Consider the following 72,089-nt stretch of genomic DNA (forward strand, 5'->3'; position numbering starts at 1 on the left):
TTCTTCTTTGTTTCATCTTGTTGTCCTAGCACAGCTCCCATGGACTCATCAAGCACCGTTAGATAGAGGATTAATGGTCTTCCCTCGACAGGTGGCACCAACACTGGTGGATTGGCCAAACACTGTTTGATCTTATCGAAAGCTTGTTGACAATTCTCATCCCAAACTTCGGAATGATTCTTGCGCAACAGCTTGAATATTGGTTTGCACGTGTCAGTCAACTGTGCGATGAACCTTGCGACGTAGTTCACCCTGCCGAGGAATCCTCTAATTTCTTTCTCAGTTTTAGGAGGAGGCATTTCCATTATTGCCTTTACTTTATCGGGGTCCACCTCTATGCCTTTTTCACTGACGATGAACCCGAGAAGCTTACCTGACCGAACTCCGAAAGTACACTTAGCCGGGTTTAGCTTAAGCTGATACTTACGAAGCCGATTGAATAATTTTCTCAAATATTGGATGTGGTCCATCTCGTCTTTTGACTTTGCGATCATGTCATCCACGTATACTTCAATTTCTTTGTGGATCATATCGTGGAATAGCGTCACCATCGCTCGTTGGTAGGTGGCACCCGCATTTTTAAGTCCAAAAGGCATCACCCTGTAGCAGAAAGTTCCCCAGGGTGTAATGAAAGAAGTTTTCTCGCGGTCTTCTATATTCATCTTGATTTGATTATACCCCGAGTATCCATCCATAAAGGAATAGAGTGTGTTTGTGGCGGTGTGATCCACAAGTGTATCGATGTGGGGCAAGGGAAAATCGTCCTTTGGACTGGCACGATTCAAATCCCTATAATCAACACACACTCTAACCTTCCCATTCTTTTTGACGACTGGCACAATGTTAGCCAGCCATTCGGGATACTGGGATACAACCAAGAATCCCGCGTCCAATTGTTTTTCTACCTCCTCCTTAATCTTTAAGGACCATTCGGGCTTGATTCGTCGAAGCTTTTGCTTAATGGGTCGAAACCCCTCTTTTAAGGGCAACTTGTGTTCGACAATGTTGGAGTCCAACCCGGGCATATCATGGTACGACCATGCAAATACGTCCTTGTATTCCCTCAATAATTGAATCAATTGTGTTTTTATTCCATCACTGATACGGGTCCCAATGTTGACCTCTTTCAATTCTTGATCCTGCCCCAAATTCACGGTCTCCAATTCTTCTTGATTCGGTTGGAGTAGACGAGCTTCTTGATCTAGCAGTCTTTGCAGATCCGGAGAGATGGTCTCCTCATCACTGTCCAACTCAACCCATTCACCCTCGGCTTTCGGATCCCGGTCAGAGCGAGCAATCACAGACATAATTATTTATTGGTTCTGTTTAGGTTTAGAGTTTATTAATATTAATGAGAGAGAGAGAATAGAACAAAATGAGAGAATAATGTGTGAAAAAATGCCTCTTTATTGATATATGAGTGTAAAACTGTACAAAACCCTTTATTTACATGAAAAGGTCCTCATGATCTCGGGTACTGATCATGAGTCCCTAAAAGAAAAAATGTGGAGGGGCCCTATCATGGCTTGCCCTTCTCTCTACTCCTGCTGCGGTAGAGGATTCTTGCTCACGTCGGGCGCCGTCGAATCGAAAGTGACCCACCCAGCATCGATAAGGTCTTGGACCTTATACTTGAGAGCTCTGCAGTTCTCCGTTGAATGTCCCGGTGCCCCCGAATGGTATAGACATTTGTCTTGTGGATTGTACCAATCGGGGTAAGGTGGATTCACTTTCTTTGGTGGAATGTAAGCTATAAGACGCGCCTCCACTAGCTTCGGCAGGAGATCGCTATAAGTGGTCGGAAGTTTGTCAAACTTCTTCACAGAGTTGTATTGCGATTTGCCTGACTTCGAAGTGGAAGAAGATGGAGAAATGGTTACAGCGTTGACTCCTCCTTCTTTCTTCTTCCCGAAGGCCTTCTTAGCTTCATATGGTTGGGAAGGCTTAGCCAGCTTCCCACTTTTAAGTCCTTGTTCCACCCTTTCTCCAATGGTGATGATGTCCGAGAAGAGTGTCGTTGTGTTCCCTATCATTTTATCGTAATAGGGACCAGTCAACGAGTTGATGAATAAGGACACCGTCTCCTTATCCGACAGCGGGGGCTCTATCTGTGCCGCCAACTCCCTCCAACGTTGGGCGTACGCCTTGAAGGATTCATCATTCTTTTTACTCAAGGCTTGAAGATCTGACCTATCGGGTGTTAGGTCGATGTTATACTTATAGCGCTTGAGAAAGGCGTCGGCCAACTGTCTCCACGTGCACACTTGATTTCCATCCAGCTGCATATACCAATTGAGTGCAGTTTCGGCTAAGCTCTCTTGAAAGCAGTGGATCAAGAGCTTTTCATTTGTGGCATATGCAGCCATCTTGCGACAGTACATGGTGAGATGACTTTTGGGGCAAGTCGATCCCACGTACTTTGGGAAATCCGGCACTTTAAATTTAGGAGGGAATTGAATGTCCCTCACTAAACACATGTCAGCGGCATCTTTGATGTCAAAATCATGCCCCTCCATAGCCCTCAACCGATCCTCTAGGGCGTGGAATTGTTCTTTTGAAACCTCGGGCTCTTTAATCATAATTCCAGCCCCAAGGGGTACAGTGTGTGGAGGATCTTTTTCATGCTCTTCCTCCTCTCCCTCATGATGGGACCCATGTTCACTGTGATGAGATCCATGGACGTTGTGGTGACGCATGAGTTCCATCATTTGCGCCATTTGCTCTTTAAGCTGTGAAAGCTCGGTTGTGAGCTTCTTGTTTTGCTCCTCCAATGCTTCCATTTTCTTGATTCTCTGTGCGCGCGTAAGGACAGAGAGATGACCAGCCACTTTCTAAAATGAATGTTTAGTTAGTTTATTTTATGGAATGAATACACTCTTTAACATGAGCTTGATAAACCTCCATCTTTAAGGCGCTGCCTTTTTAAGACGGAAGTTTACCACCCTTCTTTATCTATGATCTCTCCCCAACGGAGAATCTCTATAGTCATGGGTCTCTTTCACTCATGTCAAGAGGTATTGGTGACCCTAAAATGTATGTTTTTATGAGGATGCATGGTCTCTTATTGGTAATGATGCACATGCCCCTTACTTTTATATTTTCACACATTGGTTTTTCCTCTCATGTCATGACATTTTCATGCATGGGGATTTATTCTTAGACCTTATTACGAGGTTATTTATTAATGCACAAACAATTGCACATAAGCATTTACACAAACAATTCACTCATCCACGAACAGTCACGAACGAATCACGAGGTAGGGGTCCCCTGCAGAAAAGTGCATATTCAAGGAGGATCTAACTGTTCTCACTTGGTCAAAGGCCCCCAAGGTGCCCCCATTATAGGGACCCAATTCCTCTCGTCGTAAGTCGATGGAAAGTTCCAACGCACTGTCGGACTCGAGTTCATGGTTATCACCTTGAGTGATGTTTTTCCGACAACGGTCTCGTAGGCTCCTATAGACCCATTCAACCGGCCGTACTAACATCCACTCCCTATGGATTACCACTCATGCCCCCGGGTATAGAGGGAACTGTTGTGTGCAAAGGTTTGTGTGCAATTTATTTCAAACAATTGCGGAAATTTAAACAAACAACAGTTATTTAAAGCCAAATATATAAAGCATGTTATCATACAAGCAAGGGGTAATGAAGTAATTTTAACTATTATTTGTTAAAAATAATCTGTCACTAAATGGGACTGACTCTCGAAGCTTCCCCAGTGGAGTCGCCATCTGTCGCCACCGGCCCAAACAGGCCTCGGCGGTCGCGAAGACGGTCGAGCTCGCTTATTATTTTAGTTTTGAAAATGTATTGGATTATTAGAACGACTTGTTCTCAAACTGAGACCTTGTCGATCCTATCCAATTTATTTATTAAAACGTCTCACCAATCCATATTAATCCCAAGCGGGACCCTCCATGGATTAGTGGTTTTCGTAAAAGGAGGGTTCGTGGAGTCGCCACCAATGTTTTACTCAAAACATTGGAAAAAGGGATAAGGCAATTGATTTTATAAATCAACTCTGGCCATTACAACCAGAGTTGGGTAAGGGAGTCGGTTACGCGTGGGGAAGGTGTTAGCACCCCACAGCGCCCCTTTCGGGTTCCCTATGACAGATTATTTTCTAAAATAACAGCGTAAAATTACTAAATTACCCCTATTTATTCTAAGCAATTATAAATTAACTATCTACATGATGACAGTTTAAATATGCACACAGAAAGCAGTAAAAGGAAGGATTTAAGAAGAAACCTCTTGAAGTGTGCTTTTATATATTGAGTAAAACTGGGAAGCTTTTTGGCGTTCCCTCGCTCTACAAGCTCGCTCGCTCCTTCTAAAAACTTTTAACTATGGAAATCCGGAGGATTTCCCTTCGACTAGGTTCGATCCTCAAGCAAAATGGCTCGGGGCTCAAGAACTTCGTCGGATCAACTCTCCGAGTGATTTCTAGGGCAGAACACTGCTCAAAAACCCCAGAATACTCAAGGAGAGGGTTAAAACTATGTGAAAAAGTGTGGAATGACGTCCAATTGACGTCATATTTATAGGGAATAGGCGCAATACGGCCTACAGAAGCAATACGGCCGTATTGAAATTTTTGAACTTCAATACGGCCGTATTGAGTTCAATACGGCCGTATTGAAATTCAGAAATTTCAATACGGCCGTATTGAGTTCAATACGGCTGTATTGAAGCTTCAATACGGCCGTATTGATTTCAGTACGGCCGTATTGAAGTTTCTGAAACTTCAATACGCCGTATTGAGTTCACTGCGGCCGTATTGAAGCTTCAATACGGCCGTATTAAGTTCAGTACGGCCGTATTGGGCTTCATTCCCTCCATTTCCTTATTTTGAGCTATTCTAAGACCTCTAGACCTACAGAGAACCCTCCTAGGGCCTTCCAGGAGTCCTTCTGGCTGATCTTCCTTCAGTCTTCGAGAGTCTTCAAGCTTTATTTCCGACCCGGACAATTTTAGGGGTCTACATGCCTTCATGCTTATTTTGAATTATTCCCCATTGCTCCTCTATTTTCTTTGGTTCTTTAGCTATTTATTCATATATTTCATACCTTGTCCCCAGCCCATTACAACCTTTAAAAGTCCTTTTGATCTTTATATGCATGTGTGTTGGGTGGAGATATTAGAGGCTTGTCAAGCCTATGGTAGTGTTTGTTTTCATGAAGTGCTTTGAGTGTAAACACTAGCCTATACACTTGAGAGTGCTTTGAGCATATTTTGTGAGATATTATCACCTTTGATTCACCTCTTGGCTGATTGACTTCCTTGCATACTTGAGATGATTTTTGGTTATTCCCATGGGTATCTTGATTTTGTCTACTACTTGACATCTCCTAGAATTCATTGAACAATTGGCCATATGTGTTTGTTCTCTTGTTTTATTTTCCCCTTTTGTTTTTCCTTTCTTTTCATTTTTGTTCTTTTCTTTTCTTTTTGAGTCTGTCTTGTTGGATGTGTTCCTTAAGATTGATTTTTCCCAGGAGTGCAAAAGGTTAAGTGTGGGGGAATTTGATAAATCATAATTTTCATGCATTTTCTTACCTTTGTAATCTCCTATTAAATATTGTTAGTGCCTAATTGTTTTCTCTTGCCATATTTTATTGTTTTGAGGTTTATTGGGCTATTAATCTGGAACTTCATTTAATTGGATTTATTAGCTTAATTTATTTCATAATCATTTTGTAGAGGACTTGGAAGCATTTATTGGACTAGGAGCACTACCACATGGACCTGCCACGTGGACCAACTTCAGTATAGTTTTTATTTTATTTTTCTTATTTCGTAATTTGGTGTGTAATGGGCCAACTGGGTTAGCCCAAGGGTTGGACTCGAATTCACATTCTCATAGGGGACAAAAGGAATTTTTAGGTCTACATGGGACATGAGAGGGCACAGCCGCCACTCCCTTTTTTGGCTCCTGGACGAGTTTTGAAGGAAGCCATTTTTGGAGACTCACTTTTCTATAGTTTGTTCCCTTTGCATTTCGTTTTCTTTTTTTCTTCTTCCATTTCTATCTTTGTTTTCTTCTTTGTCTTCTTCCATGGAAGGCTAAACTTGTAACACTTTCTAACTTAGTTTAATGCTCATTGAGGTCTGTTTATTTCACTGCATCTTCCTGTTCTAACCCTTGTATTCTCCATGCTTAATGGTATTTGTTCATCTAGATTGAATGTTTTGTTCATGGTTTGCTTAATCCCGTGAAATAGAGAAATAAATGTATGTTAATGCTTCATTTGTATGCGTTCAAAACAAAAGTAATGACGTTTAGTGATTACTAGAAATTGAACCAAGGTTTAAAACGATTGAAGATAATCTTTTGAACCAGTGATGTGTGTGTGATAACTAAGTTCGAAAGTGAATTGTTTTATTGATTACTGTTGAGGTATTTGTTCATTTGAATATGAAAACCCCCTATACTATGTGTTCCTGTTTGCATTATAAGAACCTCAAAATGGCTTGTTGCTCCTTAAGAAACGACCTAGGAGTCTTTTCCTAGTACTAAAAATTTTGTATTATTTGATCGGGTAAAACACTGGTCAGTGACAATATCTGCGCTCTAAAGAAAGGTCCAAATCGATTGATGAGCTCTTTCCTTCCATGGTGTGTTCTTTGGCTTCCAAGGACGAGCTCCATCTTTCTCCATGGTCTAGGAAGAAGGATGATGGTTGTATGTTCCTCAAGGGTGGTGGAAAAACAATATTGAAGGGTGGAGATGAAGGTGGGCGAAAATGGAGGTGGGAAGGTGGAAGGTGTTTTTGGTGCTCTTGGCTAGCTCTCTCCACCAAGGGTTGGTGGAGGCCACTCAAGGGAAACTCAAACTCTCTTTAGGGTAGAGAGGAGAGGAGGTTGGGCATGAGGACCCTAAGAGACTAAGGAAGGATTTTGTGGCACAAAGGCTCACTCAAAATGCATATATTCCAAAGTGGCTACAAGCTGGAGGTACTAGAGTACTTATAGAGAGAAGAGAGCATCCTAGGGTTTCTTGGGAGCATTTGGCCCAAAATTTCAAGCCCAAATGCACCCTAAATGAACCCTAGATACAGCCCAAATGAAATGGCTCTCATCTCTCCAAAAAGAATAAAGTACCCTTAGTCCTAGAAAATGAAAGAAATGGATTTTTGACCTTACTAGTCAAGGTTAAGTCCCTAAATAAATCCTAAGACTAATTTTGCCCCATAATACAAAGGCTAAATAAAAATATACAATAAAGTCCTAATAGCTAATGTACCCTAAAATAGAAGGGCAAAATAGGAAAGGAAAGCAACAAGCTAAGGAGAGGGCCCAAAATCCACACACATGATGATCATGGCTTTTGGTGTGGTGTGTTATTCATCTTCCTCTACTCTCCTAGCCATGGACCTTATGATAGGCCCTATATGATGTCTCAAGGATGGTCCTCCATCATCCCCTCCCTCTTGAGAAGGGTTTGACCTCAAATCTTCAACCTCATCCATGTCATTAGTCCCTACAAAAGGTGTAGATCACAAACACTAAAAGAGGAACTAACTCCATATTCTGAGGGAAGGTCTAGGATGTATGCATTGTCATTAATCTTCTTAAGGACTTGGAAAGGACCACCTCCCCTAGGGCTTAGTTTGGACTTCCTTTGAGTAGAAAATCTATCCTTTCTCGAGTGAAGCCAAACTCAATCCCCAACTTTAAAGGTCACCTTTTTCCTCCCTTAGTTGTTGTATTTGGCATATTTTTCAGTTTGTTTTTCAATTTGGCTCTTGAATTTCTCATGGTATTTTCTTATAAAGTCTGCCCTAGATACTCCTTCTTTGTGACACTAGTGGAAAAATAGTATATTACGTCACCTCTTTAACGTCGGACACACTAAAATTTGACGTAAAAAAGATGCGGTGGCATTTTTGTATTTTTTGCGAAATTGAATAAGAGAGTGTGAGGCACACCGCGCGCATTCACTCTTCATCACTTTTCATTTTTTTCTCTATAAACCCTCTCCCTCTTCTTTGTTACTGAATCGTTTTTTTGTCTTTTGTAGAGTGGGGTGAACTCTTTGTTACTCATTCGCACACTGTTGCAGCTCATCAGGTATGAATCAAGGTTTCGTTAACACCTTTTTGCTTCGCATTGCTATTGTGGCTATCTATTCTATTCGGTTTTTTGGTTGTTCTATTTGTATAGGCCATTGGCCTTTTCTTTTGGGTTGTTCTACGAAGCAGAACGACCTGTTCTGCTTACAGAACGGCCCGTTCTCCAAGCAGAACGACCCGTTATCCATTCAAAACGGCCCATTCTCCTTGCAGGACGGGCTGTTTTGAATGGAGAACGGGCCGTTCTTCTTGCACTCGTTATGTTTTTTTTTATTTTTTTACTACTTTTTTACATCGGACCTTGGTAATGTTCGACATAAATTTACGTCAGTTTTACAGGGCCGACGTAGATTTATGTCTCCCGCATTAACGTCGGTATTTTTTCCGATGTAAAAAGCTCAAAATAACCGACGTGGAATACCTTTTTTGTACTAGTGTGATACAAGGAAGTAGTATTAGCGAGTGGGAGCAAGTCAAGAGGGGTAAGAGGATTAAAGCCATATACAACATCAAAGGGAGATAAGTTAGTAGTCTTGCGGAAAACTTTATTATAGGCAAACTCTATGTGAGGGAGGCATTTATCCCAAGTTTTCTTGTTCCCTTTGAGAATGACCCTTAACAATGTGGACAGGGATCCATTCACTACTTCAGTTACCCATTGATTTCTGGGTGGAAAGTAGTGGAATAGATAAGTTTTGTTCCTAGTTTTTCCCAAAGAATTTTCCAAAAATGACTAAGGAACTTAACATCCCTATCGAACACAACAATCTTGGGTAACCTATGAAAACGGACCACCTCTTTAAAGAAAAGTTTAGCAATATAGCTAGCATCATCTACTTTGTGGCATGGTATAAAATGGGCCATTTTGCTAAAACGATAGACTACCACAAATATAGAATCAAATCCCCTTTGGGTCCTTGGGAGACCAAGTACGAAATCCATAGTAATGTCAACCCAAGGGGAGCTAGCTATAGGAAGAGGGGTGTAAAGTCCATGAGGCATCATTTATGATTTTTCTTGAAGACAAGTGATACACTTGGATGAGTCCTCCCTCATGACTTTCCTTAAGAAAAAATTTTCTAATCGATCCTTGGGGTAATACAAAGTCTTCCCATTTTAAAAAGGTACCCCTCAAGAAGATAGAACCTATCAAAAGGCTTTTGGAGGCATTTGGTGAAGGTTGATTGGAAATCTTGATTATTCTCATACAATTCCTTTATATTATCGAACCCAAGAATTTGAGACCCTAAGGAAAAGTGTAGTGAGTGTCTCCTAGATAAAGCATCTGCCACCACATTATTCTTTCCCTTCTTATATTTGATAATGTAAGGGAATTGCTCTAGATATTCGACCCACTTAGCATGTCTCTTGTTCAACTTTCCTTGCCCTCTAATGTACTTAAGTGACTCATGATCGGTGTGTATGATAAACTCTCTAGTCACTAAGTAATGCTCCCAAACTTGGAGGGCTCTAATAAGGGCATAAAGCTCTTTGTCATAAGTGGGATAATTCAAGGTGGCCCCATGAAGTTTTTCACTAAAGTAAGCAATAGGGTGGCCTCCTTGAAGTAACAAGGCACCTATGCCAAAACTGGATGCATCAAATTCTAGCTCAAAGGTTTAAGCAAAGTTTGGGAGAGCTAGAATGGGTGCATGGGTGAGCTTTTCCTTAAGATCATGGAAAGCTTTTTAACAAGCTCAAATGAAAGGAACTTCCTTCTTAACAAGCTCATTAAGAGGGATGCAAGCGTGGAGAAGTCTTTGACAAATCTTCTATAGAAGCTTGCTAAACCATGGGAGCTCCTCACATCTCCCACACTTTTTGGGGTGGGCCAATCTTGGATGGCTTTTATTTTCTCAAGGTCAACTTGCACTCCCTCTTTGCCAACTATAAAACCCAAAAAGTTCATGTTTTCTTTACAAAAAGTGCATTTCTCTAAGTTGGCATAGAGGTGGTTGTCCCTAAGAATTATTAACACTTCTCTTAGATGTCCAAGATGCTCATCTAAGGATTTGCTAAAAATTAAAATGTCATCAAAATAGACAACTACAAATTTTCCTATGCAATCCCTAAGTACATGATTTAGGAGATGCATGAAGGTGCTACAGGCATTAGTGAGACCAAAAGGCATCACTAACCATTCATATAAACCAAACTTGGTTTTAAAAGCAGTTTTCCATTCATCACCCTCTTTGATTCTAATTTGGTGATAACCACTCTTAAGATCAATTTTGGAGAATATGATGGCCCCATGTAATTCATCCAACATATCATCTAGCCTAGGGATTGGGTGCCTATATTTTATGGTGATGTTGTTGATGGCTCTACAATCCGTGCACATCCTCTATTTTCCATCCTTTTTAGGCACCAAAAGAACGGGAATGGCATAAGGGCTAAGGCTTTTTTGAACCCAACCCTTCTTCAACAAGTCCTCAAATTGAGTTTCTATCTCTTTGGTTTCTTGGGATTTAGTCCTATATGTCGGTCTATTTGGTAGACTTGCACCCGGAATGAGGTCTATTTGTGATCTATTCCCCTCAAAGGTGGAAGTCGACTTGGAACCTCTTGGGGGAATAGGTCATCAAATTCTTTCAAAAGTGTTTGGACCTCTTGAGGTAGAGACTCAAGTTCATGACTAGTGGTAGTGAGTGTCTCTTTGAAATAAAGGAGGTATAAAGGTTGTTCAAGCAATAGTGTTTTCTTAATATCATTTTAGAGAGATAAGTGAGTCTTGTGAACAACTTCTTTAGAGGGACATTTGCCTCTAAACTTGATACTTCCTTTCCCTTTTCTTTAGTCCATGAAGGAGGACCTTTTTTTTTCTTTTTTTTTCTTTGTTTTTCCTCTTCTTCTATCTTAGCTTTCATCTTGATTTGATCCTCATTCACTTGAGAAGGTGATAGAGGACACAAAACAATTTTGCTTCCCAAGTGTTGGAAACTTATCTTATTGGTAAGGCCATCATGGATGGTTTTCTTATCAAATTGCCAAGGCCTCCCAAGAAAAACATGACTAGCCTCTAATGGCACTATATCACACAAAACTTCATCTTTATATTTGCCAATGGAGATTGGTATGCTTGCTTGTTGGTTGAGTACAATTAAGACTTCCTCATTAATCCATTGCAATTTGTAAGGCTTAGGATGAGGTATTGTAGTTAAGGCTAACTTTTCAACCAATCTAGTGCTACAACAATTGCAACTAGACCCACTATCTACAATGAGAGGACAAGTATTTTCTAAAACTTTGCATCTTATGTGAAATAAGTTCTCCCTTTGAGATTGGTCTAAGTCACTAGTTTGGCTTTTAAGAAGCCTCCTAACTATGAGTAAGTCTACACTACAAGGGAAGATTTCTTCTTCCAAATCTATGGCTTCATCCTCACTACTTGAAGTAGAAGAGGAAGAAGTAGCTTCATCAAGGCTACTATAGTGGTCTTAGCCTCTTAAAATCATGGTTTTCTTTGTGGGACATTGAGAAGAAATATGTCCCCTCCTAAGACACTTGAAGCACTTGATGTCACTTGACTTAGACTCTTTAGAAGGAGTTTTAAGAGAAGACATTGGTTTTTCTTGCTCTTTTTCTTTTTCTTTGGGATAAGGTTTGGAAGAGGGGCCCTCCTTCTTGAAATTCTTGAAATAAGAGGGAGTGGAATCCTTTCTAAAACTTTTTCTTTTGAGTTGATGCTCCACTCTTGAACAAAGTTGAACAAGTTCATTGAAATCTCTATAAGGCAAAAGTTCAACTTTGTCTCTTATTTCATGATTTAGACCACTTTGAAATCTAGAAATGGTGGTCCTCTATTCTTCCCTTATACCCGCCCTCATCATAAATAACTCCATTTTTTGCCCATATTCCTCCACACTTGATGACCCTTGTTTCAACCTTTAAAGCTAATCCATAAGCTCACGGTCATAGTATGGGGGAATATGCCTCCTTCTTAAGGCATTACGGAGTTCATTTCAATATTGAATTGGGGCCTCATGATGCAATCTTCTTTCTTTTTCCAAGGATGTCCACCAATACATAGCATTCCCTTGGAAGCTAAAGCTTGCTAAAGAAACCTTCCTCTCTTCACTTACCCCATGGCAAGAGAAGAATTGCTCAACCTTCATTTCCCAATCCAAATAAGTTTCAACATTGTCTTTTCCAAAAAAAGAAGGAAGATTGAGATTAGGTTCCTTATTGGAAGATTCCCTTGGCCTATGTGTTCTTGGTGACCTTTGATAATAATCATTATTGTGATGACTACTATAATGGCTATCACTTGGGGGGGTTGTACGGTGTTGACTACCCTCACTCTCACTTCTAGGGATTCTTACCCCCTTGCCTTTTTGGGACCTAGTTGGGGGAACTCATGGTTTGGATCCCCCAACTCCCCCTCCCATGACTAATTTAGCAAGCATTTCTTTTATTTCTTTGTTATTTTTCTCATTTTCTCTTTCTTTTCTCCTATACTCTTCCTCTCTTTTCTCACTTTCCTCTTCTTTACTTTTTATGTATTCCCTAAGTTCCCTAAGTTCATCCCTAAGTCTATGTCTACTACTATGGTTATTTGACCACGTACACTTGAATGATCACTCAACTTTGATCAAGAAAGGTTTTCATAAAGGGTTCTTGAAAATATTTTCACAAAGAGTGAGTGATAAAGGTTTTCACAAAAAGGTTTTGATTGCAATAATAGTGATTGGAGGCCTAAGTTCACAAAGTGAACTATTAAGGCAGGTGGACTACTAAGAATCTCTTAAAAACCAAGCCTTTTTTAGTAGAAATCACTAAGCCCCCTTACACTTTTCTCACAAAAATCAATTTTGGCACAAAAGTGTGAGTGTGTGCACGGACCCTTAGTAGGAAAATTTAGAGCCTTCTAAACGCACAAGAGAACCTAAAGCATGCATACTAACAATAAGAAAGAGTAAAGGAAAGCAATAAAACATAGGCTAGTTGGAGACCCTATGGTGGAAGCTTGAAGTGACCTTGGGGGTATTCAAGACACTTCCACAAGTACTAAACAAATTTATTACAAAAATTAATTAGTTAAAAGGCCAATTACAACCCAACAAATGAATAGGGAGCAAGACATAAGTGGCCCAGCAAAAACAATAAGAAAGGGAAAGAAAATGGCACAAAAGAGAAAAATAAGAAATTAAAGTCTTGAAGCCTCCAAATGGTGGTTCTTTCACAATGAGCAAACTTGGTTAGTCCTCTCCTAAGGTGTCTACACTCCAATATTTTTAGTAATCCTTCCAAAGCACTTTGGGCTACACGAACAACTCCCACTCAATCTCCCCAAAGTTGTAAGGGAAAATTGAAGTGTACTTCATCTACACCAAGTAAACCAACCAAGAGCAAGAAAGGAGACCAAGGAAATGAAAACTAAAAATGCTCAATTAGAAAGGCTAAACTCAAAGGAAATATTGATGAGACAAAACACAAAGAATTCCAAGAAAGACAAGCAAAAAATTAAGGCACATTTAAAAAGGCAAGCACTCAAAGGAAATTCTAGAATGGCTCTAGAGTAGAATTAAGTGTTTAGTGTTTCTTGTCTTTATAATTTCATGTCCATCCTCCCAAGTCCAGCCAAGGTATTCGTCCAAGTCCAGCCAAGGTTGTGGTCTCAAATAGGTCCAAAAATAGTCCAAGTCCAAGTCCAAATGTGTAAGGGTAAAAGGGTCCAAGTCCACAATTCTAGCAATAATTCCTTTTAATTTTTTTTCTTTTCTTTTCTTTTCCATTTAATTTTCACGCCAGCTGTTTGGGAAGCCCATGGGATCAGATTTTGATACTCTTTTTCTTATTATGTTGCTTGGTTTTTACACTTGTGGTGGTTTACAAGGTTATACAAAAAAAAAAAGGAAAGGGACAAAAAGGACTAGTAGCATGAAAATGGCATGTTTTGGGTGAAGTGTATTTGGTACTTTTGTCCTCTTGTTAGGTGCAGACTTTTTGCAGTATGTTCAAAAAAATTTCAGATTTAGACTCACTTGGTTGACTCACAAAATGGACAACAAGACAAGGGGTCATGGTGACATGCAAGAGTGGCTAACCATAAATGTGCAAGATACAAGTTACACATAGAAACTCAACAAACCTTGGAGCATGTTAAGGACTAATTATCATGCAATATTGACCTCTAAGATGGACATATATGGTTCAGCCAGCCACAAGGAAAAAGGTGTCATGCATCATTTTTCATGTTTCATGCAAACCAAGGTGTGTCATGCATAGATTTTGAATTTTAAGGAGAAAGAAAAAGAAAGGGAAACATAAACTTTGACAAAACTTGGATGAGGAAAGATAAAAATAGAGTTCATGTAATGTTTAACATGTTCATCATGTTCTTGAAACAAAAACTTCCAGCCAAGATAAAATAGAGAAAAGCACAAAAGAACCTATTTTAAGAGAAACCTAAAGAAGAACAAGGAAGCTCATGAACAAGCAATGAACCACTCAACAAGAACACAATATTTCAAACAAGTTTTGACAACATAACGTCAAAGATAACATCAAGACATGTAAGAAGACATAGACATGACAAGGAAAATTTTTTAGAGACACAAGAAAAGAGACAAGTCACCCTTGAAGACAACCATGGCTCTTGATACCACATGATGAGCTCTTTCCTTCCATGGTGTGTTCTTTGGCTTCCAAGGAGGAGCTCCCTCTTTCTTGATGGTCTAGGAAGAAGGATGATGGTTTTATGTTCCTCAAGGGTGGTGGAAAAACACTATTGAAGGGTGGAGATGAAGGTGGACGAAAATGGAGGTGGGAAGATGGAAGGCGTTTTTGGTGCTCTTGGCTAGCTCTCTCCACCAAGGGTTGGTGGAGGCCACTCAAGGGAAACTCAAACTCTCTTTAGGGTAGAGAGGAGAGGAGGATGGGCATGAGGACCCTAGGACACTAAGGAAGGATTTTGAGGCACAAAGGCTCACTCAAAATGCATATATTCCAAAGTGGCTACAAGCTCGAGGGACTAGAGTACTTATAGAGAGAGGAGAGCATCCTAGGGTTTCTTGGGAGCATTTGGCCCAAAATTTCAAGCCCAAATGCACCTTAAATGAACCCTAGATGCAGCCCAAATGAAATGGCTCCCATCTCTCCAAAAAGACTAAACTACCCTTAGTCATAGGAAATGAAAGAAATGGACTTTTGACCTTACTAGTCAAGGTTAAGTCCCTAAATAAATCCTAAGACTAATTTTGTCCCATAATACAAAGGCTAAATAAAAATACATAATAAAGTCCTAATAGCTAATGTACCCAAAAATAAAAGGGTAAAATAGGAAAGGAAAGCAACAAGCTAAGGAGAGGGCCCAAAATTCACACACATGATGATCATGGATTTTGGTGTGGTGTGTTCTTCATCTTCCTCCACTCTCTTAGCCCTGAACCTTATGATAGGCCCTATATGATGCCTCAAGGATGGTCCTCCATTATCCCTTCCTTCTTGAGAAGGATTTGACCTTAAATCGTCAACCTCATCCATGTCATTAGTCCCTACAAAAGGTGTAAGATCACAAACATTAAAAGAATAACTAACTCCATATTTGGAAGGAAGGTCTAGGATGTATGCATTGTCATTAATCTTTTTAAGGTCTTGGAAAGGACCATCTCCCCTAGGGCTTAGTTTGGACTTCCATTGAATAGAAAATCTATCCTTCCTCAAGTGAAGCCAAACCCAATCCCCAACTTCAAGGTCACCTTTTTCCTCCATTTGTTGTTGTATTTGGCATATTTTTTAGTTTGTTTTTCAATTTGGATCTTGAATTTCTCATGGTATTTTCTTATAAAGTCAGCCCTAGATACTCCTTCTTTGTGAAACAAGATAGTAGTATTAGGGAGTGGGAGCAAGTCAAGAAGGGTAAAGGATTAAAGCCATATACAACCTCAAAGGGAGATAAGTTAGTAGTCTTGCAGAATACTCTATTGTAGGCAAACTCTATGTGGGGGAGGAATTCATCCCAAGTTTTCTTGTTCCCTTTGAGAATGACCCTTAACAATGTGGATAGGGATCTATTCATTACTTCGGTTTGCCCATTGGTTTGTGGGTGGCAAGTAGTGGAATAGATAAGTTTTGTTCCCAATTTTTCCCAAAGAATTTTCCAAAAATGACTAAGGAACTTAACATCCCTATCTGACACAATAGTCTTGGGAAACCCATGCAAATGGACCACCTCTTTGAAGAAAAGTTTAGCAATATAGCTAGCATCATCTACTTTGTGGCATGGTATAAAATGGACCATTTTTCTAAAATGATCTACTACCACAAAGATAGAATCAAATCTCCTTTGGGTCCTTGGGAGACCAAGTATGAAATCCATACTAATGTCAACCCAAGGGGAGCTAGCTATAGGAAGAGGGGTGTAGAGTCCATGAGGCATCACTTGCGATTTTGCTTGAAGACAAGTGATACACTTGGAGCAATGCCTTTGAACATCCACTCTCATGTGTGGCCAATAAAATTTACACTTTAAAAGACTTAGGGTTTTATCAACCCCAAAATGGCCCATGAGTCCTCCCTCATGACTTTCCTTAAGCTAAAGCTTTCTAATGGATCCTTGGGGTATACAAAGTCTTCCCATTTTAAAACGATACCCCTCAAGAAGATGGAACCCATCAAAAGGCTTTTAGAGGCATTTGGTGAAGGTTGATTGGAAATCTTGATCATTCTCATACAATTCCTTCTTCAAAAAGTCCTCAACTTGAGTTTCTATCTCTTTGGTTTCTTTGGGGTTAGTCCTATAGGCCCGCCTATTTGGTAGACTTTCACCCAGAATGAGGTCTATTTGATGTTTTATTCCCCTCAAAGGTGGAATTCCACTTGGAACCTCTTGGGGGAATAGGCCATCAAATTCTTTCAAAAGTGTTTGGACCTCTTGAGGTAGAGACTCAAGTTCATGACTAGTGGCAGTGAGTGTCTCTTTCAAATAAAGGAGGTATAAAGGTTGTTCAAGCAATAGTGTTTTCTTAATATCATTTTTGAGAGATAAGTGACTCTTGTGAACAACTTCTTTAGAGGGGACACTTGCCTCTAAACTTGATACTTCATTTCCCTTTTCTTTAGTGCATAAAGGAGGAATGTGTTTTTGGTGCTCTTGGCTAGCTCTCTCCACCAAGGGTTGGTGGAGGCCACTCAAGGGAAACTCAAACTCTCTTTAGGGTAGAGAGGAGAAGAGTTTGGACATGAGGACCCTAGGAGACTAAGGAAGGATTTTGAGGCACAAAGGCTCACTCAAAATGCATATATTCCAAAGTAGGTACAAGGTGGAGGGACTAGAGTACTTATAGAGAAAGGAAAGCATCCTAGGGTTTCTTGGGAGCATTTGGCCAAAACTTTCAAGCCCAAAAGCACCCCCAAATGAACCCTAGATGTAGCCCAAATGAAATGGCTCTTATCTCTCCAAAAAGACTAAAGTACCCTTAGTCCTAGAAAATGAAAGAAATGGACTTTTGACCTTACTAGTCAAGGTTAAGTCCCTAAATAAATCCTAAGACTAATTTTGCCCCAAAATACAAAGGCTAAATAAAAATACACAATAAAGTCCTAATAGCTAATGTACCCCAAAATACAAGGGCAAAATAGGAAAGGAAAGCAACAAGCTAAGGAGAGGGCCCAAAATTCACACACATGATGATCATGGCTTTTGGTGTGGTGTGTTCTTCATCTTACTCTACTCTCCTAGCCATGGACCTTGTGATAGGCCCTATATGATGTCTCAAGGATGGTCCTCCATCATCGATTTTGAAAATACTATGGTTGGGCCCTTACTTTGATATGTCTTTTGAAATAAGCCTTCTTAGAATCTAATATGCACTATTTACAAAAATCCCACTATGACAAAAAATGTTTTATTAATAAAACCTTTTGGGGCAAATTACGAGTCCACTAAGACGAAAGTCTTGAACAAAAAAAAAAGAAAACCAGTGCAGACTTAGGCATTAATAAGGCGTGTTTCACGCAGACATCAGTCACCTTAAAATTTCTTTAGATTCTCGTTCGATACTGTCAAAATCTATTTAAGCTTTCACCTATAAACAATTCAATGGGACTAATATTTATCAATTCTTAACTCTCTCTGCATGGCATTCATCTAGAGCATTATTCCTTCCTTGTAAATAAATAAATAAGAATAACAAGGGAAATTGACCTATGCGCGTTATTTATGGAAAGTAAGATGTTATTAATCAAGCCCGCACTCTAGAGTGGGGCATGCTTAATGGTTAAATCAATTACAATCCAAGTGGGTAAAAGAGAAGGAACGCCGAAACATTGAATTCTCAAAACGCCAAGCCTTCTTTTCCCCTGTGACAAGGATAAAGTCGTGTCATGGGTCCATGGAATCGAAGCATCATCACCAGGATAAGAATGATTAGGAATGGATGGATACACACTCCTAGTAAGCTATAAGATAAAATCTCCAAAGAGAAGGAGAAGTCCAAAGAAGAAAGAAAAATAACCTGAGGAGGAGGATGAACTTCTCAAACATGCAAGGTGGAATGCATAGATCTTTCTAAAGATAAGTCCAAGATGGGGAAGAAACATTATAATCGGAGGCATTGCTAAAAGCCCGCTAGAATGCAAACGCACAAAGGGGGTTCTAGGAAAAAATTAGGGTAAGAAAAAAAAAGGCCAAAAATCCCGATAGGATACGTCTTATGCAAAAGTTAGGGATAAAAGAACAAAAAAAACCAATGTCTACTCAAGTTGAAAATCGAAAGGCAGCTCGGATATCCCCTTGAAGAAGCAAGACTCCATGGAAGTTCTACTCGAAGCTCCATTATCATTCTATAGTTGCCTCCTAGGAAAAAGCTGTGAAGGCATCAAGCATAAGTTGTACTCTCCTCATCAAGCTCGTGGCAGATGGAAAGCCAACAGTAGATTCAAGCTATGGAAGAACTACTCATCAACAAGCCATTCACCATCTTTTACATAAATATAGTGGAGGAAGCCCTGTGGATCACTCACATTAATAGGGTTTCCACCAATGGAAGCTTAGTGGCATAAAAAGGGTACCAGCCAAGGTAAGGGTTAGGTAGAGATGTTAAAGGAATAACCAAGCTAGTAGACTTCCGAGACAACCCAAAGCGACAGGGTTTAGGATACGAGTCAGCCACATCTTTAAGGGAAGAAAAGTTGAGACATCTCCCTTTTTATAAGAGCTTCTGAAATGTGGGCATCAAAAGAAGGCTCAATTTTACCGAACCTCTTTAAGGGGCACCCTACCTCTTTTCTCTATGTACGAATCACGAACTCAGGGCATGCTCAAGCCCTCAAGCTAATTAAAAGGGCACGTGTAAATCAAGATATTATTTTTAATATCATACACTTTCTCTATTTGACTTCCTTTCTCTCCTTAAAACTTTAAATCTAGGCCTCATTAAATAAACCGCAATAAACAAAGCATGTTCGAAATAGGGATGTCATTCAAATGATATCCTTACAATAAAATTTGAAAGCATAACTTAAACATGATTGGGGTTTAATAAAATTAAAAAAAAATGAATCTCATATCTCAAATGAACGCTACAAAAACAAAAGCCCGGCAGAAAACCCACTAAGGGTACTGCATAAAAATTAGGGCAAGGTTTGCTAGGAGACACATAAACAAAAAGGGTAACCTAGGAAAAAGTAAGGATCAACAGGAAAATGTTTGCTAGGGAACTCATCACAAGTAACCTAGGCAAAAGTTAGGACGATAAAGTAGCAACCCGAGTTGAAAACCGAAAGGCAGCTTAGGGGGCATCATTCAATCAAAGCACGACCCCAAGTTATCACTCGATTTCAAAGAAAGAAAAGGCTAAGTACAAAAACAACTTTCCTGCAATGGATACGCCTATTTATCAACCTAAAACACTAGCCTACCTTAGCCATCCATATTTCTAAAAACTATTTTTGAAAAATCCCTTCTAATAAACCTTGTGCAAAAAATATATACATCCCCTTCCTTTATTTTCTCTTGACCTATATGACATTAAGGTAATGTTGAGCGATACATGGAGTATGCATAGTGAACACTCACAAGGATAAGTTGGAGATGTCCTAGAATATAGTCTAGGTACACCTGATCTAAGGGCTAACATATTGTATCTAGTACAGGCAAGATGACCAAACTACACAAACCTCAAGTTTAAAAAGTAACACCTGGAATGAATTCAACATGGCTAAAGGCTAACAATCCATGCTATTAATTAATGCGCATAGATTAATTTCTTGAAAGTAAAATCAATCTGCATTTTAAGCATTAGCATAGAAGCATCATTGCATAGCATGCATATGGCACAAGTATGCACAAAAGGGTATATGTTAACTTTCAAAAGAAAAACACAAAAATAAACTTTAATCCATTCCTATTTTGCTTTTTCTTTGCATCCTTGCATTCTTTTCTTGTGTCTACTTGCTATGGGTCAGAAGGAATCATCAGGCTGAAGCACTCATAAAAAGCTCAATAGCCAAGTAAGGCCTCAAAAGCCAAAATCATGTCAAAATCCTAGCCCAACAAGGGAACTCTCTATAAGTGGTTTCGTATAGCCACCAAGTTGAAGTAGAACTTTCCTAGAAAGAATAAGCGAGCCTACAAGCATGAAGAGGTCACCGAGCTCTACTCTATTTTAGACTGAGCTTTATGTTGTCCTCCACTAAATCAAGGATGATTCAAAGGAATGCCAAGACTATGAATGGCCCACTCATCAAAGCTAGGAGTGGCTTTTAAAAAATACTTATAAAAAAGATTCAGCAAACACCATCATCATGGAGAAGGGATCTCTTCGCCAATAGTGACGACAAATAATAATATAGAAAAAAGGAAAAACTTCAAAACAAGAAAAACTGACGCTAAAATAGTAATAAAATCAAGACTTAGGAAAATCCTCAGCACGAGAGATTCAACTACCAAGCAAGGGGCAGAGCCTCCCCACAATAGCAATCTCATTAACCCAATCAAGCTAAATATCTCAACTCGACAAGACTATGACCGATAAAAGCCAACAACACAACCATGACACCCTCAAGCCACATAAGCAAATACCATATCACCACAAGAGCTTACTTTTCCTTTAGTAAACACTCCTCAACACCTCAACAACTACAACAGAACATCCAAGTCACCCACATCGACATCCCCACGGTAGCATTCCAACAATACATCCACTCGAATCCACCACAAGGATCAAAACTCATCCACCAATCAAAAATTTTAAACATCCATAGAAAACGCCTAGAGAGGCATCATAATACTCGCATGGTAGGGAACAACACCAGAAACCTAGCCACATGTCCATATCCCCGATGAAGACACCTAAAGAAGCATCAAAATACTCACATAATAGGAATAACACAAAGTTCTTACTAACCTCTAACTACTCAATCAGCAAAGACAGCCCAAACCAAAGGCACAACAAGCATCTTTTGCCCATCATCCCTAGGGCATCCTTCATTACAAATCAAGTAAACAAATGAGGTCACCATCGAATTCCTCAAATGGAGAAGAGACAAGATCACAAGATCATGATCCTATAGAAAACTCCTTCGCCTACCAACACAAGGGCATTTCTCAATAACTCATCAACTCGGATCAACCATTAGACATCACGACTTAGGCCTGTTAGAAGCCTTAATTCTAGTCCATCTTGGAGAGACTAAGCTCAGAATATACTCATTCCATCACTGGCTTGCAAAGAGGTTATAAGGAAACTCAATGACTTGGACAAGGGTCGACTGGAAACCCTAATACCAGTCTAGCCTAAAAAGGATGAGCTCAAAATATATTCATTCTTTCACTGACCTGCAAAGAAGTTATAAGGAAACTCAACGACTCAAACAAGGGCCGATTAGAAGCCCCAATACCAGTCCAGCCTGGAGAGGCTGAGCTTAGAATATACTCATTCCTTCACTGACCTGCAAAAAGGTTATAAGAAAACTCAATAACTCAGACTAGCGCTGGCTGGAAGCCCCAATACTAGTCCATCCTAGAGAGGATGAGCTCAGAATATACTCATTCCTTCATTGGCCTACAAAGAGGTTATAAGGAAACTCAACGACTCAGACAAGGGTCGACTAGAAGCCCCAATAACAGTTCAACTTGGAGAGGTTGAGCTCTAAACATACTCCACAAAAAACTTGAAAGAAGAGATCTTCACCTCACCACCATAGAGAAGCAACCAGAAGAAGTAGCATGGAGCATCTACACGAAGACAGAATATCAGGTGGTACATTTTTCCATCCTTGTTCCCTAATGGAGCACGTAACCCAACACTCAGATGCTCTAAAGAGCAAGGATATGGCAAACCCATCTATCCGAAAGAAACAATGTGGAAGCGCCAACACGAAGATGATGGAGGACCACCCTTGGAGCTTCACATGGGACCCATTACTAGGTCCATGGCTAGGAGAATGGAGGAGGATGGAGGAGACACCATGCCTAGAGCTATACTCATCATGAGTGTGAAGTATTGCTCTTCTCCTAGGCCTATTTTGAGTAGTATATGATTTTATTGCTTTATTTCCTTTTTGCCCTTGTATTTTGGGGTACTTTAGATGATAGGATTTTATTTTTTATTTTTATTTAGCCTTTGTATTATGGGGAAAATTAGCTTAGGATTTATTTTTAGTCTTAAACCTTGACTTGTAAGGTCAAAGTCCATTTTTTCTATTTTTAGGTCAAAGGGTATTTTAGTCTTTTAGGAGGAAGGGAACTTACACATCATCTAGGGTTCATTTAGGTTGCATTTAGCTTGCATTTAGGCTTGCATTACATGGCCATGCAACCCTAGATGTTTTCCTACTCCTATATATACCCTTGGCCTACCACCTTGTATACATTTTGGATTATATGAATTTAAGTGAGCATTTTTGCCTCAAATCCTTCCTTAGTCACCTAGGTCCACATGGCCACAACCTTCCCTCTCCTCCTTGAGTGAGTTTAGGTTTATTTGAGTGGCCTTCACCCCCACTTTGTGAAGTGAGCCAACCTAGAGCCATCAAAAAACCTTATTCCCTCCATTTTCCCTATTTGCCCACTATCACTTCCCTTCCCCTTTGTCTCCTTTTTCTTACCCTTTGAAGGAATGTCCAGAACTCAAATCAGCATCTTAACCATGGCAAAGGAACCCCTCTTCACTTGGGACGTCATTGATCCTCCCATGGTGGAAGGAGTCCATCAGAAGAGACCAAGAGAAGACCCAACGAAATGTCTACGTCTTTATTTGCCTTTGGAAAAGCAACAAATGGCCATCCAAAGAACAAGTAAAGAGGGGCAGTTATAGACACCCAATTTCATCCAAGACATCCAAACAAGGCAAGAGACTGTCGCAACCCAAAAATTTCTGATCTTGCGACCTATGGTTTAGACATCCTTCCAAAAATCTCATCAATTAAGGAATGCCCAGACACCAGGCTAATCCTTAATTAATGATTTTGAAAAATGATTCATGGACTCGCCACCAATGTTTTACTCAAAACATTTGAAAAAGGAAAGGTTTTTTAAAAGTCCAATAATGGCCTTGATAAAGTTAGCATAGTAAAAATAATAATATAAATACTTAATCCCCTTTATGAATGGTTAATTACATGCCTAAATTTAAATTACGTGATTGACCCTAAAATGTCTATATATTTGCTTTTATTATAACAATATTTAAAATAAAAGAAGTGAAAGATAGAGCAAGAGATTGATGAACAATACCTCGTACCAAGCTTTATTAGATCTTCAACTAAGGAGACTTTTAGGCGCTTTTTGGCTACCTTTCACACTACAATATGCCTCACAAAAGTCAAGAAATACAATAAGAGGGAGAGATAGAGGAATTTCAAGCTCTAAGGAGTCTTGGACGAAATTTTGTGGCCTTGAGAATTGTGCCCGATTCTGTTACTTATAGACATCAAAAGGTGGCCAGAATGGCCTATTCCAAAATCGGAATGGCCCGTTTTGGATCTGACCATTTTGTGTTAATTTTGTAACTGGAACGACCCATTCTTAAACTAGAACAACCTGTTCCAGAGATGAATTTAACACATAACTGACTACGCAGAACGGCCGCTCCAAACAAGGGTTTCTAAGCATTTTTAATAACTTAGAACGGCCCATTCCAATTTAGGAACGACCCATTCCAATTTAGGAACGACCCATTCCAAACTTAAGTTTTATCCTTTTTTAGGAACTTGGAACGGCCCGTTCCAGTTTAAGAACGGTCTATTCCAGTTTAGGAACGGGTCGTTCCAATTTAGGAATGCCCCATTCCAAACTAGGGTTTTAGGCCCTTTTTGTAACTTGGAACGACCCGTTCCAATTTGGGAAGGGTCCGTTCTAGTTTTGGAACAACCCATTCCAGGATACTAAAACCAGCTTATTAGGGCTTTAGGCTTTCTTATGTCATGTCCTATTATTTCCATGCTTCGGGAGCTCCTTTCCTTGATAATAGACATCCATTTCATTGCTTGTATGCCCCCGAACGAAATTAGGTTTCTATAGAGACTAATAAAAAGAAGATAGGAGGACCTTAAGGGCCCAATTGACATCAAAATAGACCAAACAACAACATTAAGAGGCCTAGTAGCTCAAAAAAACTGAATTAGAAGTTTGAAACGAGATGTTCCCAATTTGGAACGGGCCATTCCAAACCAAAACGAGTCATTTTGACCCAAGTTGTTATGAGAAAAACAATAGTTTGGAACGGGTCGTTTTGATTTTAAAACGGACCATTCCAAATTCAAAATTTTTCCATAACAAACCAATTTGGAACTGTCCATTCCACTGATCAAAACAGTTGTTCTAGTTGGTTCTGATGCCTATAAATAGGTGCCTCGTGCATAATGCAAAGGACAAAATTTGGACTAGATTATCGAAGATTAGACCAAAGATTTAGAGAAAAGTTGTTATTTTTATTAGTTTTAGTTCCTAAACACTTCTCTTCTCTATCTCTTGTATTTCTTGAGTGTTGCGAGGACATCTGTAGTGTGAAAAGGTTTCCAAAAAGCGTCTGGACCTCACATTTGAAGAGAATTCTATAAAACTTTCTCTGGAGGTATTATTATCTATTCTCTCTCTTTATCATATTGCTTTATCTAAATAATCACTATAAACAAATAGCGATCATGTAGACATACTATTCTAAACATTTAGGGGTTTAAATACCCATTTTCGTAAGAGATTGTAATGTAAAATAACATGTGAATAGCCACAAAAAGGGGAATAAAATATTTAAACTATTATCCATTATTATGCTAATTTCGTCATAGGATATTGTAGACACCCAATTTCGTCTGGACCCACAAAAGCAATGAAATGGACGTCTATTTTCAAGGAAAGGAACTCCAAAAGCATGGAAACAATAGAAAATGATATTAGAAGGGATAAAGCCTAACAAAGGGTGACTTAGTAGCCCAGAACGGGTTGTTCCCAAAATGGAATTGCCCGTTCCCAAACTAGAACAGGCTGTTCTCAAACTGGAACGACCTATTCTAAAATTGGAACGGGTCGTTCTAAAACTAGAATAGGTCGTTCCAATCCACCAAAAAGGCCTAAAAACCTAGTTTGGAATGGGCCATTCCAACATGGCAGTTGTGAGTTAAAATTCAATTGTAGAACGGGTCGTTCTGGTTTTAGAACGAGTTGTTCCAAGATGAGAAATTAACACATAACGTATAGATCTAGAACGGGTCGTTACGAATCTGGAACGGGCCATTCTGGCAACTTTTGATGTCTATAAATAGTAGACTCGGGCACAGTTCTCAGGGCCGGGAAATTTCGTATAAGACTCCTTTGAGCTCGAAAATTCTCTCTCTCCCTCCTATTGTATTTCTTAAGATTTGTGAGACATATTGTAGTGCGAAAGGTTGCCACAAAGCACCTAAAGATCTCCATATTTGAAGATTCAATAGAGCTCGTTTAAGAGGTATTTCAGTCAATTCTCTCTTCTTTTTAGTATTCCGTTATTTCAAATATTGTTATAATAAAAGAAATCATGTAGACGTTTTAGGATTAACCGTGTAATTTAAATTTCAAGCATGTAAATAGAAATTCATAAAAGGATTAAATATTTAAATTATTAATTCTTACTATGCTAACTTCATCATAAGGGTACCGATTAAGGGCATTGTAGGAGTGTTTAATACCTTTCCTACACGTAATCGACCCCCGAACCCAATTCTGGTTATCAAGGCCATTATTGGATCTTTAAAAACCTTTTCCTTTCCTAATGTTTTGAGTAAAACATTGGTGGCGACTCCATGAACCTATTTTTAAAATCATTAATCAAGGATTAGTCTGGTATCCGGGCATTCCTTAATTAATGAGATTTTTAAAAGGATGTCTAAACCATTTAGTCGCGAGATCGAAAATTTTTGGGTTGCGACAGGTATCAATTTAGGGCGTTGTAGGGTGCCTAATACCTGCTCTATATGTAACTGACCCCCGAACCCAATTATGATTATGAAGGCCATAATTGACTTTTCAGAAACCTTTCCTTTTTTCGATGTTTTGAGTAAAACATCGGTGGTGACTCCTTTGAACCTTTTCAAAAATCATTGATTAGGAATTAGTCTAGTTTTTGAACATTCCTTAACCGATGAGATTTTCAAAACGGAGATCCAAACCATCTGTGGGTTAGATCGAAATTTTTCGGATTTCGACAAACACTACAAAAAAATGCTAGTGACACGTACCATATATAATATTACAATACTTTGTCATTAAAAATAATTTTACTTAACAATTATATTCAAATAATTATTAAAAAGTGCAAGTATAATTTTTAGTACACACGATGTGTTGTTAAATACTATTACAAAAATCAGTACTAAAATTATATATGGACATATGTCAACTATATTTATATCTACATATCTTATATTTATAATGACATTATTTTTTGTATGTCATTATATATAATATTTTTTGTAGTGTAAAAAAATGTTAAGATAATTTAAATATTTGTAAAAGAAAAGTCACCATACATATATCATATAGTTTTTAACCTTGTGAAGAAGAATAGAAAGAGACCAATAAAAAACATGAAAAAAGTTATTAAAATGAATTAGAAATCGCAAGATAAATAATTTCTTTTTTAAAAGAATGGTTGTTATTACTTTGTCTCTATTGACTTCACCTAGGGAAATAATCACCTAGGGAAATAATCACCTAGGGAAATAATTAAATCTATTATATTTTTTGTTTTATCAACCACAATGATTCCGCTATGCAATGGTTGTATATATAAATAATACCTTGCACCTAGCTAGGAGATATAGCAAGTAATTAAGAAGTAAAGCATGGGTAAAGATTTAAATTATTTGTTGGTGTTCTCTTTGGGTATTTTGATCCAAATCACCCACTGTCATGGCAGCATGGGGACATGCTTGCCTGAGAATAACGCTGCACTATTCATATTTGGAGATTCTCTATTTGACAACGGAAACAATAACTACATCAACACTACCACCTCGTACCAGGCAAACTATCCTCCCTATGGACAAACTTTCTTCAAATACCCTTCTGGCAGGTTTTCTGACGGTCGCATGATACCAGATTTCGTTGGTATGATTTTTTATATGATATTTTTTGAAGTATATTTCATTTCAAGGGGTTAATTAGTAAGTTTTGTGCCTCTACGGAATACTCGTTAGCATTGTTTTAAACGGATGTCAGATTTATAATTTTATTATGATTTTAACAGCATGTTTCGGTCAATTTTTTAAGAGTTGTTTTGATATACTTTTTAAAAAAATAAAACTTTTTTTTATAAACTAAAACTATAAATTATACATGAGTTAATTTGTAATTTTTTAGCAAATTTATATAAGATAATTTTTATAAATTAATTAATGTGTAAATCAATTTTAGTTTATAAAAAAATTATTTATTTATTTATTTTAGTTTTTTTAGAAATACTTCAAAAAGAAAAAGTCTTATCCAATGTTTTAATAAAATCTACTACTGTAATTTTAAGGGCAAGGATTTAATTTGAGTTTTTGGGATTACAATACGGTCATCTTAACAATCATATTAAATGCATTTATATATCTTCAATTTTCTGTTAAGATTATAAAAAAAAAAAAAAAAGTCTGATTGTGATAGCAATTTAAAACTTTATCCAAACCTGGTTTGAAACTTTACTCAAATTATGCAAAGCTAAACCAGTTAAACCAGTTGACTCTTATCTTTCAATACTATAAGAGTAAAAAAATATGATTAGTTATTACTTTTCTGTCTTGCTCTCATAACATCCTCCCCGGTTCTACAATAACATAAATTTTAATATTTAAAAAATGTTTTAAAATAAATAATATTCTTATTTTTTAATTTTTCTTTTTAAAATTATTTTTTTATGAATTATTCAACCATGCATTTATAAAATATTAGATTATTTTAATAAAATTATATTCAAATATGAGACATTTATTACTATCTTCAACACATATAAAAACCTTAAACTGTATAAAAACTTTAAACTATAATCATTGTTGTGTGGGTGGATGGAGATTAAAACTTCATAATGATTATTGCTTGCTTCTTATTGACAATCTATTCATTTTGCACACATTTGTACAAAAATAATTTATACTAATTTTTTAAAAAAAAATAATTGTATTAATTATTAAAAAACACATATTATTTGTTTTTTTAATTGTAGCTGAGTTTGCTAAGTTGCCTATACTTCCACCGTACCTGCATCCGGGTCATGAATATATGTATGGTGTCAATTTTGCTTCAGGAGGTTCGGGTGCTCTCCGTGAAACCTCTCGGAAAATGGTAATAATCATCATATTAGTAATTCTAGCAAATTATATATGAATGATTTGTTTGATTGTGTTTTTATTTTTATTTTTGAATATTTTATACTATATAATAGTTTTTATAAAGTATCTTTTTTAAAAGTAAGAGTGAAAATTCTAAGAAAAAACATAACTAATTCAAACTGAAAGTAAAAAATAAATCAAAAAAATAGACATATCCTGCTTTTGGTTTTAAAACTTAGAGAAGAAGAATGAGTTTTAAGAAAATTCCAAAACTACTTTTATTAGATTTTTTTCCTTTTTTATTTTTAAAATAAAAAGTTGAAAAAAGAAAAAATAAATTAAACAAACACCTTTTTCTACTAATACAATTTTATGAATTTGGGAGAAGTGTGAGAGAAGAAAAAAAGAAGAAAAAAGTTTGGTATAATGTAAATGAGGAAATGAAGAACTATAAAAGTAAATAAATAAGAAATGACATGATGAGACTGTTTGATTGCGTGAGAATAAATATTATGAGGAGAGAATAGTAAAAAGGTTTTAGATCACACCTTTTTATTTTCTTAAATCTAGAGAAATGTGAGATGGAAATGTTCCTTTGAAACATTTAATAATTTGCTACATGTTTGTTATTTTTTTTTTATATTTTCATTTATTTTATATTTATCTCTGTCCTATTTGGATGCACTTTATTTTTTACTCTTTTTCTCTTCCTACCAAATACATGGTTAGAATTGAAAATGAAAGAAAGAAAGAAAAAAGACTGCCAAATTTGAATATGTAAAAGTGAGAGACAAAAGAACCAAAGTTTGAATTTGGTAGGTTTTCATCACCCTCTCACATGCAAGACCTTATGAGCGATGAATAAGTTAGTATATCATAAACTATATATTTTTTTTATAAAAATTATAATGAACTATGGTAATTAGATTAATAAGTGTTTCAAAATGTAAGTCACATCCTATTTAGTGAGATTTATGTGTTATATATATATATATATATATATATATATATATATATATATATATATATATATATATATATATTAAAAAAAAGAGTTATTTATATATAAATATTTTTATTTTACACAAATCATAGGCAACAAATTCTTAATCTAAAATTGAAATGATTAAAATATTATTTCTTGTTTCTCTTGACAACATTAAAATATTATTTATAATATTTTACATAAAATATTATTTCTAATTAAACAATCACTAAACTGTTATGTTCTCTGGATGCTTTGATTATTTTATTCTGGCCTTTCAATCGTACCTAATGTTTGACCCAATAAACAAACTGGAATTGACTAGGTCTCTAGTCAGAGTATAGGATGGTGGATAGATTTTGAATTGTGAATTGTGATGATCACAAAGTATAGCTTAATTAGTAAAATAAAAACTTATCAAATATTTTGAGTTTGATTATTGCTTGTGTCATGTGTGTATATAAAGAGAGATTGTGTTATCATAAAAAAAAAAATAGTGAGATTGATGAATTTAACTTAAAAATAAAACAGATATAAATAACGGTAGAAAATTTGTACTTAAAAACTTTTAATCGTGTGAAAATAATTTCAATTATAATTTTACAAAAATTCATATTTCGTTGGGAATCACTAGTACACAAAGGGTCTTTTACGTCGCGTATTTTGAGTCTTTTACATCGGAAAAGATTCCGACGTTAATACGGGAGACGTAAATTTACGTCACCTCTGAAAGACGACGTAAATTTACGTCGAAGATTCTCCCAGACTGACGTAAAAAGGGACAAAAAAACATGCCACAATTTTACGTCGGACATGGTCTTGTCCGACGTAAATTTACGTCGGCCATTGCAAGGCTTGACGTAAATTTACGTCGGACAAGGCCATGTCCGACGTAAATTTACGTCGGACAAGGCCATGTCCGACGTAAATTGTGGGAGTTTTTTTTTTTAAATGTTTATAAATTTTTTATATACCCAACACCTGCATATAAATATAGTCCAGAATACCAAATCTAAACCAAGGAGTCCAGAATAGAAATTCAAATTATATTTAAAAATTGAATGAAAAAAAGAAAATAATATATAAATCTTAAAAAACATAAATTATGACAATGTAAATCCTATTATCCTAAAAAAACTATAAAACATATGTTTGTCAATGCTATCTAACTAACTAAACTTAGAAAAAAAGTTTCCCATTGTTCTCTTATCTTGAGCAACTCATCTTCGGGCAATGGAGATGGATCTTGAAAGACCTGAAACATTAATTTAAGTGTCATTAATATGCAATGTTAATTATCCTAAAGGTAAATATAGTTAAATAAATTTTGATATGAATTACCTACGCCCAAGAATTAATAATACCCATAGAAACTATGGCTCTCATCCAATACATGATGTAATAGCCACATTCAAACGAGTCTTGTTGCTTATTATACTAAAATGAGAAACAAATAACTATTATTTCCAAAGTCAATAAATTTAAATATTATTGACTGTATGAATTAATTTGCTAACCTTAGGGTATATGAAATGCAATGACTTTGATGATCTGGCTCTTCCACTTAAAATATTAGCTCCAAACACGATTCTAATTAATTGAAATAAAAACAAATGTTAGCCAATATATATAATTACAGTTTTAAAACATAATGAAAAAATTTAGTTACCCTTGTAATTGACATTTAATTTCGTGGCTTGGTTTTCGATGTAGTGAACAAAACCACACCACGGTGTATTCCTTAGGAATGATTACCATTAACTACCAATGGGACCTACATTGTATGACAAACAAATTAGTTATAAAATTACCATGATTAAAAAACCAATTAAAAAACTAACCCGTCAATGTATGGAGCCATGTATATATCTCTTCTTGAGTCACTCATCCATGTTTGCATATATTGCTGGATCTGGACCTAAGTGTTTCCTGATTTTTGGATTGATTGAGGCTCAATAAGTCCATATACTTCTGCTTGTGCTTGCTCCACACTCAATTTGTCCATGTACCTAACACAAATAATTATTATAAGTTAAATGTAATTATTGTAAATTTAGACTCATAAAAGAAAATATGACTTACATGGCCCACAACTGTATGATAGATATATTTAACATGGAGTTTCCCCCAACAATCTCTAATGCATCAGGCAGAGATATGTATAGTGGAACATCAGAGTTATCAACTCCAAAAACTCTAATGTCCCACTGCAATTGAATTGGCTTCTTCTTTAATCGTGGTAATATGATTAGAAGCTTAGATATGGGATCACCCTCAGCTTCTGCGATATTAGCATCATCAACATGAGGTTCTCTCATGACCTCCTTACCACGATTGATAAAATCCTAAAGAAATAATCAAAATTAGTTAAACAATAATAGAATTATAAGAATATAAAAGAGCAATAATATAATTACCTTTGCCCGTGCTGAAAGCGGCATGACCAAACGTTTTGGCCAAGCTAAGAATGTGCTGGTTGCCTGCCCCACTAGTTGAACCTCTGTATTGGGCAAAGGCACTTGAGCAGCAGCATCTTGAACTTGGTCAACCATAACCCGTGTCCAGTCTGGATATAGAGGGACACCATGGATGGTTGAGCCACCCTCAAATACTCGGCCAATAGCCACTAACTGTGGGGGGTCATCCTCAACATATAACTCACACTAGTTTGGTACATCAGTGTAAGTCTGATCCGGTGAGGGATTTGGAGCAACACAACTCCCTTTAGTGCTGACTCGAACACCATCATGAGCAACTGCAGTCTGTTGCTGAGAACGAGCCAAAAGTTCAAACTTCTGTTCAAACTCTTTTTGAATATTTTTCAATTTCTCTTCAAACTGCATCTCCAATCTCTGCTCCATTCTCTGCATAACCTCTTGACTGCAAGAGTCAACAGTGCTCCTCGATGATCGGGCACCAAAGAAATCTCGGTGGCTCCAAGAACCACCAACACCACGCACACGGCCTCCGTGCTCTGGCCTTCCTATGGCCGTTGTGAGGATATCATTCCGACCATCGGAAACAAATGAGCCCTGGGTGCTTTGCTCAACTAAACCCTCCTACAACATATTAACAATAAGTATACCCTAAACTACACTTATGAATTAAATGAGTTGAAATGAAGAGTCTTAGTTTATATATTTTTACTTACTATTTTATCAGCAACGACCCTTGCAGACTCAGAAGTCATTTGCCCATCTGATTTTGTCCGGGCTGCTATCCACATCTCATGGCGGGGAGGTGACTCCACACGGTCAGTAGACTCAACCCCTGCTGCCTCTGCCCTAGCCTTCCTCATTTCTTTCTTTTTTTTCTTTCATATCCCCCTCTTGACAATAGATGGGGTGCATCATTCTTGGCCTGTCGTTCTTGGGCAGCTATTCTTTTAGCCTGCAATAATACAAAAAAGAAAATGAGATTAATTAAAATATACCTTAAGTATTTGTGTCAATGTAAGAGTTATCAATAACTAACCTGCCACGAAGGGTCCAATCGAGTGGCACGAAATTGCATCCACTCCTCATCAGTGATCTGGTACTTTAGACAGGGAGTCTCATTTTGTCGCTCTCCAAATACATACTCCCGTGTCAAGAAAGTCTTGAAGTCTCTCCACCTGGTGGCCAGGGCAGATAACATCTTCCTCCTCACGACCTCAGTGTTGGGAATGTCAAAATTTTGCTATGAAAATAACAACAATTAATAAATAATGTATTTAAGTTATATAATATTCAAGGGATGTGAAAGTATATACCTGAATATCCTGCCACATGAGGTTCTTGTCAACCTCCTGAACGTCATCCCATGATGGAATGATAATAGAAACATGTCGTCGAGCTAGGACTCCCAAATAGCTCTTAAACTTGGTAGCATTTGGGCCTGATGCCTTGCCAGAACGAGGATCCACCTCAACCGATGTCCTCTCCTTGGCAATGCGCCCAGCTGTCAACCCAGACAATCGGGTGACAGATCTACCTTCCCTCCTTCCACTGCCAGACCCAGAATCCTCCATAATCCTGAAAAAATTAAACTCTCATTATTAAAACAATGAATTAACTGAATAGACAAATAAAGTAAAAAACATAATAACAATATAGCAACATAATAACTAATAAAAAAACAAATAATACATAAACATAAACCTATTAGGTTGGAATGTTTTCCCATATTCCTTCATCATGATCACTTCGAATAGCATGTATTTTGTCCACTTCATGGTCCGCAATAGGACCAAATGATCTGCTTGAGAAAGACGGTGTCTCATGCATATCTAAAGACTCATCTTCGTGAGTTCCATGCATGGTTCTTCCTTCGAGGACCACTGACCATTTCTCATTACATGGATCCCTGACATAAAAAACTTGTCTTGCTTGATATGCCATAATAAAAGGTTCATCCTTATAGCCGACCTTATTCAAATCAACCAAAGTAAATCCTAAATCATCTGTCCACACACCCGTATTGCAATCAACCCATTTACACTTGAACACAGGTACTCTAAACGTAACATAATCAATTTCCCATATGTCTTCTATGAATCTAAAATAACTCATGGATGTTGTAATGGGAATTTTATCTTTTAAACTAGCAAAGTGCACAGCCTCAGCCTGAATTGTAACCCCACTATTTTGTACTCTACTTTTGTCATCTTCTGTCTTTGTATAGAAACAATATTTGTTAATGTCATACCCACCAAATGTAATGACATCGTTGTTAGGCCCACGCGCGAGTCTCAAAAGTGTATCAGAAGCATTAACCTCACCATAAACCTTTTTCTTAAACCAAGCTAAGAAACTCATGTTATGTTCATTCAATACCCATTTCTCATTCATCCAGGGGTGTGCTATCTTGATTTCATCTATGTGTTCAGATATGTAAGGAATTACTTCATCAGTGTTGTTCAATATGTACAAATGTGCTTGGTCAACTTCTGTTCGACTCACAGTTCTAATCTTTAAACTTCGAGTACCCTTACCAAATTGTTTCCCATCATGTCAAGTCTTGGGAATTCCTATTGGTTCTGATTTCGACATGTACCCTGAACAAAACTCAATGGCTTCTTCTGCAATGTACCTCTCCACAATAGAGGCTTCTGGGCGGTATTGATTCTTGACATATCCTTTTAAGATCTTCATGTATCTCTCAACAGGGTACATCCATCTAAGATAAACTGGGCCACACAATCGAATCTCCCTAACCAAATGAACTATCAAATGCACCATGATATCAAAAAATGAAGGTGGAAAATACATTTCCAATTGACACAAGATTGTGATTGCTTCATTTTCTAACTCATCTAACTTTACAGGGTCAATTACTTTGTTGCAAATGGCATTAAAGAATAAACACAATCGAGTAATAGAAACTCTAACAGAAGATGGTAAAATGTTACGAATAGCCACAGGCAAAAGTTGTTGTATTAACACATGACAATCGTGAGAATTTAAACCAAGCAACTTTAAATCTTGCATAGACTCCAGACTCTTAACATTTGAGGAATACCCTTGTGGAACTTTCACACTGCTTAAGCACTCACAAAAGCTTTTTTTTTCTTTCTTTGATAGAGTATGACAAGCTGGAGGCAAGTAAGTGCGTCTTCCAATAGACAGAGGATGCAACTCAGAACGTATACCCATGTCCACCAAATCTTGTCGTGCTTTCACTCCATCTTTAGTCTTTCCTTTGATGTTTAGCAATGTCCCAATTACACTATCAAAACATTTTTCTCCACATGCATCACATCTATGCAATGTCTAACATCTAGCTTGCACCAGTAAGGAAGATTAAAGAATATTGATCGTTTCTTCCAGATATTTCTCTCAGTTGACTTCTTTTGCGTCTTTCCGAACACAATGTTAATGTTCTTCACCCGTTGATATACTTCTTCACCATTGCGCGGTGTCGAGGCAATTTCATCCTCCTGACATCCATTGAATGCTTTCTTCAATCTACGGTATGGATGACTACGAACAAGAAACTTATGATGCCTAGTGTACGCAGTCTTTTGCCCATGTTTCAATTGGGTATAACTTGTGTTTTCTTCACATATAGGACATGCATAATGACCCTTCACACTATACCCACTCAAGTTACCATATGCTGGAAAATCATTTATTGTGCAAAATAACATTGCACGCATGGTAAATTTTTCTTCACGATATGCATGAAAGACCTCCACTCCTGTGTCCCACAACATTTTCAAGTCATCAATCAATGGACTAAGATACACATCTATGTCATTTCCTGGTTGTCGGGGACCTGATATCATCATAGACAATATAATATATTTTCTCTTCATGCATAGCCAAGGAGGCAAATTGTAAATGACCAACAAAACTGGCCATGAACTGTGTTTACTACTTAAGTTCCCATAAGGATTCATGCCATCTGTAGCTAGACCAATTCTCAAGTTTCTTGACTCTGTACCAAATTCTGGAAATGTTTCATCAATCCTCTTCCATTGCGGAGAATCAGTTGGATGTCGAAGAAAATTGTCACATTTTCTACTATTTTCATGCCATGTGAGGTTTTTTGCATCCTCTTTAATGGCAAACAATCTTTTAAACCTAGGTATTATTGGCAAATACCATAAGACCTTAGCAAGGGGACCCTCTATTTCTTCCTCACCACTACTTCCATTAGTTTTCTTTTTGAACCGCGACAATCTACATGTGGGACACACTTTCAGTGTAGCAAAATCATTTGTATACAATATGCAATCATTAGGGCACGCGTGTATCTTCTTATACTCCAAACCCATTGGACATAGTATCTTTTTTTCCTCATAGTTGCGATTAGGTAACGTGTTATCTTCTGGAAGCATCTCCTTCAATAACTCCAACAATTCTGTGAAGCTTTTATCAGTCCAGCCATTTCTTGTTTTTAAACTAAACAATCTTAAAGTTGCTGATAATCTTGTAAACATACTGCATCCTGGGTACAATGGTTGCTCAAAATCAAACTTTAAAGTATCATACACATGTGCTCTTTCAAAATTTTCTTCACCAACATCACGTATCATCTCTTCTAAGTTATCGTCCATCCCTTCAAAATTTTCAGTTGTTGACACTGTTGGAATGTCTAATATTTCTCCGTGCCATGTCCATACTGTATAACTCTTCACAATACCATATATAAACAGGTGATCACGTATTTCTCCAACTTCTTGACGTATCTGATTCAAACAACGAACACATGGACAATAATATGCCCCTTTGATGGGTTTCCCATTTAGTCTTGCAAATTCCAAGAACTCTTCAACTTCATTTCTGTACTCTTGACTAATGCGACTTGCATTCATCCAACTTTGATTCATTATCTATATATTAACACAAATTAACTATTGACTCAGTTATTCATAATTTTTCTAACCTAAACTACAAACCTAAAAAATCAATAGTAATTTTGGATAAAATCCATAAATATTTCTATTAATACGATGGTAAACTAAAGCTCAATGCCTAAAAAATTCCATCTTTAATGCATCTGGAACAACCCATACTAAAATCAGAACGGGCCGTTCCAGATCAACAATTTACAATACAAAAAATTTAAGCAGAACGGCCCGTTCCAGATGAACAAATAGCATAAAATAAACCAAAAATTTGCGTAGACAAGAAACTAACCTCAAATGTGTAATGTGCAGACACTTAGAGAGTTATAAACATCCAATGTAGAAACAAACGCACTGGGAGAATTAGAGAATGAGAGAAAAGAGATTATTAGTTTCCGTAAACAGGGAGCGCGGGAATGAAAAATGAAAGGTGCATGATTTTAGGGGCATATTTACGTCAGGTTAGGGTGGTGCGACGTAAATTTACGTCGGACTAGGGGGGGTCCGACTTAAATTTACGTCGGATAGTGAGAGCTCCGACGTTAATGGGCTAATTTACGTCGAACCCCCCTTTGTCCGACGTAAATTAGTTCCCATTATTTACCATTCTGCCACCGCATTTTTATAACGTTGGTGGTGCCTTGTTCCAACGTCATTTAGGTGACATAAAAGCGTCTTTTTGCACTAGTGAATAAAATTGTGCGTTAACCGACAGCCTATAAATTGAGATAATATCTCTGTGTACAATTAATTATATATATATATATATATATATATATATATATATATATATATATATATATATATATATCATACCATATATTAATATTGTTATACTAATCATGCATCAATAATTTTAAGTACATAGCTAACGTAATAAAATGATTAAAATAAATGAGTTATAATATAAAAATTCAAAAAAATATTAGTATAAAGGAATAAAAAAAACCTTCCTTTAAGTATAATATATGGATAAAATGTAAATTTAATAAATATTTTAAGGTTAAAATAGAACTAAAATATAAGAAATTAGAAAAATTCAAAACTAAAGTACTATTTAAAGTTACGAGTCTTGAAGATTAAAGTAGTATGTATAAAGTACTAAGTTGAAACTTTAATAATGTTATTGTAATTTTAATAGATAAAAAATAAATTTAAACCTATAAGCTACTAAAATGAACATTTTTTTTATCAAAAGTAAAACAAAATTTTCAACTAGTAAATGAAGTTTTTTTTTTTTTCTCCAGGAACTAGTAATTTAAGTTAAAACCTATCTAAAATTAGTCGATCAACATTACACACCCTAAAAATTAACTTAATTTTATACATTAATTCATACATAGATGCTTTTTGGTATATTAATAAATGCTATTATAAACTAAGACTCCCTCGATCTCTCAATCTCTACCTAACTCATTCAACTATTATCTCATGAAATCATTATACCAAAATCTTTAAATTTCTGAAAAATTATACCATAGCAACTCTTTTATAGTGATTTTTGCTTTTTCTGAGTTTTTATCCTTGACATGAATGTAGGTAATAGACCTTCAAACTCAGCTGAGTTATTTAAAAAATGTAAAGAAATTATTTAGTCAGAGACTGGGACAAGCAAAAGCCGAGGAAATTATTTCAAAATCTGTATACTTGTTTAGCGTTGGATCCAATGACTACGGTAGTCTTGTGGATCCAAATTCGACTGCGCTTCTTCCCGTTAATCATCAAGACTTTGTAGATATTGTAATTGGAAACCTCACAGACGTGATCAAAGTGAGTATAAACTTTGAATTAATTGATGCGATTTTTTTTTTTTTTTTATTGTTGTCTTTAATCTCTAGCATCCCATTTTTTCATAATTCTAACCAATATATATATAATTTTAGGAAATGTATAACCTTGGTGGGAGGAAATTTGGATTTTTTAATGTGGGTCGAATAGGTTGTTCCCCTGCCATAAGGAATTGGGCGAATAATGGAAGCACAGGTCCATGCTTCGAAGAATTTTCAGCCATCGCAAGACTACACAACATTGCACTAACAAAAATGCTTCATGAGCTAGAGAAACATCTCAAGGGATTCAAATATTCAGTGACTGATTTCTATAGTGCACTTTCTGAAGTGTTGAACAACCCTGCGAAATATGGTATACCCGTATACCCTAAAACTATATATTATGAATATTGTTTTTATTTGTGAGCATATTGTAATCATTGTTTTCTCTTTGACGTACTATTTGGGAATTGAAGGGTTCAAAGAAGCGAGCGTGGCATGTTGTGGAGGTGGGGCATACAGAGGAGATGATAGTTGTGGAGGGAACAAAGGGATAAAAGAATACGAGTTATGTGACAATGTGGATCAACATTTGTTTTTCGACTCTCTTCATCCTACTGATAGAGCTAGTCAGCATTTTGCCGAGTTGATATGGAATGGAAATCGCACTGTCACAAGTCCTTACAATCTAAAACAACTATTTGAATTTTGATATATAAATATGTGTTTTACCAAGAAAGACATGTTATATGTTGTGTTTCCAAGTTCTGTTATTTTAGTTTCTGCCACTTTGCGTCCTTCCGTTGAGCTCGCCAAATAAAACATGGACTTTCATGGCCTCAGTTCATATAGCTCTTGGTATATGAAACCGGTTATGATATATATATATGCAATAATTGATGTATTATTGATGTGAACTTGAAGCATTGTTAGTCAAGATTATGTAAAGAATGAATGTTATGAGAGAATAATACGAGAATGGATAATGGTTTAAATGTTTTAAATATGAATGTAATGTAATACCATCACTAGTGTAGAATGAATCTTCTACTTCAGTTAAAAGAGGAATTTTTGGAGTTTTCACCTACTAAAAGCATAAAAGTTGTCTTTTCTACTCTACAAAAGTTTGTTCGGCGATGTGCCCACCAAACTTTAGAAAAGTTGTTTTCAACCAAAGACAAAAGTTATAAGAACTCCTTGTTTTCCCATATATAGCACAAATGAAGAGGAGGTGCATTTAATGCAACAAATGAGTGCCCTAAATGAATATATTCAAACACATTCTTTTATACGAAGAGCTAAGGTAGAAGCAAAATGATAGAAACCTACTTTTCAATAATTCTTTTGGAAGAGATAAGTTTAGGAAGAGTGAAAATTAGAGTCTATGATGGATGACCATCCTTGAAGGTCATAGACCTTTAACAAATTAAAGTCTATGGTTAAGAAGCAAGAGGAAGCTACTATAGAGGAAGTGTTTCGACCTTTGCTTATCATAAGCATAAAGTATGTATTCTCCTCATAGTTGCTTAGTCTCCTATATACTTTGTATAACTTGTTCTTCATTTCTCTATATATAGTAATTCAGTATATAGGTTGTTCTTAACCTTGTATTTACGGGTGTATATTTCTTGGTTTTTAGGTCATGCCTTTAGGGTTTAAAGGTATGTTCTTTTTTGAAATGTATTCTATTTAACCTTGTATTCATGGTCACCATGTTTTAGTTTCTTTGAGTTTAGTATTTGAGTAGAAATAGTCATTCTAGTGGTGTGGCAATAGCCATTCTAGATGGTGTGGTAGTAAAGGTGTGAAAATTGCCAAAAGTGATATTGAGCTTGTTTTTCTTCTCTTGCCCTAAGGAATTGGTTTGGCTTGGTTTAACCTTCATTTGGTTATAACCAAAGCAAACATATTTCTTAGTTTTTGGTTTGGCCAAGACAAGCCAAAGGCCACCTTCTGCATCCATTTTGGCTAATTCTCTATCTTAGAACTACTTCTCCAACCACTTAAAGACAAGAGGACACATGACACTTGTTCATTGGCTCTTTTAGATCTAGTTATCTCCTACATGTCTCAAACATGTCTATATGGCTTGTTTGTGATTGGTGAAACTCACTACAAGAAAAATGTAAATTACCGACATATAATTTCTGACGGATACAAATCCATCGAAAAAATTTATATTTCCAACAGATTTTACTGAAGGAAAAAAATCCGTAAGAAAATTTATATTTTTTTCAGATAATTTTCGACGGATACAAATCCGTCGGAAATATAAATATAAATTTTGCAACGAAAACAAATCCATCGAAAAATATATATTTTTGACAGATATATCCGTCGAAAAATTTATATATATTTCTGATGGATTTAGATATCTGTCAGTAATTTTTGAAAGATATAAATCTATCGGAAAATTTATATTTTTGATGGAAAAAAATTTCGTAAGAAAAGTTATATTACTGATGGAAATTGACAATCATATATGTAGACACCCAATTTCGTCCGGGGGCATACAAACAACAAGATAGGACATCAGAGGGCCCAAAAGCCCAAATCAACTGTTTTTAGTGGCTCAGAATGGGCCGTTCCGAAGTCTAGAATGAGCCGTTCCGAGGCTCCTAAAAGGCTAAAAAATTGTAGGTTAGAACGGGCCGTTCCAGACCAGAACGGGCCGTTCCAAACCAATCAAAGGGCCTAAAACCTTTGTCTAGAACGGACCATTCCTAAACCAGAACGGGCCCTTCCAAGAGGTTAAAAAGGCCTAACAAACCTAGTTTGGAACGGGCCATTTTGGGAAGGGAATTTAGTGTTAATTTGTACCCCGGAACGGGCCGTTCTCATTTTAGAACAGGTCGTTCTCATTTCAGAACGGGCCGTTCTAGTTTCCTGAACGGACCGTTCTAGGGTGCAAAATTAACACATAACGTTTAGATCTGGAACGGGCCATTCCGAATCCAGAACGGGTCGTTCCAGCCCACATCTGATGCCTATAAATTGAAATCTCGGGCAGAGTTCTCAGGACTCCAAATTTCGTCCAGACTCCTTAGAGTTCGAAATTTCTCTCTTTTTCTCTCTTTCTCTCTTCTGTAATCTTGAGATTTTGTGAGGCATATTGTAGTGTGAAAGGTTGCCACAAAGCACCTAAAATCTCCCTATTTTGAAGATTCAATAGAGCTCATTCAAGAGGTATTTTAGTTAATCTCTTTCTCTCATTTTTTATTTCTTATCTATAATAAATATTGTTATAATAAAAAAAATCATGTAGACATTTTAGGTTTAATTGTATAATTTAAATTTCAAGCATGTAAATAGTTATTAATAAAGGGGATCTAATATTTAATTTATTAATTCTTATCACGTTAATTTCATCATAGGGTATCGATTGAGGGCGTTGTAGGGGTGTTTAATACCTTCCTTACACGTAACCGACCCCCGAACCCAATTTTGGTTATCAAGGCCATTATTGGATTTAAATTTTTTTTTTCTTTTTCCAATGTTTTGAGTAAAACATTGGTGGAGACTCCATGAACTCATTTTTCAAAATCATTAATTAAGGATTAGTCTGGTGTCCGGACATTCCTTAATTGATGAGACTTTCAAAAGGATGTCTAAACCATAGGTCTCAAGATCGGAAATCTTCGGGTTGCAACAGATGGCGACTCCACTGAGAAATTTTAAGAGGGTCAGGCCCATTTAATTGATGAAGTTAATGAAATAAAAATAATAATTTAAATATTTTTCCCCTTTACATTGTTTGCTTTATTTGTTTGGCATTAATATTTGTTTGTTTGTTTAAATTCTGCACTTGTTTGAATAAAAGTGTACACAATCCTTTGCACGCAACAGTTCCCCCTACGCCCGAGGGCATGAGGGTATTAAACATAGGGAGTGGTTGTGTAACACCCCAATTTTCAAAAAGGTTATTATTATTATTATTATTATTATTATTATTATTATTATTATTATTAGATGGTATTTGGTCATAATTATTTTAATAATTATAGAGGAATATTATTTTGTACGTTTTAAATAATTATTATTTTGGACAATTATTTTGTACGTATTAAATAAGTATTTTTATTAGCATTTTTAAATAAATATTTATATGTTTTAAGAGAAGGTTGATTTTATATGATATTTTGTTATTGAAATTATATTATTATATTTAGGGTCAGAAATATATTATTATTATAGAGAAAAAATATTTTATAATATACATGTATTTATTTTATTTAATTATTTTGAGGAAAATTAGAAGTGGGTTAGAAGAGAAGGAGAATGGGTTGGGTTGACCCAGTCCAATGGATTAATTTTAAGAAAGGAGTCAGGTGGTGTTAACCCTATCTGCCTCATTTGCGTTCTGAAGGGTTAGGGAAAAAAAAAGAGGAGAAACAAAGAACTCTAAGGAAGAGTACTCAGGAACGATCTTAGATCACACCAAGACCATTCATCTTCTGCTCATCCAGGTACGGGGGGATGAGTTTCTTCATATGTGAATATAGGGGTGTTCGGGTAGTGAGGGCAATCCCTAAGTCCCTCTAGGAACTCTATTTAAAATTCTGAACGATTATCTGTGCAATCGATGTTCTAAATTCTTAATTCATTTGGAAGAACTTATTTCTTGAATTGTCTTTGAATTCCATTGGGGCTTTCTTGTTAATTCTTTATCCTTAAATTTGATGACTTGAATTTTATGTGTTAAGAAGAGTTTAGATTTTTTTTTTGTAAAACCAATGGAAACCAATTTTTGAGGCTTGAGATGTGTATGGATTGATTTGGAACGTATGAAGAATATAAATGGAGTTAAACTGAACCAACGGGGTGTAGAAGTAGTGAAAATTGGTAAAAACCTTGTTGAAACTCGTAAAACGCAGGTTTAATTTCACAGAGGGGAGTCTGGGCAGAGATTTGGGCGCTAAGCGCCAGTTTTGGGCGTCGGGCGTCGGGACCCCGACATACGTTTGTAATTTTGCGATATCTTTCTGTGTAGTTATCCAAATCGAGTGCCGTTTGTTTTGTTAGAAACTAGACATCTGGGGCTACCATTTAGACACAAGAATCGTGTAAAAATATTAATATTTGATCAAGTTATGTGAGTTGCAATTTGAGCCTTCCAATCTGTGTGCGAACCACAACATCAATTTTTGTGAGCCCTGAATGGTAACCTAAACGACTTTATTAGGATTTGTGTTCTTCATGAAAGTTGTAGATATTGATGTTAGGATTCTAATGGAGTTGGGATCAGTTAGAAAGGATATGTATATCTCGAGTTATGGTTAAATTATTAACTGAATGTCATAGATATTGTGATGTGTGTGAAGAATTATGTGAAATTTGTGATCTATGATGTTGATAACTTAATGATAGGTACCTAGCATGTGAGGATGATATTGCATGGATTGTTATTGACATGTGATGATGTTATATAATGGAGATGCATTAATTATGAGTTACGTGGGATGCATGAGTTGCATGAGACTTATGAGTTGCATGTGGTGCTTGAGAAGCCAGACGTGGCTATATTGCATTGGACCCTGGGCCCAGAGAAGGGTTGAGACAGGGGGGACCATGACGGGAGGCATTCCATGCGTGGGCCGTTGGGTGTTTAACTGCGCAGCTCACTGGCCACAGAGGGTTTAACGGTGGGTGGATTGCCTTTGCACGGGCCGCTGGGTGTTTAACCGTGCAACATACCGGCCCTGGGAGGGTGTGAGAACGGTATGCCCGCATTGGCAACAACTAAGGGAATTGACGAGGTACGCCCATTGTGCAGAGTGCCAAGTTGAGACTCTTAGGAGAGGAGATGTGTATGAGCATATAGTGAGCATGTGTATGAAAGCTTGTATGATTGAAAAAAAAATGATGTTTGGTAATTATATGAGATGTATTTGTTGTTTATAGTTAATGATGATATTTTGGTGCACGGTGTGGGGTGGGAATTGGGTAGCTCAATGTTCATATATGATGTTATCTATCTCTCACCGTCCTGTTTTTATGTGGTTTTCTTTTAGGTGAAGATGAAGGCACTCATAGTGTTGAGTTCTAAAGGGAAAGGGTTCTACTCTGATAGGATGTGACATTGGGGCATGAATTTAGGATGCTTTAGTTATGAATTGTTATTTGTCGTTTGAGGAGACTTATTTTTAAGAGTTTTATATTCACCTTATATTTGTAAATTCTGGATTCCTTTCATTTTCTTTAGAGACCTTGATAATTTTCTTTTAAGAGTAAATATTATTATTATTTCTATTTATTTCAAGACTTGTGAACCTATGAGTTTTTATTAAAATATGTGGACCCTTCTTGATGTTATATTTATTGAATTATTCTTATTGTTGTTACTTATTTATTATGGGGTAGAAGGGTGTCACAGGTTGTCGTACGACCAGCCCAAGTTTGGCCTTGGAGCCTGCGAGCCTTGTCAAAAATAACACTCAAGGTGATAACTGGTTACTCTAGCCCAAAATACTGCGACAGACCTTAGAGTTTGCCAGGTGACGGCGATAAAGATACTGGGTCCCTATAATGGGGCACCTTGGGGGTTTTAAGACCGGTGAGATTAGAACTTTCCTATACAATGCACTTTTCTTAACAAGGACCACAGACCAAGGATTTGAATATGATCGTTTGTGGGTGTATGTTGATTAAGCGTGTGTGTGTGTGCATTTGTTTGTATTATTTCTTCTAATAAGAGTGGATTGGAATTTTAAAATAGGAAAATAGATAATAAAAAATAAAAAAATAATAATAATAAAAATTTTATACTCCTTTGTATATTCTTAGATCAACATTCCATTAACATCATATAGGTAGTTTCCTTTTTGTAAAAAAATAAAAATCAATAAAAGAAATCTCATCTTTACCATGCATCATTCCCCTTTAGATAATAGAAACATGATAAAGAGTAGGAAAAAAAAAGAACGTGCATATCATATATTTAGGATCACAAGGGGATTTGTATCAAAGACAAGAAATCAATGTGACCTCTGTGACATCATGAAATATTACGAAGAGGAACACCGATAACTCACCTCGCGGCAAGGATGAGCCATCGAATCTTTGTTAGGAATTCCCTTTCATGCATTTACATCCAAATAGTTTAATAGAAAACTATTCATTGTCACTCGAAGGTGTCTCCTAAACACTCTATACTCACGAAGCTCAAAGGGAAAGAGTCATGGAAGCTCTACAAGAAGGAAGTCGTGTACTTTATACGGAATTCATACAGCTCAAACAACAAATGACTAAGATGATCGATGCCATGACCAGAATGCAACATGGCATCGACCATACTAGAGGATGTTTGAATAATCTAGAAGAAAAATTGAGAGGTGTCAAAACACACAATTTTGACGGTAAAGAAGCTTATAAAATCACAAAGCCCCCACAGTCCGAGGATATTCAATCAAAAGGGATCTACGGGAGAAAAGGAAAGGATGCTACCACCCTCCCCGTCTTTCCTCGGAAGCTTAAAATAGTCTCAAAAGTACAAAGGACTTTTCACGAAATTCCAATGAGCTATGCAGACTTATTTCCTCAACTGTTGGAAACCTCGATGTTGGTAAAAGCCCCACCGCAAAGAAAGCAACAACTGCCTTACCCCTTATGGTATAGGCCCGAGGAAACTTGCGATTATCACGCCGGGGTAGCAGGGCATTCTATTGAAAATTGCAAGTCCTTGAAGCTTCGCGTACAAGAGCTTATCGACACTAGGCAACTCAAGTTTGAGGCCAACAGACTAGACATCAACGAACGACCATGATAAGTAGTAATCTGGGAATGGTCTATTGAAAAGCTGTTAAGGGTTCTCTCTTCAAAAAAAAAATTATTACTTTAAGTTCATGCTCAACTCATGACCTTCACCCACGATCATGAGTTCAAAATAAGGGCTTGTTTTTCTTTTACATTCATCAATAACATACGTCATTTCCATAAAACCCTTGCGTATATTCTTTTCTCTCTTATGTCACACATTAAATTCCAAAATCAATCACCATGAAAAAAAACATGACTAAAGATAATAAAATTAATCAAAACTCCGAACATCTACGACGCATTGTCTGGGTCTAAGGTAGATAAGAAGATCACCTCCTCAAAACACACAAAAATAAGAAAGTGATCAGAAGAGTCTTACACAAGATTCTCATTGCATAAGAAGAGTCTTGCAAAAAACAACTTTCGCTCAATTTGGCCGACAAAGGAAGCACAAATCTCAGCTCATGAAAGAACTCTCTCTCAACACCCGTAGGTTGGGGCAACATCTTTCTCCTTGGTGTACGGGAATGAGGGGCAATGTTAATCATCAAAGATGCTGGTCCTCCCAAACGCGGATGGCAGGAGATTTTGTCAAAGCAAAGAAGTGTTATGCAAAAAAATAATATCACTTGCAAAATACTACTAGGATGAAAACCTACAAAGGGCATCTTAGGCAAACAATAAAAAAAATCGAAAGTTCCCACTAGGACACGTCCTAGGCAAAAATTATGGATCTAAAAAGGATAAAAATAGCAAGTGATGATTCTCATAGTTGAAAGCTAAAAGGCGGCTTGAACACTTCTATAAGGGGCCAAATTCTACGAAGACTCTGCCTGAGACTCGGGTATGTAGTTCAAGATAATTAGGAGAATTATTATAATAATTATCCAAGGAAATGTTTGTTTAAAAAAACTGAAACACTCATCTACCTCAACTACCCATTCATTTTAAATCATTCTACCTCCACTACCCATTCATTCTAAATCATCCTACCTCTATTAACCATTCATTCTAAATCATCTTTTTCTTTCCTTTCTGTCTTGTCCAATCTTAATGACGTATATTGTTGATGGTTGTCAAAATTTAAACAAGTAAAAAAAAAAAAAGAAACAAAAAATGAAAATGACCCGTTGGGATGAAAACCCGTAAAGGGCGTCCTAGGCAAAAATTTGGGCAAATAAAAAGAGCAAAAATACCCGCTAGGATACATCCTAGGAAAAAGTTAGGGTTTTTGAACAAAAAAAAAACATAAAGAAAAAGAGAAAACCCCAAGGCAGTTTGATACTAAGTGGCCAATACAACTGAAGTTATGCATCAATCAGAGCAGTTTATTCGTGAGAAGGAGAAAAGGAAAGTCACCTTCTAAAAAAAACGCTAAAATCAAAACATGCATTGCATGCATCCAACAAGCATTTCACACACTTAGAAAACTTTCTTTATCCAATGGGGATTATTCAAAAAAAATATATAAATAAATAAATCTTGCATAACTAAGCATTAGCATAGAAGCATCATTGCATAACATGCATATGGCACAAGTGTGCATAAAAAGGGTATAAGTTCATTAAAAAAAATTTCGAAAAAATCCAATCCATTCCTGCTTTGCATTTTCTTTTGCATTCTTGCATTCTTTGTGTGTGTCTATCCATCACTTGTCAGAGGAATCAAGAGGCCAAAGCACTCATAAAAAGATCAACAGCTAGACAGTGCCTTAAGAGCTAAGATCATGTCAAAAAAGCCTAGCCCCAACAAGGGCATTCCATACAAGTGGTTTCATATAGCCACCAAGAAAAAAAAGACACGTCAACAACAAGATGGGATAGAACTAGAAGAGGAAGAATAATCAAGTCCACAAGCATGAAGAAATCACCAAGCTTTATTCTATCTTCGACCGAGTTATACTCCTCAACCGAATGATGGAAGATTCATGAAAATGCCAAGACCAAGAATGTTTTCCTACCAAAGCCAGGAGTGGCTTCCAAAATAATACTCATCAATAAATATTCAGCAAATAACATCATCATGGAATAGATCCCTCCACCAATGATGACAATAAAAAGCAAGAGCAAAAAACAAACATGAGAAAAAGGCAAGCTTCGTAAATGTTGAAAAAGCCGAAGCATTTAAAAAAAATATATAGCAAAAAAGGAAAGCTTTAATCATGAAAAAAGCCAAAGCTAAGAAAATAAAGTTTAGAAAAATATTTCTTCCACAAGATCAGACACCTGGAGAGGCATTACAATACTCACCTTGACAAGAGCAACACCAAACTCTTACCAACCATCCCACAATGAAGACGCCTGGAAAGGCATCACAATACTCACATGGCAGGGGCAGCACCAGAATCTCTGTCAACCATCTACTCCTTTGCCCACCAGCACAAGGGCACCACTTACCAACAATCCTCGTCAAGGGGCAATCACATCATCAACACCAGCAGACGGCCTGGAGAGGCTATGAAAATACTACGGCCTGGAGAGGCTATGAAAATACTACAACCTGGAGAGGCTATGAAAATACTACGGCCTGGAGAGGCTACGAAAATACTACGGCCTGAAGAGGCTACTAAAATATACTACGGCATGGAGAGGCTACAAAAATACTACGGCCTGGAGAGGCTACGAAAATATTACGGCCTGGAGAGGCTATGAAAATACTATGGCCTAGAGAGGCTATGAAAATACTACGACCTGAAGAGGCTATGAAAATACTACAGCCTGGAGAGGCTACGAAAATACTACAACAACAAAGAATGTTACCTACCTTTAGAAGAGGTCGGCTGAAGCCTTAAAATATCAGTCCAGCCTGGAGAGGCTACGAAAATACTCCCTCTTAAACAAGCTACAAATAAAGGGACACACTATCACAAGAAAAACAATGGAGCATCTACTCGAAGACTGAAGATCAGGTGTATAGTTTGTCACCCTTGTTACCCCATAGAGTATGCAACCCAACTCTCAACTACTCTAAAAGGTAATGATACAAGCAGATACTCCTATCCAAGGGAAGCAACGTAGAAGCATCAACACAGAGACGAGAAGAAGACCCAGACAAAATGTCTACGTCTTTACTTGCCTTGGGAAAAGCATCACAGCTATTCCAAAGGACAAGTAAAGAGGGGCAGCTGTAGACACCCAATTTCGTCCGAGGGCATACAAACAACAAGATAGGACATCAGAGGGCCCAAAAGCCCAAATCAACTATTTTTAGTGGCCTGGAACGGGCCGTTCCAAAATCGGAACAGGCCGTTCCGAAGTTCAGAATGGGCCGTTCCGAGGCTCCTAAAAGGCTAAAAAATTGTAGGTTAGAACGGGCCGTTCCATACCAGAAAGGGCCGTTCCAAACCAATCAAAAGGCCTAAAACCTTGGTCTGGAATGGCCGTTCCTAAACCAAAACGGGTCGTTCCAAGAGGTTAAAAAGGCCTAACAAACCTAGTTTGGAACAGGCCATTCTAGGAAGGGAATTTAGTGTTAATTTGTACCACGGAACGGGCCGTTCTCATTTTAGAATGGGTCGTTCTGGCTTCTTGAACGGACCATTCTGATTTCAGAATGGGCCGTTCTAGGGTGCAAAATTAACACATAATGCTCGGATCCGGAATGGGCCGTTCCGAATCCAGAACGGGCCATTCCGAATCCAGAACGGGTCGTTCCGAATCCAGAACGGGCCGTTCCGACCCACATTTGATGCCTATAAATAGAAATCTCGGGCAGAGTTCTCAGGACTCCAAATTTCGTCCAGACTCCTTAGAGCTCGAAATTTCTCTCTTTTTCTCTCTTTCTCTCTTCTGTATTTCTTGAGATTTTGTGAGGCATATTGTAGTGTGAAAGGTTGCCACAAAGCACCTAAAATCTTCCTATTTTGAAGATTCAATAGAGCTCATTCAAGAGGTATTTCAGTTAATCTCTTTCTCTCATTTTTTATTTCTTATCTATAATAAATATTGTTATAATAAAAACAATCATGTAGACATTTTAGGTTTAATTGTATAATTTAAATTTCAAGCATGTAAATAGTTATTAATAAATGGGATCTAATATTTAATTTATTAATTCTTATCACGTTTATTTCATCATAGGGTACCGATTAAGGGCGTTGTAGAGGTGCTTAATACCTTCCCTACACGTAACCGACCCCCGAAACCCAATTCTGGTTATCAAGGCCATTATTGGATTTTAAAAAAAATCTTTTCTTTTTCCAATGTTTTGAGTAAAACATTGGTGGCGACTGCATGAATTCATTTTTCAAAACCATTAATTAAGGATTAGTCTGGTGTCCGGATATTGCTTAATTGATGAGACTTTCAAAAAGATGCCTAAACCATAGGTCGCAAGATCGAAAATCTTCGGGTTGCGACAATGTATTAAAAAAGATCATCAATAAAATTATATATATATATATATATATAGAGAGAGAGAGAGAGAGGAGGAGGAGGAATCAAATGACTCACAAAGTAACTCTTAGTAAATTTACTCAGCTCAATAACTCATGGTGTATGTTAAATTTCACCGATCCAATTATTAAATTAAAAGTTATTAAATATTACTAATAATTAATATAGAAAAAACTGATTAGCTTTGGAATAAATTATTTGCAAACAATATAGTTGAAAAATTAATTATTTTAAATTGTTTAACTAGAATCTTATTGACAATTTACTATATGATCTTGATATTTTTGTATAACTAATATCTAGTTTTAAATTTTGATATGAAAATTATGATATAATTAGATAAGATTTTAAATTAATATTTTATTAATGGTTGATAATTAGAAAATAAAACAAGGATAAATACATTTTTTGAATTTTATATCTTAGATTTAAGATGAATAAATATATTAAGTTAATTAATAATTTATTTAAAATGTTAAAATTTAATTTATAAAAATAATATTTTAAAAGAGAAGGGTTATAATAACACTGCTGTAACTTTTACTAAGTATTACATCGCTCAATAACTTTATATTAAATGTGAATTTTATAAATTACACCATTAGATTGAAATTTTTTTACTCTTAGATCATATATACAAAAGTTTATATTAATTCAAGATGATTTGATATTTCATTCTTGTAAAACAAAATTGACGTAATATATACATTTCAAAATATACTAAAATATGAACACTTTGATTACATTCAAGTTGTTATTCAATTTTAACAAGATTTGATATAAACATATATAGTTATATGAACTTTCAATCTAGTAGTTGAATTTACAAAATTTACATTTAATATAAAGTTATTGAGCAGTGTAATAGTTAGTAAAAGTTACACCAGTGTTATTATAACGCTTCTCATTTAAAATATATAAATTATTATTTAAATTTTTAAATTTATAATAAATAATTTAAATTGTATCCTAATATTAATTTTAAATAGAAATAAGTAGATTGTTAATTATAAAAGTAAGTATATATATAAATAAAGATTAATTAAATATAATATAATTATTATTATTGGTAATATAATTATATATATTATTACGTTTTTATAACGGTCCGGATATACCGAAATGAGAAGGATAGTATAAGTATGAGATTGTATAGTTGAGGATGACTTAAATGAATTAATTTGTACTACCTATACTGACAACATGTGACACCATATACCCCAACATACATAGACAATAATTATAAAAATAAAATTCTTTATCATTAAAACCAAATCTCCAACCATATAAGGGTAAAGAGTTCACATTCATAAACTTAATCCAAATAACATGTCAGTGAAATTACAAAGAAATAAAACTGAGTTTTCAAATAGTTTAATGGAAATAACATCCTAAACTAAGCCTAGTTATGCCCCGATGTCACATATCCTATTAGAGCATGCCCAATTGAAGCCTAAGCCTCATCACCAACATCCTCATAATGATGATCAACAGCAAAACAATTTAAACACATACAAAGAACAAGGGAGTGAGAAACATCTCACTCAGGTTCAAGTGCAGAAATAAAGGTTAAATAACACACACACAACAAACATATTACAAGTCACAAGCACCAATCACATATAAACAATACACATACATAATCAGTATCACATGTACACTTATTTATCATGAAATGATGTCATGGACTCGACTCATAAATGCATGCATGTGACGCCATACAGAAGTTTCACATTTCTCATCACTGGTATGCTGCTACAGAAACATACCTGTGGGCACGTTCATTCATGAATACATCACTGGTGACCAAGGGTACACCTAGAATAGCTTTTTACATCACTGGTATGCGGCCTAAGCGGCACACCTGGAATAAATCATTTCATCACATAGCTTGTTACATCATTGGTATGCGACCTAAGCGGCACACCTGGAATAAATCATTTCATCACATAGCTTGTTACATCACTGGTATGCGGCCTAAGCGACACACCTGGAATAAATCATTTCATCACATAGCTTGTTACATCACTGATATGCATCCTAAATGGCACACATAGCTTGTTACATCACTAGTGTACGGCCTAAGTGACATACCTGGAATAAATCATTTCATAACATAGCTTGTTACATCACTGGTATGCGGCCTAAGCGGCACACCTGGAATAAATCATTTCATCACATAGATTGTTACATCACTAGTATGCGGCCTAAGCAGCACACCTGGAATAAATCATATATGCACATGATGCATGTCACACTTTCACTATTTCATTGACTCAACATTTCACTTATCATGTTTCATCATATCTCATGTCACATTATTTCATCATATTACAGATTATACGTTCACCTTTAACATTCCCACTTCATATTTACACAGTCTCATACAAGGAACTTCTCGTAGTCATATACATCAAAATAGTACATAAAACATACCAAGAAATTATCAAAAACATGAAGCCATCATCAATTTTACGTATAATGCCTCAAAATCACCCAAATATCATATTCCTAATTTTACTTCATAGGGTTTCCCACAAGAACCTACAGAGCACTCTAATTCATACACTACAACAAAATTTGTTATTAACGAAAATTATTTAATGACAATAATTTAATTGCCACCATATATAAAAATATTAATGGCTAATATATAATAGCCACTAAAAATGTATTTATATTACACTAAAGTTTACTATTAGCGACAATTATTTATTAGAAAAAACTTAAGTCCCACATCGATTAGAGATAAGATAATTAAATAGTATATAAGTGAGTAATAACTATCACCTTACAAGTTCATTTTATAGGGTTGACTCCTAATTCACTATTCTAAATTGGTATCAAATCACCCATTATTACCAAATTCAATAGTGTTATAAAATAATTAGAGAGCAACTTTCACCTTATAAATCGCACATTTCTATAAATTAAAAAATATATAAATAAAAGACAACCCTCATCTTACAAATCCCACATGAGATAAAAAAAAATATATAAGTTATGAATTTAGAAAAGGAAATTATAGGAAAGTAAAGGAGACAATTGAAAAAAATAAATTTTAATAGCCTTTAAAATGGCTACTAGAATTGCCACTAAAAAAAATAAGTTTTTCCGACAATTTAGTAGATCTTTACCAGCATTTTATATAAATGCCGGTAATAGTATTAGCGACACTGGATACACCAACCTTTATTTAAATGCTGATAAAAAAATAATGGTCATTTATATGGCCGTTAAATAATAAATTAATTGCTACAAAAAAATTAATTTTGGTGTAGTGATATAAAAACTTGTCTATTTTTGAAATTAGACACATATATACACTTAACATCACACAAGGAACGCAACAGAACAATCAGAAAGTAAAATAGAAAATATTCATATTTTGCCTGTTTATCATAGGGTTCTCTCAGGAACCTATAGAGCATTCTAATTCATATCAAAACATATTCATTTTCAAACTTGATCGCATATTCATGCATCATATCTAACAAGGAACACGACAGACCAATCAGAAAGCAAAACAAAAAACATTCATATTTTGCCTATTCTTAGAAGCATGCATCGAGTAAGGGATTGAGGGCCAATCCAGCTACCCAACAATTATTCCCACTCCCCCGAGTAAGGTTTCTCACTCCCCCCTTACCTGGATAAGCAGAAGATGAACCTAGAGCAGAATCTGGTTGATCTCCTTCTCTTGGTTCTCCTTGGTCTTTAGAGAGTATGTCCAGAAGCAGTGTTAGAGTCTCCTATTTATAGATTTCAAAAGTGGCCAGAACGACCCGTTTCGAATCCGGAACGACCCGTTCTGGATCCTTTCATCATGTTTTAAATTCGCATCTGGAACGGCCTGTTCTTAAACCATAACAAACCATTCTGGAGTTGAGTTTAACTCATAACGGCCATGTTTGGAATGCCCCAGAGCAAGGTTTCTCACTCCCCCTTACCTTGCTGAGCAGTAAAAGATGAATGGTTAAATCTAGGGTGGTTTTCTCCTCCTTCTGGTTCTCCGAGCTCTGAAGCGTAAACGCGTACGCGAGAAAAAGGTAAAATGTAAAAGCTGATCTTCTTTTTTTTTTCTTTTTAAAGCTTATCCTCCCTTTAACCCTTTAGTAAAATGTGAACCATAGTTATCAAAAATAATTTCGCTTCCCTTATTATAAATAATTAAATAATATATCCTTTAATTATAAAACCTCACAATATATATTCATATAAAATAATTACCAATAGTTACTAAATTCAAAATGTTTAATTATCACAAATATAGTAAATAATAATAAAATAAATATCAAACAACTCTTATTAATAAAAATAAAGTATAAAAATTATTAATAAAATACTTGTATTATGTTTTATAAAAATAGGGTGTTACACCTAGTATCTGGGTTCGAGACGAACCAGTTTAAAAATACTCGCGTCATTTCATATGTTTTACCACTTCATCTGATTACCTTCCAATACTTCATCTATTTACATTTTTTTACTACCTCACTGTTAAAATGCAAGTTTTTGATATATACTATTCAATCCCCTTTTCTAGTGTATATCTTTCTCTCCAACAATTCTTGTCAGGCAATATCATCTTCTTGTACAAGAAGTTGTTCTATATGAAACCTCCACCTCTTCCAAACACCTTTGTCAGACCATCAAGCATGTCTGAGCAACCCTCCTCTCCTCTTCTCACTAGTGCAAAAATTAGATTTAAAATCAGAGTTTTAAGATCGGTTATAAGGTAACCGATCTTAAAAGTGACGCGGTGGCAATTTTGTAAAAAATATAAACACTTTTAAGATCGGTTCAAATTTAACCGATCTTAAAAGGTATGTCTGACACAACTTTTAAGATCGGTTACAAAAGAACCGATCTTAAAAGTTGTATCAGCCATAACTTTTAAGATCGGTTATAAAATAACCGATCTTAGAAGTACTTTTAAGATCGGTTATTTTATAACCGATTTTAAAAGTACTACTTTTAAAATCAGTTATTTCAGAATCGATTTTGTATGTAGTATACAAAATCGGTTCTTAAATAACCGATTTTAAAAGTATTGTCAGAAACCTTTTATATTTCCCTTCATTCTCATTCTCTTTAATCTTTCCCTCCATTCATTTTTTTACTCTCTCGCGCTCTCATTTTCTAAAGAGGTAAATTTCGTTTTCGTTTTCATTTTCGTTTTCCTCTTCTTATGTCTCTTTTCATTTTTTCATGCGCTTCTCTTGTTTCTATTTTTGTTCTAGGTTCATTTTGGCTAAATTTTGAAGCTGGAACAGCCCGTTCTGAAAGGAGAACGACCCGTTCTGCAGTACGGGCCGTTCTACTTGGAGAATGACCCGTTCTTTAAGGAAAACGGCCCGTACTGAAAGGAGAACGGGTCGTTCTGATTCCGTTCTCCAAATAGCCTTTTTTCACAATTTGGAACGGCCCGTTCCAGTTTTGGAACAGCCCATTCCAGTTTACTTTTTTTTCTTGGCCAGGATTTTTAAGATCGGTTATAAGACAACCGATCTTAAAAGTTAACTTTTAAAATCAGTTATTTAACCGATTTTAAAAGTCTAACTTTTAAAATCAGCTATTTTAAAATCGGTTACGAACCAATTTTAAAAGTTAAAAATAACCGATTTTAAAAGCCTTTTTTTCCACTAGTGTCTTCCTTCGTTGGCCATAGAAGAAGATCATGATTACGTTATCATTGGACTCTATCGAGCTGTACATTACATATGCTTAGACAACAAGACTGGAACATCGAGTCCAATGCCAAAGATTCCAACTCTCTAGGGTGCTTGCTCGTCTCAACATTCAACTGAGCTTTGTTGAGGGCGATGATGATGATAACTTTTTGGACTAGCATTTTTTGTTGGTGCTAAAAGAGGGAAATAATATATTTTGAATTTTGGATTATTTTGAATTATTTTGAAAACTCTAGTTTTCTCTTAGAATATTTCTAGTACATTGTCAGTATTTTATCTACAATTTAAAATATTATGCTTTGTATTTTTTTACATCTTGGAATAATTATGCTTTCACATATTTGTATTTTGAACAATCATTCATATGCCTAAAATTCAATAGTAGAAATAATATTATTTGCAATGACTATTTTACAACGATAAAAGAGTTGTTGGTAAAAATAAACATTTGCAAACAATATTTAAATGTTGTTACAATAAGACTTTATTTTTGTCAACTAGAAAAATATCGTTGCAAAAACTATGTGTCGCTGGGAAATTTGTTCTTTTATGCCATCAACGCCTACAATCATTGCAAAAAGATGTTTTTAAATGTAACGCATTTGATGTCGCTGGGAAATGTGCTTTTTTTTATGTCAATATCGCCTACAATCATTACAAAAAGATGTTTTTAAATGTACCGCATTCGATGGGAAATGCATTTTTTATGCCAACAACGCTTACAATCATTGCGAAAAGATGTTTTTAAATATCAACGCATTAAGTATTGCTGGAAAAAATACTCTCTAATGCCAACAACATTAACATACTATAAAAAGGTGTTTTGTCATATCAACCAATTTGTTGTCACTGGAAAAATTATCTTAACATTGATAGTTGCTAGGAATTTTTTTTTTTTTTTTTGCAATTGTGCTATTGTAAAATATAAAAAAATTGAGACTTAACTCTAAGTAAATACTTAACCACTAAACCAACAATTTTTTTTAATGTACATGTGATATATATTTGTATTATAATTTTTTCCACCAATATATCTAAAGATAAAATTAGGAAAGGAATGTATGAAAAAAATAATAATAATTTTTTTAAAATGTAATTATTAACTTATTTTAAAAAATATTTAATTTTTTTAAAGCAGACACGAAATACCCTTTTTATTACTAGTATTAATAATAAATTTAGACTAATAATATTATTACTATATTAATATATTATATTTTTATTTTATTTATATATGGTAGAATATATATTTGTTACTACTAATTAAATAAAAAAAATTATATATATTATTAGCTAGTACTAATGATTAAATATTTTTATTTAATCACCTTTTTATTGGTATTAATATTTTTTTTTTTTTTCATCATGTTATATATCCTTAGAAGTAAATTTGTAGTAATATCACTGGAAATTTTCAAAGAGATTGGTGTAGTGGGTGACTTTCTTTAATATTTAAAATTTTTTTACTAAAAAAATATTTTAATTAATTTTTAGGGATTAAGGTAGTTATCATATGACTTAACAATCTCTCCCTTTTTGATGATGACAAATATAATTGATCAAATGGTTTCAGATAAATTAAATCAGAGAGTGTTTGTATGGTATGGAAAATTCATTGTATTTTTCCCCCTTAGTATATGCTCTCCCCCTTACTAGATTGTTTCTCCCCCTTGGTATATGCTCTCCCCCTTACTATATTGTCTCTTAGTCGTGTTTGATTGTTTTTGATTTAGATAGCTTATTTGATTAATTCTTTTCTATTTCTCCCCATTTGTAATCATCAAAAAGAAATTAATATCAGGGTGAATATCCAGGTAGAGCGATAGTTTCTAAGAGACCCTTTACTTTAAAATAAGTAATATAACAAGTGAGATTCCATGCAAAATTATTTATCATAACTTTGATCAGCACAGATATGAAAACACAAATCGAAGCATTTCATTTAAGATGATGACTCTATATGAAACATATATACTTAGTTAAATTGGATTGAGTTGAACTACAAACGTACACGGAAAAAGAATGTACGTGTACGATAAGAGGAGCACAATATTATTTTCCTCACTTGTAGTCATTAAGATAGATGAGTTTCTAAGGGTATCCAGACATCAGAAAGATTTATGCAGTAAGCGAGATGCTTAGGGAGTAAGAGAATCTGTAGTTATAGGAAGATCGATTTATACATCAAACAAAAGTTAAAAAAAAAACAAATGCATTTATCAGAAACATGTGCAACATGAGGAGTCTATATAATCAAAAGGAAATTCTTTTTCTATTATGACTGTTTGGACAAAATGTATAAGTTTCTGGAAACAGTCTAACACTAAAAGAGTTATCATATCCAGCAAGAAAGGAAAATAGCATTGAGTATATTATTCTCCATATCAGCCAATAATTCTAGATAAAAAAAATGTAAATATATTATTGACTTGACTTAGAAATATGTACATCATGAGAAATTTGCACAGAGAAGATTTTAGCGCGGTTATCCCTGTTTTCCTATTTCTCCTACAATGATCATAGAGACGGAAGTGGATTTTTGAAATATTGTGATGCCATCAAGTTGAATAGACGATTCATCCTTCTGTCTTAGTCTACTTGTTGTATGTCTTACTATAATTATATTACTTTTAAGGTTCAGACGTAGAAGAAATGACGTTTTAAGAGTTTAGGGAGAATTCTTGGTAGAGGAAATGAAGGCTGATGTAGACGAACGACCAAGTTGGTCGTTTTGACTTTGCCCCTCACGCTTCAATCTAATCAATTCATTCTCCTGCTCATTGTACTGTTTGACTCTGCTGCAGATGAGCTTGTGGCTTTTGCCTCTTTTATTTGTAGTATTATAGATATTTTTATTGTTATTTTTTAATATATATATATATATATATATATATATACTTAAAAGTATTTGTTTTAAAATAATAATTATACCTATAATATAATAATAATATAAATTTCTTAAGAAGGAATGAACTATTCAATGATACAATTAGTTTAAAATTAATTTTTTAAACATTTAAAAACAAATATAAACAAAATATTTTAATTTATATCCTAATTTGTTGCAGATACTTTATGTACTTAAAAACGTGCGAGTTTTTTATATACATTATTTAAATCCCTTTCTAGTACTGTCTATCTTTTCTCCACACATAACTACTTCAAACTATTAAATATCTAAATCACAAATCACCTACTATCATTTAACTTCTATTATTTTTTATAGGTACTTCTATATACTATTTCCTTTCTTATTTTTAACTATGGACTTTTTATTTTCTATTTTTCTAAATAAATATCCAGGAGTATCAAGTCTCTTTCTCACTAATATAAGACACTTACAATCTAAATGTCTTCATTTATATAAAAGAAACTATATTATAATATTTTTCTTATCAATAACTATATTATAATGTCACTGTTATGTTAGTTTTTTAAAATGAAAATGTAAAAAATTACAACAGTTTATATACTAAAATAAAATATTTTTTTTATGTTATTTTGAATTATATATGAAATATTGATATATACATTAAAAAATTTATTAAATTTGAAATTTTTGATAATTTATTTAACAACCGATTATTCAATCAAAAAGTATTACATTTTATTTTTATTTCATTTAACGACTGATTTGTTTGACACCAACATAATAATTGTTTGACGACCGATATATTAGATAACAAAACGTTTCACAGTAATTTATATATATATAAAATAATAATTGTTGCTGATTTAGCAATCAATAAGTTTTAAATATTTTGGCAACTAATATATCGAATGCTAAATCTATCGCTACAACTTTTTTTCTTTTATTTTCTCACATAAAATATTCAGTTGCCAAATTATTGCTAATTGCGATTGATGACATTGGTCACAAAATTCATTCGATAATCCATAATGTTTTTGCAGTGTTAAAATGTATATTAATATATCATTATCTTATTTTATTAATACTTAAATTTATATCAATTATATTACTATATTATTAATTGATTATAGTAAAAAAAGAATATTTGAAAAAAAAAACATGGGAAAAGTTATTAAAATGAATTAGAAATCTCATGATAAATAATTTTTTTTTTTAAAGAATGGTTGTTATTACGTGATCTTCACCTAGAAAAATAATTAAATCTATTATATTTTTTTTTTTTGTTTTTTCAACCACAATGATACCACTGTGCAATGGTTGTATATATATAAATAATACCTTGCACCTAGCTAGGAGATATAGCAAGTAATTAAGAAACAAAACATGGGTGAAGGTTTAAATTATTTTTTGGTGTTCTCTTTGGGTATTATGATCCAAATCACCCACTGCCATAGCAGCATGGGAACATGCTTGCCTGAGAAACATGCTGCACTATTCATATTTGGAGATTCTTTATTTGACAACGGAAACAACAACTACATCAACACCACCACCTCGTACCAGGCCAACTATCCTCCCTATGGACAAACTTTCTTCAAATACCCTTCTGGCAGGTTTTCTGACGGTCGCATGATACCAGATTTTGTTGGTATGATTTTTTATATGATATTTTTTGAAGTATATTTCATTTCAAGGGGTTAATTAGTAAATTTTGTGCCTGATCTGCTGAAAACTCATTGGCATGATTTTAAACTGAGGTCAGGTTTGTGATTTTGTTATGATTTTAACGGCATGTTTGTTTCGATAATTTTTTTTAAGGACATGTTTGGATATAAATTTTTCTAAAACTACTTACGGGAAGAAAATAAAAAAAGTAAAAAAAAGTTTTTCATAACATAAAACTATAGTTTATATACGGGTTAATTTATAATGTTTTAGAGAAATTATATGAAATTTTTTTACAAATTAGTTCATATATAAGTTAATTTTAATTTGCAAAAAATTTTATTTATTTATTTATTTAAAAATACTTTTGAAAAAATTTATCCAATATTTTAAGAAAAATCAACTACTGGAATTTTGCAGCTAAGGTTTAAGTTTTAGAATTTTTGGCATCACAATATGGCCATCTTGGTAATCATAAAAAATGCATTTACTTCAATTTTCTATTAAGATAAAAAATAAAAAATAAAAAAGTCTGTGATTGTGATGGCAATTTAAAACTTTATCGGAAACCTGGTTTAAAGCTTTACTCAAATTATGTAAAGATATTTCAAAATTGTAAGTTTTTACCTTTGGATCTTATTTATTATTTTTCTCGTCAGATGATATCTACAATTTTAATATTTAAAAAATATTTTAAAATAAATAATATTTTTATTTTTTAATTTAGTATTATTCACTTTTTTCTTTTTGATTTTAAAGATAAATTATTTAACCATTAGAATTAAGTAATATATTTATTAAAAGAATTGACTATTTTAATAAAATTATATTAAAAAGTGATATATTTATTGATATATTTAATTTGTGTATGAAAATAACTGTAATCATTTGGTGCAAATTTGTAAAATATGATTTGTAAAATATAATTTATTATATTTTTTTTTTTATTTGTAGCTGAGTTTGCTAAGTTGCCTCTACTTCCACCGTACCTGCATCCGATTCATGAATATATGTATGGTGTCAATTTTGCTTCAGGAGGTGCCGGTGCTCTGCGTGAAACCTCTCAGGGAATGGTAACAATTATCATATTAGTAATTTTAACAAATTATGAATGATTTGGTGTTTGATTGCATTTTTATTTTAAATTTTTAAATTTTAAATTTTTTATACTATATTATAGTTTTTATAAAGCATTTTTTTTAAAGTAAGAGTGAAAATTCTAAGAAAAAACATAACTAATACAAAACTGAAAGTAAAAAGTAAAAAAAAAAAAAAAAGACATACCCTGTTTTTGATTTTAAAAAATTAGAGAAGAGGAATGAGTTTTCAGAAAATTCCAAAACTACTTTTATTATGTTTTTTTTTTTGTTTTTATTTTTAAAATAAAAAATTCAATAGAAAGAATAAATTAAACAAACTCCTTTTTCTACTAATACAATTTTATGAATTTGAGAAAAGTGTTGATAGAGAAGAAAAAGAAGAAAAAAGTTTGGTATAATGAAAATGAGGAGGAAATGGGGAATGATAAAAATAAGTCAGAAATGGCATAATGAAACTGTTTGATTGCGTGTGAATAAATACTAGGAGAAGAAAAGTAAAAAGGTTTTGGATATACCTTTCTATTTTTTTTACAAGGAGGGAAATGTGAGATGGGAGTGCGACCGTGAAACATTTAATAATTTGTAACATGTTTATTATATTTCTCATATTTTCATTTATTTTATTTATCCTCTTCCTATTTGCATGCATTTTGTTTTTCTTTCCTACCAAATACATGGTTAGAGTTGAAAATGAAAAAAAAAAAAAAAAAACTGCCAAGTTTGAATATGTAAAAGAGAGAGACAAAAGAACCAGAGTTTGAATTTGGTAGGTTGGGACCATTCAGCAGTGAGAAAATCTTCATCACCCTCGCCGCGTGCAAGACCATATGAGCGATGAATAAGTTATAATTTCTAAGTTGTCCTTGATAATACATTTCTGACTTTTCTCTTCTCATTTTCTGATAAGTAATTATATATATATATATATATATATATATATATATATATATATATAATTTTAAAGTTTAGACTTTAGAATTTAGAATATACTGATATTTTTTTTTTTGGAAATACGGCAACCTCCTAAAAGACAAAACATTTTTAATAAATATTTATTCTTTCTTCTTTCTCCTTTATTTTTCCTATTAATTTTCTCATTTTGTTTTCTTCATGTCCAAACAAAATGTTAGTATAAAATTAAAAAGGATTAAACAATTATTTTGATCTTTAAAAATTGTCTGTTTAGTATCATAATTTTGATTGACAAATTTAGTACATTTTCATGTATTAAAGAAAAAGTATGATGCTTTTTAAATAAGAACTAAAAGATATATTTCAATGTAAATGATATATAAATTACTAAAACCACAAAATAAATATATTATATGAATTAAAATTTATATTTAAATCAGTATAACATAAACTACAAGAATTAATGGTTAGGATTGAGGTAGTATGTATAAGATTTTAATTTCAAATTTTAATATTTTCATTATAATTATGATAAATAAAAGAAATTTAAAGTTAGGAACTATTAAAATCAAAATGAATACTTTTTACAAAAAATAAAACAAGTTTTTCAACTAGTAAATAATATTTTCTTTTGACAGGAACTAGTAATTAAAGTTAAAAGCTATCTAAAACTACTTGTCGATCAATACACTCTAAAAATTAACTTGATTTTATACATTAATTCATACATAGAAGCTTTTTGGTATATTAATAAATGCTATTATGTACTAAGACTCCCTCCCTCTATCTCTACCTTACTGCAAACTCATTCAATTATTAACTCAAAATAATTATAACAAAACCTTTAGATTTCTAAAAAAAATTACCATAGCAACTCATTTATACTAATCTTTGCCTTTTCTGAGTTTTTATCCTTGACATGAATGTAGGTAATAGACCTCAAAACTCAAGTGAGTTATTTAAGAAATGTAAACAAATTATTTAGTCAGAGACTGGGACAAGCAAAAGCCGAGGAAATGCTGTCAAAATCTGTACACTTGTTTAGCATTGGATCCAATGACTACGGTACTCTTCTGGATCCAAATTCGACTGTGCTTCTTCCGGTCAATCATCAAGAATTTGTAGATATTGTAATTGGAAACCTCACAGACGTGATCAAAGTGAGTACAAACTTTGAGTTAATTGATGGGAAATTGTTTAATATTATTATTATTATTGCCTTTAGTCTCTAAGCATGCATCCCACTTTTTCATAATTCATTACAATAAAATAGATTTTTAGTGACATTTAATATATATTTTAGTGACAATAAAAATTTCTGTAAAATCTTTTTCCAACATGTACACATTAATCATTGTATGTAGAGTTGCTAAAACATTTACTGACAATTATTTTGCATATCGATAAAGATTCTTATAATAGTCGGAAAAAGTGTATAAATTTTTGTGACATTTTTTACTGACATTTAATATTTTTTGCTATTGCCACTAAAAGTTTAAGAAATAATACATAATACTCTTTAATTACCTTATTTCTAGTCAATGTGAAATTTGTAAGATGAGTACAAACACTCTTTAATAATTATCTTAGGATTGTCCTCTACTTATATATTCTTTAATTTTCTTATTTTTTTTAATTGTCTTATCTTCTAACTAATCATTTTGACTATAATCGATGTGAGATTTGTGTTTTTTTCAATACACTCCCTCAAGTTTAGCATTATTGAGTTTGATAATGATGAGTAATCTGATACCAACTGATGGAGTTTAGGTTGAAGTAGAGCTGTCAAAATGGGCTTGGCCCGGCGAGCCAACTCGGCTCACCACGGGTTCGAGCCGGGTTGGGTTAAAAAAAATTTGAAAATTTTAATACGGGTCAAATTTGAACCCGGCTCACCACCAACCCGGCTCACCCGGGTTGAACCCGTGGTGAGCCGGGCTGGCCCACCAACCCGTGATTAATTTTTTTTTTGAAAAAATACAATAATTATTGGGTCATGGTGCAGTCCAACATGAGACAATAATAATTTAATGTTAGATTGTGATATGTAATTTTTGTGATTTTGGATTGTATTTGAAGTTTAAGATAATCTTGGATTATATTTATCTATTTGAGATTATTTAGATTTGATTTGATTGTATTTAAAATTATCATTTAATGTTTGGGATGAATAATTCATTTAAGGATGTCTTAATTAAGAATCTCAGATTTTTAAAATAAGTTTAAATTTTTGGGCTTTAGTTGTATATTAAGAAAAAAAAATGAAATTTTTTTTTTAAGGTGAGCCAACCCGTTTAACCCACCAACCTGTGGTGGGCCGGGCCGGGCTCGATTTTTTTGAGCTCACTGATAAGTGAGCCGGGTTGGGTTGGCCCACCAAATGGCCAACCCGTGGTGGGCCGGGCCGGGTAGCCCGTTTTGACAGCTCTAGGTTGAAGCAATGGAGTGATTCTTGCTTCTTGTGACCTTCTCTGAAATTTGAAGACCTTTTCCTTGAGCTTTCCACAGATTGAATGATGGAAGAAGATGAATGGAATGATAGGAGAATCCCTAAGCTAAGGATGGAAGCATCCAAGCTAAAGATCCAAATGAAAGCTCACTTTCAAGCTTAGGAATGGAGGTTTTCCTAAGACTAGGTTTAGTGAGATTTTGGTGACTCTTGGAGAGAATTTGGCTGAAGTGAAACTCAGAAATTCTCATTAATCAAAAGTGAATACAAGTTGTGAAGGATCATGCATATATAGGTTCGGCTAGGGAAGCATTTTGGTGGCAAGATTCAAACACCACATGTGGCGCCAAGATTTGAATTCAAATTTGAAATTTGAATTCAAATCTTCACTCCCATGTGCAAGTCCGTGGATCTAGGTGCCCTCATGCATCTTAATTTGATTTAGGAAGCATTTAGGGTTGATTTGGCTAAGCACATGGTCATCCACAAGTGGCACCATCCATGTGATCCCAAATTCAACTTAAATGCCTTCTAAATTAAATCTAGTTTAGCCTAATGAACCTATTTAAGTAATCCCTCAATAATCCTAATCTAATGGCCTAAATACAATGACCAAGCAAATTAATACAATGGAAAGGAAAAATTACAAGAATGAAAATGAGCCCAATATTGGGTACCAAAAGCCCAAAGGTCCATGAAGCCCAAAACTAGATCCAATAAGCCTATAGCCTAAAATGTTATCCTATATGGTCCAAAATACAAGACCCAAAATATAGAGAACCTATACTAACATGGTATATACAAGACATAAGAAAATAGCTAAAACAAGATATGGCCCATGAGAAGCTCAACTTGGGCCTTTCAAGCCCTATCGGGCCCATTGGGCCTTAACTGGCCCAATCCTCCTTGTCTAGCCCACTCCTCTTGGCTCCTTCAATATGTCACCCCTTGCTTTCCTAGCATGATTCCATCACCAACTTAGAATAATAAGTTATATGTCTAACTCAACCCTACAAAACAAATTTGTAAGGTGAAAGTTATCATCCACTTATATACTGCTTAATTATCTTATCTCTAGTCAATGTGGGATTTAAATTTTTTTAATAAATAATTATCGCTAATAGTAAATTTTAGTCTGATATAAATATATTTTTAGTGGTCATTATATATTAATCATTAATATTTTTATTAGATAATAAAATAGAGACAATTAATTTATTGACGTTAAATAATTGTCATTAATGATAAATTTTGTTATAGTGATTCTAACCATAATATATATATAATTTTAGGAAATTTATAACCTTGGTGGGAGGAAATTTGGATTCTTTAATGTGGGTCCAATAGGTTGTTCCCTTGCCATAAGGAATTGGGTGAATAATGGAAGCACAGGTCCATGCTTCGAAGAATTTTCAGCCATCGCAAGACTACACAACATTGCACTAACAAAAATGCTTCATGAGCTAGAGAAACATCTGAAGGGATTCAAATATTCAGTGACTGATTTCTATAGTGCAGTTTCTCAAGTGCTGAACAACCCTACGGAATATGGTATACCCGTATACCCTAAAACTATATATTATGGATATTATTTTTATTTGTGAGCATATTGTAATCATTGTTTTCTCTTTGACGTACTATTTGGGAATTGAAGGGTTCAAAGAAGCGAGCGTTGCATGTTGTGGAGGTGGGGCATATAGAGGAGATGATAGTTGTGGAGGGAACAAAGGGATAAAAGAATACGAGTTGTGTGACAATGTGGATCAACATTTGTTTTTCGACTCTCATCATCCCACTGATCGAGCTAGTCAGCATTTTGCCGAGTTGATATGGAATGGAAATCGCACTGTCACAAGTCCTTACAATCTAAAACAACTATTTGAAGTTTGATATATAAATGTGTTCTACCAAGAAAGACATGTTATATGTTGTGTTTCCAAGTTGTTATTTTAGTTTCTGTCACTTTGCGCCCTTCCGTTGAGCTCACCAAATAAAACATGGACTTTCATGGCCTCAGTTCATATAGTTCTTGGTATATGTAACCGGTTATGATATATATGCAATAATTGATGTATTATTGATGTGAACTTAAAGCATTATTAGTCAAGATTATGTAAAGAATGCATGTTATGCGAGAATAATACGAGAATGGATAATGGTTTAAATGTTTTAAATATATGAATGTGTACCTGTCTAAAGGGCACACTAGTAATCTTCCTGTCTCTGAGGGTCGAACGAGAGTTCCAAACGAATATTTCGGTGAGAGGGAGGGTACCTGCAAAAGGCACTCCGACGCTCAAGTCAGGACAAACACAGATATCGATAGTAATTAATGAACAATGACGTTACCTCGTGACATGAGCTATTTATACTGACATTAATGGGCCCTGACTCCCATGGGCTCTGCAACAGGATTATCATATTAGGTAATATGCCTCTAATTGGCTTATTGGTGTGATTAGCTCTTAACTCTTGATTAGGGATAATCCTTAACTCTTGATTAGGGGTGATATGAGTTTATGGAACATTCAGTGGCCGATCAGTCGTCGACTACCTAGTTCGGCCGTTCGGGTGCCGATAGGATATCGGCTACCTGGTGGCCGAATGGTCTTATTAGTACACTTGCCCCCCAGCCTTGGAGAAGAGATACCTTCTTCAAGGGTATAGAGGTGAAGTTAGGTCTTGTGGGAAGTCGAAAGGTTTGGGCAATCTCAATCGTTGGATCTTGAAGATTAGGCGGTTATTCTTTTCAAACTTTTGAATTTTCCCACCTTTTTCCTTGGCTATATATAGTCATGAGTGGTAGGGCCTCTCACGCGTATCGCTCTTAGCCGAAGTGTATTGTTTGAGCAAGTTCAAAGATCCAACTAAGCGTGTCGAGTAACCGTTTCAGAGTCTCATTCTTGGTAAGTGATTTTATGGCGAATTCTTTCGAAAGCTCTTCGGCTAGTGGGGCTCGGGCATCATCATCCGAAGGGTTATCGTCCAAGGTCTCGGGTCATTCATACATAGAAATACCATCGCCGAATGAAGACGAACATCCTAGTGAGAGTGGAGATACCTCCGAAGAGACGTCTACCAGTGGGAGTCCAAAAGTGCTGACCAAAACTAGACGCATTTCCACTTGTCAGCGATATGGGCCGTCCGAAGTGCCTGAGTACGAATGGGTGAACGGGGAGGTGACCTCATATTATTCCCGTTACCGAGACACCACCATGATCACAAACTTGTTGGAATACACCAAGTGTTTGGATTTTGATGCCAGAGAGGAGCCATATCCGATCGGGGTTCGGGCTTACCGAAATAACGCCTTTCCGAACCCCGACATGGTTTGCTTGGACAAGCGAGCCGAAAAGATGGAATCCTTCTACATTTACGATTTCCTTTTGCGAGATCTTAAGGTGAGACTGTCATTTGATGAGTTCATAATGGGGGTGCTAAGGGTTTTGAATGTGGCGCCGACCCAACTACATCCGAATAGTTGTGCTCAACTGCAAGGTTTCAAACACCTGTGCCGATGCTTGAGCATTAGGCCTTCACCGTTGCTCTTTCTTTATTTTTATTCATCTCGGCCATCGGATTTGGCGAAGTGGGTATCTCTTAACCGAGTGGGGAATCGGCAACTTTTAGATAGCTTCACTTGTCATACAAGAACTTCAAAGCTAGGTTCTTTCGAGTAACCATTCGTCCAAACGGGCGTCATTTTTTCTTCGGGACCAACAACAAAAGTTTGTTTCCGTTGTATTAGACACGTGCCCCTGTAGACCCCTAAAATTGTCCGGGTCGGAAATAAAGCTTGAAGACTCTCGAAGACTGAAGGATAATCAGCCAGAAGGACTCCTCGAAGGCCCTAGGAGGGTTCTCTGTAGGTCCAGAGGTCTTAGAATAGCTTAAAATAAAGAAGTGGAGGGAAAAAGCCCAATACGGCCGTACTGAACTCAATACGGCCGTATTGAAGCTTCAATACGGCCATACTGAAGTCAGTACGACCGTATTGACACTTCAATACGACCGCTGCGAACTCAATACGGGCGTATTGAAATTTCTGACTTTCAATACGACCGTATTGAACCCCAATACGACCGTATTGAAGTTCAAAAATTTCAATACGGCCGTATTGGCCCTGTAGGCCGTACTGCGCCTATTCCCTATAAATATGACGTCAATTGGACGTCATTCCACACTTTTTTACTCAGTTTTGACTCCCTCCTTGAGTATTCTGGGGTTTTTGAGCAGTGTTCTGCCCTAGAAATCTCTCTGGGAGTCGATCCGACGAAGTTCTGGAATTCCGAGCACTTAGCTTGGAGATTCGAACCTAGTCGAAGGGAAATCCTCCGGATTTCCGTAGTCAAAAGTTTTTAGGAAGGAGCGAGCGAGCTTGTAGAGCGAGGGAACGCCAAAAAGCTTCCCAGTTTTACTCAATATATAAAAGCACGCTTCAAGAGGTTTCTTCTTAAATCCTTCCTTTTACTGCTTTCTGTGTGCATATTTAAACTGTCATCATGTAGATAGTTAATTTATAATCGCTTATAATAAATAGGGGTAATTTAGTAATTTTACGCTATTATTTTAGAAATAATCTGTCATAGGGAACCCGAAAGGGGCGCTGTGGGGTGCTAACACCTTCCCCACGCGTAACCGACTCCCTTACCCAACTCTGGTTGTAGTGGCCAAAGTTGATTTTTAAATCAATTGCCTTATCCCTTTTTCCAATGTTTTGAGTAAAACATTGGTGGCGACTCCACGAACCCTCCTTTTATGAAAACCACTAATCCATGGAGGGTCCCGCTTGGGATTAATATGGATTAGTGAGCCTTTTAATAAAATTGCTCGTTTGACGAGGTCTCAGTTTGAGAATAAGTCATTCTAGCAATCCACTATTTTTAAACAAATAAACGAGTCCAACCATCCTTCGCGAATGCCGAAAGCCCGTTTCGGGCCGGTGGCGACAGATGGCGACTCCGCTGGGGAAGCCTCGAGAGTCAGTCCCATTTAGTGACAGATTATTTTTAACAAATAATAGTTAAAAATTACTTTATTACCCCTTGCTTGTATGATAACATGATTTATTATATGGCTTTAAAATAACTGTTGTATGTTTAAATTCCGCAATTGTTTGAAATAAAAACTGCACACAAACCTTTGCACACAACAGTTCCCTCTATACCCGGGGGCATGAGTGATTAACCATAGGGAGTGGATGTTAGTACGGCCGGTTGTCGAATGGGTCTATAGGTGCCCGTAGACCGTTGTCGAAAAGCATCGCTCAAGGTGATAACCATGAACTCGAGTCCGACGGTGCGTTGGAGCTTTCCATCGACCTACGACAAGAGGAATTGGGTCCCTATAATGGGGGCACCTTGGGGGCCTTTGACCAAGTGAGAACAGTTAGATCCTCCTTGAATATGCACTTTTCTGCAGGAGACCCCTACCTCGTAATTCGCTCGTGACTGTTCGTGGATGAGTGAATTGTTTGTGCATTCGTTATGTGACATTGTTTGTGCATTAATAAATAACCTCGTGATAAGGTCTAAAAATAATCCCCATGCATAAAAAACCATGACATGAGAGGAAAGACCATGTGTGAAAATATAATAAAAGTGAGGAGCATGTACATCATTACCAATAAGACATCATGCATCCTCATGAAAACATACATTTTAGGATCACCAATACCTCTTAACATGAGTGAAAGAGACCCATGACTATAGAGATTCTCCGTTGGGGAGAAATCATAGATAAAGAAGGGTGGTAAACTTCCGTCTTAAAAAGGCAGCGCCTTAAAGATGGAGGTTTATCAAGCTCGTGTTAAAGAGTGTATTCATTCCATAAAATAAACTAACTAAACATTCATTTTAGAAAGTGGCTGGTCATCTCTCTATCCTTACGCGCGCACGGAAAATCAAGAAAATGGAAGCATTGGAGGAGCAAAACAAGAAGCTCACAACCGAGCTTTCACAGCTTAAAGAGCAGATGGCGCAAATGATGGAACTCATGCGTCATCACAACATCCATGATTCTCATCATAGTGATCATGGGTCCCATCATGAGGGAGAGGAGGAAGAGCATGAAAAAGATCCTCCAAACGCCGTACCCCTTGGGGCAGGAATTATAATAAAAGAGCCCGAGGTCTCAAAGGAACAATTCCATGCCCTCGAGGATCGGCTAAGGGCTATGGAGGGGCATGACTTTGACGTTAAGGATGCCGCCGACATGTGTTTAGTGAGGGACATTCAATTCCCTCCTAAATTTAAAGTGCCGGATTTCCCGAGATACGTGGGATCGACTTGCCCCAAGAGTCATCTCACCATGTACTGCCGAAAGATGGCTGCATATGCCACAAACGAAAAGCTCT

General features: G+C 35.5%; 2 protein-coding genes and 1 pseudogene across 2 annotated transcripts; 2 read left to right on the top strand and 1 right to left on the bottom strand.

Moving 5' to 3' along the window:
- Positions 1 to 8,865: 8,865 nt before the first annotated feature.
- Positions 8,866 to 22,368, bottom strand: LOC145956340 (uncharacterized; annotated as a pseudogene).
- A 16-nt stretch (positions 22,369 to 22,384) lies between these two features.
- Positions 22,385 to 40,089, top strand: LOC109792899 (GDSL esterase/lipase 1-like). The gene is made up of 6 exons (XM_083071928.1): positions 22,385 to 22,524; positions 27,418 to 27,608; positions 28,705 to 28,823; positions 38,665 to 38,895; positions 39,009 to 39,267; positions 39,371 to 40,089. Exons 1-6 carry the CDS (start codon positions 22,385 to 22,387, stop codon positions 39,604 to 39,606), a joined length of 1,176 nt encoding a protein of 391 aa, XP_082928054.1. The 3' UTR covers positions 39,607 to 40,089.
- Positions 40,090 to 57,918: 17,829 nt separating this feature from the next.
- On the top strand, positions 57,919 to 67,908 carry LOC109807131 (GDSL esterase/lipase 1-like). Its single transcript, XM_020369660.3, has 5 exons — positions 57,919 to 61,256; positions 62,228 to 62,346; positions 64,215 to 64,445; positions 67,027 to 67,285; positions 67,389 to 67,908. Exons 1-5 carry the CDS (start codon positions 60,992 to 60,994, stop codon positions 67,622 to 67,624), a joined length of 1,110 nt encoding a protein of 369 aa, XP_020225249.2. The 5' UTR covers positions 57,919 to 60,991; the 3' UTR covers positions 67,625 to 67,908.
- Positions 67,909 to 72,089: the final 4,181 nt, after the last annotated feature.

Source organism: Cajanus cajan, chromosome 3 (genome assembly GCF_000230855.2).
Source record: "Cajanus cajan strain Asha chromosome 3, NIPB_CcT2T_4, whole genome shotgun sequence".
Lineage (NCBI taxonomy): Eukaryota > Viridiplantae > Streptophyta > Magnoliopsida > Fabales > Fabaceae > Cajanus > Cajanus cajan.

Coding starts and splice junctions, on each gene's coding strand:
- LOC109792899 (XM_083071928.1), top strand. CDS start 22,385: ATGTGGAAGCGCCAACACGAAGATGATGGAGGACCACCCTTGGAGCTT. Junction 22,525..27,417: donor ATACTCATCATGAGTGTGAA/GTATTGCTCTTC, acceptor CTGTCATGGCAG/CATGGGGACATGCTTGCCTG. Junction 28,824..38,664: donor GTGAAACCTCTCGGAAAATG/GTAATAATCATC, acceptor ACATGAATGTAG/GTAATAGACCTTCAAACTCA.
- LOC109807131 (XM_020369660.3), top strand. CDS start 60,992: ATGGGTGAAGGTTTAAATTATTTTTTGGTGTTCTCTTTGGGTATTATG. Junction 62,347..64,214: donor GTGAAACCTCTCAGGGAATG/GTAACAATTATC, acceptor ACATGAATGTAG/GTAATAGACCTCAAAACTCA. Junction 67,286..67,388: donor GAACAACCCTACGGAATATG/GTATACCCGTAT, acceptor TGGGAATTGAAG/GGTTCAAAGAAGCGAGCGTT.